Genomic DNA, 72,089 nt, shown 5'->3' on the forward strand with positions numbered 1-72,089 from the left:
GACTGACGGGCAGCTCGGGCGACTCTTGACTGACGGGCAGTTCTGGCGACTCTTGACTGACGGGCAGTTCTGGCGACTCTTGACTGACGGGCAGTTCTGGCGACTCTTGACTGACGGGCAGTTCTAGCGACGTCGGACTGGGATGACGCACTTGAAGCCTGGTGCGTGGTGCTGGTACTGGTACTGGACGTACCAGACTGGGAACACGCACCTCCAAGCTAGTGCGGGGAGCGGGAACAGGACGAGTCGGACTGGGCTGACGCACTTCCGGGTCCGCACGAGAGACAGGAGCTGGAAACCCAGGGCTATGGAGGCGCACAGGCGGTCTTGATCTTAACTCCTGCACAACCCGTCCTGGCTGGATGGAACTAGTAGCCCTGTACGAGTGGGGTGCTTGTACAGGGCGGACTGGGCTGTGCAGGGGCCTGATGGTAGCCGTGCGTAGAGCAGGAGTTGGGTAGCCTGGTCCTTGGAGGCGTACCGGCGACCAGATGCGCTGCGCAGGCATCCTCCTACCAGGCTGGATGCCCGCTCTAGCACGGCACCTGCCGTGGAATAACGCGCACCGGACTGTGCGTGCGTATGGGTGAGATAGTGCGCTCCTCAGCGAAACATGGCGCTCTCCACCTCATACGCTCCTCCATATAACCACGGGTAGCTGGCTTCCGGCTCTTCCTAGGCCTAGCCAAACTACCCGTGTGCCCCCCCCAAAAAAATTATTGGGGGTGCCTCTCGTGCTTCAACGCCAGTCGTGATCCTCGGAAACGTTCCCGGTCCTTACCAGCCATTCTCCATGGGCCCTCTCCGGCCATAACTTGCTCCCATGTCCATTTCTCCCTTTTTTCCAATTCAATATCCCACTGCTCCTTCCTCTGCTGCTTTGTCCTGGTTTGGTGGGAGATTCTGTCACGGTCGTCGTCGGTTAAGGAGGACCAAAACGCAGCAGGAATGTTGATGCTCATCTTGTGTATTTATTTACAAACTAAGTGAACACCAAAACAACAAAACGAACTTATGAACAACGAAACAGTCTTGAAAGGCACACTCAGCAAAACAAGAAACAATCTCCCACAAATACACAGACAAACACACCCAACTAATATAGGACTTCCAATCAAAGGCAACACCACACAGCTGCCTTCAATTGGAAGTCCACCCCAATTAACTCAACATAGAAACAGATAACCTAGACTAAACATAGAATTACGTAAACAAGGAACAGTGCCCCAAAACCCCGGAATACATAAATCAAATGCCCTTTTTAGAAAAACCACCACCCCGAACCACATAAACCAAATTCCCTCTGCCACGTCCTGACCAAACTACAATAACAATTAATCCTTATACTGGCCAGGACGTGACAGTTTCTATAGAAAATGGAGTGTTGATCTCACACAGGTGTTCCAAAGGGATATATGCTCTAATCTGGAGCAAGCACTATTAAATAACCTTATCTCAAAACCTGAATATGAATACCTTTGCTGCAAATGTGCCATACGTCCATGCCTGTACATTTTGCCTGAATTACACAAACCTAAAACACAAGGCAATTATCCAGGCAGACTAGGGGTTGTAGGAATAGGCCCAATGCTTGAGCCATTGTCAAACTATGTAGACTATTTTATTAAATATAATGTGCAAGCATTGCCATCATATGTGAAAGTGTCACGTTAGTGTGTATAGATGGACCAAGGCGCAGCGTGAGTAGCGTTCCACATATTTATTATAAAGTGAAACTAAGCAAAAATACAAAAACAATAAAGAATAAACAAAACGTGACTACAGAGGTGCTACATACACTTTCTCAAAATGCAAAAATACAAAAACAATAAAGAATAAACAAAACATGACTACAGAGGTGCTACATACACTTACTCAAAATGCAAAAATACAAAAACGTGACTACAGAGGTGCTACATACACTTACTCAAAATGCAAAAATACAAAAACAATAAACGAAACGTGACTACAAAGGTGCTACATACACTTACTCAAAATACAATAGCCCATAACCCACAGGTGGAAAACATGCTACTTAAGTATGATCCCCAATTAGAGACAGCGATTACCAGCTGCCTCTAATTGGGAATCATACACAATCACCAACATGGAAAAACAAACCTAGAACCCCACATAGAAATAATAAACTAGACTAACCCCCCAGTCACGCCCTGACCTACTCTACTATAGAAAATAAAAGCTTTCTATGGTCAGGACGTGACAGAAAGACTCTACAGACTTCATAAATAAGATCTCACCAATAACGGGATTAACAGAAGACTGTTTTTTGGTCACATTAGATGTCGGGGGTCTATTTAAATGACCAGAAACTTTACATTTCTACCTTTAGATTTTGTGGCATAGAGAAAGTCAAGACATCAGACCAGGGAGGTGATATGAATAATACTCTGCGCAAAAGAGAATGTTTTGAGATTTTCACCCTCCAGACATTATACCCAAAATGTCTTAACGATGAAATGCTCATGCATGTTATGTTGTAAATGTGAACATGAGTTAATGCCGCCACTTCAGATTACTCTGACGTTGTTTCTTGTACAGTAGCCAATGATTTATGAAACCTTAGTTGATAGGTCGATGTCCTCATTGTGGTTTTACAGACATGTTTAATACGTTTTATGTACACACTTTATTAGAATACTTATGAAATGCACATTGTTATATTTGGTAACATATGCTTGTTTTCCCTATTCTCCAAACCCATTTGATGCATTGAACGGATGTGGGTGGAGCAATGTCTACATAAGGGTGCCAATTAAAAACACTCAAAAGAACTCTGACGAAGGCCTTGAGGCCGATACGTAAATCTTAATAAAGAGCAGTGATACTATCAAGAGCAGTGTGCGTTTTTTTTTATTTCTCATCTTACTACACAATGATACAATAATACAAAATACAGATACAAAATAAAATAAAAACATTGTGGACCTCTCAAATTGAGTTGAGGCACTAAAAGCCATTATAGTCAAACATGGTACAGGCATCATCTATAAAGCATTAAATAATCTATGGACATACATAAACAAAACAAAGTACAGTGAATAAAAGGACAACTATGCACTTAAAGAAACGTCTCCATTTGATGTGCCTGTGTCAGGGTCCACATTCGATCAGGAATACATTCATGCATAAAGAATGCTATTTCATAAGCAATGTAATGGAAAAACAGATACCCCCAAAAATAAAAAATAAACTAAGTTCACTTTTGAATCACAACAATAAAGTACATTGACAGTACAGTGAACTGACAGTCTATCTAGTTATGGAATTGTCATTGCGTTGGTCTACATAGAAGGAATGTCTCTGGATTCAGTGCACTGCAGGTTCATGTTATGAAAACAACAATAAAAGCAAAGCCTAGAAAAATACAGAATATTTGGGCTGGTGGCTTGGTTGTCATCACTTCAAAGGTTGGTGTAAAGGACCTTTTGGTCTTAGGCTGTGCGTGTGTCATAGACCATGACCATCTACGACTCTCTCAACTTGGGGTAGTATTTCTGGAAAGTCAGCTCCTTAGCACAGGTGCGCATGGCCAGGTATGTGTGCAGCAGCAGGTGGGGGAAGCGGGAGGTGAAGTAGGAGACAAAGTCATCAGGGATGGAGCCCAGAGTCTCCTGGACCTCCTTAGGAGATTCGTGATAATGGTGTTTCTATGGGAAACAACATGTTGCTTAAAAAATGTAATTTACACACATTTAGTTTCTTGTGTCAGATTTACATAAATACTACATTTAACAGGTTTATGAGGGTAGTAGGTGTCATAGAGGATGCCTCCTCTCATGTTTTTGACTAATTAAATAATGTTTTGCAAATATACCAACACATTATTATTATGCTTCATTTGTGTATTTTAATATAGTATGGCAATTGTATTTGGACAGAACACACCTTGTTTCTTATGGCACGTAGAAGACTTTTAACAGAGCCCTTTTCATATGCTCCTTTATATGCTCCTTTGCGTGTTTCTAGATCTGCAGAAGGAGGAAACACAGCCAGTAAACAAACAAAAACAATTCTATTAAGATACAGAATTATGATATTAAGAAAGTTTGTCATTAGTGTAATATAAAACAACAACAAAAAAGAGATGTTGCTGTCGTCTGGTCCAGTAATAAACTCCTCTTGCAAATATAGTCATGTCATTCATGACACCTCTGATCTGGATGTTAATAGAATATGGCTTTACAGGCTGTAAAGTGTTGCTGTTCAAACGCTGATCTCAGACCAGTCACTAACCTTTCTGCAGAACTGCTGGGATGTGTTCCATCCAGTTATTCCTCACCACTTCCTGTCCCCCTGACTCTAGCTGCTGTATGATTGGACCATACGATGTCTCCATTACTATTCTGTCACTCACGTCCTACAGGGGAAGACAGTACTTTAATAAATCAAGCATATCATTTACCACCCTCTTGCTGTATGCTCAATGGACTCCACTATTGCTATATATTCTATTGACAGTATACCCATTGTTTCTGTTGTTACAGTTACATTTTTCCCTAGTAGAATTAAACGATATTGTAATCTAGCTAACTGACATTAGCTATGCATTGATTATACTTGATTGTGACCTGGAAGAACTGCAGTTGTTTCTCCAGGCTCCAGAAGAAGGGGTGTTTGAGCACGCTCTCAGCAGAAGGCCTCCTCTGGGGCTCCATATTCAGCATCTGTTCTATCAGGTCTGTGGCCACAATGTCCTCTGGGAAAGATAAGACCAAACACACACACACAGACACAGTAACCATGGGCAGGTTCAAGGCCAAGGCACTTTGTTCATTCAAAAACATGGTGATGAAAGTACCCACACTGGGCATACCACGTCATTTCAAAGTGGACAACTGGCTAATATTTGGTGGAGATGTTGATCAATGAGAATATAACCTACAGTATTTTCACCCACTAAAAAGACAGCCAACAGTTGTTGAAAGTTTGTTATCACTATGCTTTGAACCATCTACTGTAAAAGCACAAACAAATTACAAAGGAACAATAATGTCAATTTTTGGTTTGTTGTTATCACTGCACTTTCAAACATTTAAAAGCACAACAAAGTTAAAATGGGAATGTCAGATATTTTGTTTATTCATACAACAACTTAATGTGTTATTACTGTGCTTCATCTAATAGCACAGTCAAATGAACTGGATTGCAGTTGGGATTACATTAAAAGTAAATGGTGCAAGTGATCAATGCCGTTTCGAAATTCTGCGCAGATTATTCTAGTAATTGTGAAGATCTCTACAGACCTGCAACCTTTGCATGCCATCTCGAACATGCACACGTTCTATGATTACATAGGAAGATATTTATTGTTACAGTTACATCAAAATGTGGCCATGGATGTGTTACTCATTATAAAGTTGCAATAGTTTGTAAGAAAGACTAAAGTTAAGGCTATATTACAAAAGTCATTTTGAATTGTGTTTGGTTGACAAGGCAACCAAATATCAACATGTAAAGGAGATGTACTGTACCTACTGTTTGGATAGTTCCATCTGAGCCACTGGCTTAATCCTTTTATTTTGGGTTGAGTTAGAGACGTGAATCCAACATATCATTTATTAACTGGTTGACGAGTTAGTAGGCTCTTTACTGTATTGTGAAAGTTATAATGAATTGGGTTTGGTGGTCAACACAACCGAATATCAACATTTGAAGAGTTTCATTCTAAACACTATATATCCATTTTCAGAAATGTTGGCAAATTAGCTTTTATTGTTTAAAGAAATTATGAAAGAGATTGTGAAAAAAACACACCAATCTAATCATGGCATGGGTTGTTCAATGACAGACGTGTTTGTTTAAAATCTATCACTTGATGGTTTCATTTGAGTTTTTTTGCTAAATATCTGTCTCACTCAAAGATAAATCCTTTGTACTGCTAGGTTTTACACATGCAAATGTAACAAATAACTAATTGTATAATAAAGAAATGACCAAATGATACATTTGTGACATCAATATTAAAAAAAAATGGTATTATTCAATACAGTAATATCTGTATGTCAAACATTTACATTTACATTTTAGACATTTAGCAGATGCTCTTATCCAGAGTGACTTACTTAGTGCATTCATCTTAAGATAGCTAGGTGAAACAACCACAAATCACAGTCAAATATCCATTTCAGCTAAATAATGGACATATATAGTTTAGCAAAAAAACTAAAACATTTTCATACACATCATACAAATCTATGAATAAAAACAGTAACATTTTACACACACACAAAGGTACCCATAAGCAATAATTTGTGAAGAAAAAACACAAATGTGAAAAATTGGTGGTTGTAGCATTTTGGAAATAAGCTCTTCATTTGAAGGAGATTATCTTCTGCTTGGATAGTTCCATCTGTTCCACTGGCTTAGACTGGCTTTAATTCCAGTTTGTCTACAAATTAATAATTTAATGTTGGCTGCGCGTCTCCAAAAATATACGTTTCAGAAATAGGACAAAATCAAATCAGATCAACCTTTAAATGCACTGTAAAGGTGCACTATGCAGAAATCGCTCCGTCATTTCCTAGTTGTTAAAACTCGAATAGTCTGCCTACTTTCAGTTTATGTTACAAAATAAGCTAGTATAGTGTAGAGCAGGGGTATTCAACTCTTCCCTACGAAGTCCGGAGCCTCCTGGTTTTCTGTTCTACCTGATAATTAATGGCACCCACCTGGTGTCCCAGGTCTAAATCAGAACTTGATTAGAGGAGAACAATGAAAAAACGCAGTGGGACTGGCTTCGAGGTCCAGAGTTCAGTTTGAGGGGTGTAGAGAATCATTGTACCATCTAAACTGCTGTGAAGTATAATTACCATAACCAAAAATATTGTTGTTTCAGCAGTTTGAAACTGGTTTACAAATCCAAAGTAGAAGACGCAAAAACAAAACTTAAGAACAGGGCGTATAGAAATAAAGCACATAGAACAGATCTACTGCTTCTTAGACTTGCTTTCAAGTAGAATGATAGATCTATAACTCACATTTCTATGTGAATTTGGTCAGGTCGCCCAAAAAGTTACATATTGCGACTTTAAATAAAGTTTGATTTCATTATTAATTTGTAGATTCAATTTGAAATTAACCAAAGTTTGAAACCCTAGGCCTATATCTATTGTCTATTTTTAGTTGAATCCTGGGCTGAATTTAAACAATAGCTGTTGATAACTTGGTGTATAGGCCTAAATAGCATCATGGAGGATATATGATTGATAAAGTATGTTTACCTTTCATTTGCTCTGTTAAACCTACACTTTGGAATTACTCGATAGCAACAGTGAATCTATTTAGGTTTTAAGTGGAGATCTCAGCAATCCTTCTCATGATAGCACATTGGTAATAGTCACTGACTATTAAGTAGGACTGGGCTTGGTTAAAACCCTGAATGGGAGACCAAAGGGATAGCTGTAGATAGATCTATTCTCCAGTAGGAGGTGCTGCCCAGCCTATAGTTATTTTCTGATAGTGTATATAACGTTCAAGATCTGACTCGTGTTGCAAAGCTATCAGTAATTTACCAAAGTTACTGGAATCTTCAGTAATTTTGCTAATTAACAAAAACCTATGTCAATCTATGTAACTTCGGTAATTTATACTTTAACAATGTTTTTGACAAATATATTCATATATAGTATTCATTTTATATTTCTGTGTCCATATTGTCATTGAGTTTCTAGTAGATAGATCATTATTTTTCAAGAGAAAAAAGCTAAATTAATGAAAAAAGTATCTTATCAACAATGGCATTATTTTCAATTACCTCTGAAACTCATCCAACTATTCATTATTTTCTCAACTGCCACCAGTTTGATGCCAAAACACTGACATCAAATACATATTCACATGCTGTAGTAAAATAAATAAAAGTGTGTAAAAAATATATAAAGATTATTGAAAGATACCAAAATTCTGGTAGTTTTCTAGTAAACTTCAAAAGTTTCAAGTAATATACCCTCTCTTTGCAACCCCTAGATCTGACATTGTTTCAATGGAACAAAATCAACATATTTTATATAAGGTTTGTCTATGTTGAATGTTGGTTACCATGATGACATAATCCTGTGGTTGAAATTTCACCCTCAAAGCAACAGTTTACGTTTATGACTTTTTGCAAATCTAATGTATTTTACACATAGATTCTACATCCCAATACGTTGGCAAATTACATTCAAACATCACAAAATGTTGACATATTACATTCAAACAATGTTGATTTAACCAGTTTGTGCCCAGTGGGTATTTCCTCAGAAACAATGTGATGATTTTAATGAAGAAAGACCCAGAATTTGAGTTGAGACAAAGATGATGACAAAAGCAATCAATGGCAGTGCTTATTAGAACATTTTATCAGGCCTCTCTCAAAGACAAAATTTGAGATCACTATTCCATAGAGTCAAATTCTGGCTTGGTGTCTACAGATGTAGGATCTTAATTGGATCACTCTTTTGTTGCTGAGAATGTTCCTGCACAGCAGGAAATGCAAACTTGTACTGTATTTGTGGTTTAAAAAGGCTTCTAAAATGTGTAATTTCCGCTTTGAAATTTCTGAATTGATTTTCCCTAACAAAAAATGTATTAACCCGTACAAAAATGTTAATTAATTATAATCTAAATAATAAATCATATTTCCTGTTGCTGCAGGATTATTTTCCTTCTGTAGAAAACTAGCTCACATTATGATCCCACATTTACATGGGCCATTTACAAGAATGAGAATAGTACTCATTTTGGTTAATCATAAGTGAGAAGGCACAATGTTTCAGGTCATATATTTATCAACAATATGCCATTTAAAAACCCACAACCATCATTAACAAATAGCCTACATTTTCTTCATAGTTTATTTTCAAAGTTAGGCTACATGATGCCACTGCAAAGAAATTACTATTTGCCTTTACTTTAAATTAATTAGTACTCTGATGATCATTTCAGAAACAACCTTTCAGTTGTACACTAACCTTACCATGTTTGTCTTTCTGTAATCCGTTAAGGTTGTATTTGCCATCCATGATATTACCAGTCTGCCGATAGGGTTCTCCAAAGGGATGTTCTCCTCCTGTTAGAACATAGTAAAACACACAGCCGGCAGAGAAGATGTCCACAGCACTGGTCTGTAGAGGAAGAGGAGTGTCTTTAATAATAGGTGTTTCAGAACAGTACCACAATCATTACTAGTTCCAATCTACAGGCAACCTAAAGTAATAGTTCACAAATTTGTCAGACTATAGCTAGGTTTCTGTTTGAATGTTAAATGACGAGACAGAGGCGTTGATGCGAGTAACCAGTCTTGTTCAGTGCATTACAATACATCCGGGTATCTCAAGCACACCGGTAAAAACACAGTTGCAGTAATTAACATTTACCAACAGATGGCATCACTGTGCCATCTTACACCCATAACATCTTCCCTTTTATAAAAAAGGACAGGAGCTGTCAATTCACTAACGAAACAAACCTAGTAATAATTTCCAACATGAACAGCTAAGTTCTTTTTTTTCTTTTTTTTCAGGTAACAACTTAACACATGTTGATACTCTCTTCACTTTTATCTCTGTCTGTCAACAATCCCTAATGGGAAACCTACAGATTAAATCTTTTTGGTGGCTGGGACAGACGCCCACAGCGTGAAAAGACAGGGGGCTTGTCTGCGTGGACTGCGGGTTCCCGCACAGGCGTGTCACCTGACTGTCTAAGGGGAGTATTGATGGGCGAGGGAGCGGCCGACCTGTGATCCCCTGGCTCTTCGCCCAGTGACTCAGGCCCCATGTGACTTGCTGGGGTTCCGTCTTTTGTCATGCGACCCCTTTGATCATCAGGGTTCTGAGTAGGTGCTGGCTCAGCAATCCGAAGGTCAACCCTGTTACGACGGTACAGTGATCCATTCACTTCGACCAAGTAGCAGTGTAACTATAGTTAGGTTTCCATCCAATTGGCGACAGATTTTCATGCGAATATTCTAAAATCTACATAAAGAAAACATTTGCATTTTCCCACCTGTAGTGTTCCCACCAAACAGACTTGTTAAGGATAACGATCAGTGCGTCATGACGTAGTGCACACAACATTTTCTTTTTTTTCATGTACCGAATAAAACTCAAAAGTGTTTCCATTGCATTTTCAATTCTACTGATAGTTTTGTCACAAAAACTGTTGAATTCAACAGAAATGTGCCTACTCTGGTCTTGGCACGTGCTCTCTAGCCAACAGCTAGCAGATACAGTGAGGGTAGGCTAGTTTACATGATGAGATGATGAATAAGAGAGAGAATATTTTTTGTCAACTGGCAATCAAGCATCGATCATCATGTCACCAGAATAAGACCCTCCATGTTTATAGGAAAGGAGCATCAAGCTCATCACCATGCACTTTCAGGTAGCAGGTAGCCTAGTGGTTAGAGGCAGGTAGCCTAGTGGTTAGAGCGTTGGGCAAGTAACCGATAGGTTGCTAGATCGAATTCCCGAGCTGATAAGGTAAAAATCGATCGTTCTGCCCTTAAACAAGGCAGTTAACACTGTTCCTAGGCCGTCATTGTAAATAAGAATGTGTCTTTACTGACTTGCCTGATTAAATAAATGTTAAACATTTAAAAAATTCAAACTCCTGTGAAGTTCATCATAATTTATTTCATCTGTAGCCTAATAAATGGCTTGGTTTCCGAAGTCGTAGTGGGAGGACCACACAACATATGACTCCAAGTTTACTTCAGTATGATGGTTATTATATCAATATTTGCGCATGAAGCCATTTCTACTGCCATTTCTCGCACAATTAATTTTACAGGCACAAAAAGATCCCACCATGTCGAACGAACAAATGATCTATTGGCATTCATAAAATTGTACAGAAACTTCCTGGTTCCATCACATTTTTTTTAATGGTATACTTTACTGGCATAAACATTTTGGATTAAAGGGGTTATTTTTTTAATCCCCAAAAGTGGTCTGATGTCGAGCATAGTCCCCATCCCACACCATGGTTGTGTAGACGCTGCCTATCTTTCTTATGTATGTATAATATACTGTAGCTTGATCTCCACAACAGATGATCAACTTGATTTTAGGGTGAACTGTTCCTTTGAGCAATGGGCCAATCCTGTATATTAATTATTATTTACTCCTGTAAGGAGATCCCAATTAGCCTATTTCTTTCTCGATTATCTCTGAATCTGTAATGACTTGAACAGTTCTCTGGTCCAGTGTAAAGATCAGGGGCCACTCACAGGGTTTACTTTCCTGCTCTCATCCAGGACCTCTGGGGCATTCCAGCCCATGGTGCCAAGGGCTCCCGACCTCATGCTGTAGCTTTGTCTGCCGTCCGCTAACTGCTTACTCATCCCAAAGTCTGAGATCTTGACCGTGACTGAGCCAGAGTGGACTTTCAACAGGATGTTGTGGGGCTTCACATCACGGTGGACTGGGGAGAAAAGATCAGGATGAATCAGTCTACTGGAGTTGAGGGACGATCATAGATCTGATCAATGATTATATGAGGAAAAGTCATCAATACTGTAACTTCATTAGGATTATCTACAGTCTAACGAATATACTGGGCTCCCGAGGGGTGCAGCGGTCTAAGGCACTGCATCTCAGTGCTATGGGTGTCACTACAGACCCTGGTTAGATTCCAGAATGTATCGCAACCGGCCGTGATTGGGAGTCCCATAGGGCGGCGCACACTTGGCCCAGCGTCATCCGGGCTAGGGTTTGGCCAAGTGGTTTCTTAACTGGCTTGCCTTGTTAAATAAATGTTAAATTAAACATTTTAAAAATGTAATTAGAACCTATTTTGTGAGAGTGCAGGTGTTTCAGTCCTATCATGGTCTGCTGCAGCAGCATCACTGGTTTCAGTCCACGAAGGTCAAAAGGATTTTCTTTAGTAAAACACTGGAAGAGACACCCAAGTATTAGCGCGCTGATGAACCCCAAGCATTCTAACCTTGGAATGTACACTGAACAAAAATATATGTCTCAAGTTTTGAGGGAGTGTCCAGCAACTTCGCACAGCCATTGAAGAGGAGTGGTACAACATTCCACAGCCCACAATCCACAGCCTGTGTTGCGGTGCATGAGGCAAATGGTGGTCACACCTTGACTAACAGATGCATATCTGTAGTCCCAGTCGTGAAATCCATAGATTAGAGTCTAATGAATTTATGTCAATTAACTGATTTTCTTATATGAACTGTAACTCAGTAAAATCTTTGAAATTGTTGTATGTTGCGTTTATATTTTTGTTCAGTATACTGTATATTCTAACACAGATAATCATGATGTGAGACTGTTATACAATCAAGTTTGATCCCCTTGGATAAGCCAGAGAATAAAATAGTGAGTCATTCACTTAGACCTTATCTAAAGAGGCGGCACATCGCTCGATGGCAATGTATAGGAATTGCCCGTCCTTCTCAGTGCAGAAGTAGCGGACGACATGGGGATTGTCGTCCAATTTAAGAAGCAAAGTGATCTCTCGATCAGCATAGCTTTGTTTTGCTAGTTCAATTCTCTTTACTGCCACAGGACGCTTGTTGTTATCATCACAAAGGTAGTGACCCCTGGAGGATAGAGGTAGAGAAAGATAAACATATAGTCAATGAACCGATCGTAAAGACAATTTTGCTGCAAAGAGGTGATTAGGGTTACAAACACATTTCCACAATAACGTTTAAGCTGGTTTACCTGAACACAATTCCATCGGCACCTATTCCAAGATGGTTACTGGTGTAGTATGTGATCTTTCCAACCGATTCCTCATCTGATGCTGTATCAAAATTAAAACGCTGTGTTCAGACAGAAAATACCACCCTACTGTACCTTTATGAGAATTATACATATGTAGGATTTAAATTTGATAGAGTTTGCTACAGCAGGAAAATAATCATGCAGCAACAGGAAATGTAAATTATTATGTGGATTATAATTAATGGACATTTGTGTAGGGGTTGATAGATTTTTCAGGACCATCAAGACTGAAATTTCTAAGTGGAATTTACAAACTTCAACAGCCTTTTTAAACCTCAAATACACTACAAGTTTTACATTTCCCACATTGCAGAAAGTTCTTTAGCTACAATTACACATTGTATTAGCATACTTGGGAGCATTGCAGCTATTGCTGTTTTTCCTTTAACATAATCTGTAAGGAGTATTGAAATGATTGGATTTATGTTGCATACATGCTCATGTAAATTGGGAACCAAATTGGATCTTTAACAAACATGTCAAAATGGTTGATAGCTCACCAAGTGCAGCAGGTTTTCTTCCAGTCGCAGGCAATATATTGGAGGCAGGAGGTAATGCAGGACCTAAAATAGGATAACATCATACAGTGAGGGAAAAAAGTATTTGATCCCCTGCTGATTTTGTACATTTGCCCACTGACAAAGAAATGATCAGTCTATAATTTTAGCTCAGTTGGTAGAGCATGGCGCTTGCAACTCCAGGGTTGTGGGTTCGATTCCCACGGGGGGCCAGTATGTAAAAATGTAATAAAAATGTATGCACTCTACTGTAAGTCGCTCTGGATAAGAGCGTCTCCTAAATGACTAAAAATGTAAAATGTAAAAAAAAAAAAATGAACAGTGAGAGACAGAATAACAACAAACAAATCCAGAAAAACGAATGTCAAAAATGTTATAAATTGATTTGCATTTTAATGAGGGTAATAAGTATTTGACCCCCTCTCAATCAGAAAGATTTCTGGCTCCCAGGTTTCTTAAATACAGGTAACGAGCTGAAAGGGAGTGCTCCTAATCTCAGTTTGTTACCTGTAAAAAAGACACCTGTCCACAGAAGCAATCAATCAGATTCCAAACTCTCCACCATGGCCAAGACCAAAGAGCTCTCCAAGGATGTCAGGGACAACATTGTAGACCTACACAAGGCTGGAATGGGCTACAAGACCATCGCCAAGCAGCTTGGTGAGAAGGTGACAACAGTTGGTGCGATTATTCGCAAATGGAAGTAACACAAAAGAACTGTCAATCTCCCTCGACCTGGGGCTCCATGCAAGACCTCACCTCGTGGAGTTGCAATGATCATGAGAACGGTGAGGAATCAGCCCAGAACTACACGGGAGGATCTTGTCAATGATCTCAAGGCAGCTGGGACCATAGTCACCAAGAAAACAATTGGTAACACACTACGCCGTGAAGGACTGAAATCCTGCAGCACCCGCAAGGTCCCCCTGCTCAAGAAAGCACATATACATGCCTGTCTGAAGTTTGCCAATGAACATCTGAATGATTCAGAGGACAACTGGGTGAAAGTGTTGTGGTCAGATGAGACCAAAATGGAGCTCTTTGGCATCAACTCAATTCGCCGTGTTTGGAGGAGGAGGAATGCTGCCTATGACCCCAAGAACACCATCCCCACCGCCAAACATGGAGGTAGAAACATTATGCTTTGGGGGTGTTTTTCTGCTAAGGGGACAGGACAACTTCACCGCATCAAAGGGACGATGGACGGGGCCATGTACCATCAATTCTCGGGTGAGAACCTCCTTCCCTCAGCCAGGGCATTGAAAATGGGTCGTGGATGGGTATTCCAGCATGACAATGACCCAAAACACACGGCCAAGGCAACAAAGGAGTGACTCAAGAAGAAGCACATGTCCTCGAGTGGCCTAGCCAGTCTCCAGACCTTAATCCTATAGAAAATCTGTGGAGGGAGCTGAAGGTTCGAGTTGCCAAACGTCAGCCTCGAAACCTTAATGACTTGGAGAAGATCTGCAAAGAGGAGTGGGACAAAATCCCTCCTGAGATGTGTGCAAACCTGGTGGCCAACTACAAGAAACGTCTGACCTCTGTGATTGCCAACAAGGGTTTTGCCACCAAGTACTAAGTCATGTTTTGCAGAGGGGTCAAATACTTATTTCCCTCATTAAAATGCTAATCAATTTATAACATTTTTGACATGCGTTTTTTCTGGATTTTTTTGTTGCTATTCTGTCTCTCACTGTTCAAATAAACCAACCATTAAAATTATAGACTGATCATTTCTTTGTCAGTGGGCAAACGTACAAAATCAGCAGGGGATCAAATACTTTTTTCCCTCACTGTACATATCAAGGGTGATAATAATTATGGACCTGATTTTAACATCTTGACCATGTTCTGTTATAATATCCACCCTGCACAGCCAGAAGAGGACTGGCCATCCCTCATAGCCTGGTTCCTCTCTAGGTTTCTTCCTAGGTTTTTGGCCTTTCTAGGGAGTTTTTCCTAGGGAGTTTTTCCTAGCCACCGTGCTTCTTTCACATGCTTTGCTTGCTGTTTGGGGTTTTAGGCTGGGTTTCTGTACAGCACTTTGAGATATCAGCTGATGTACGAAGGGCTATATAAATAAATTTGATTTGATTTGATTGTATATAATGCACAACATCATGTCATTGAGAACAATCAAACCAGCACAATGGTAGATATACCGTATTAAATATATTTTATAGATATAAAACACTAGCAGGCTGTGTGTGTTTATACAATACAAGACCTGGCTGAAGATGTCTCCATAACTTCATTACCTTCCAATGCAATGCTCCCTGAAGAAGATTCTCCAATGTTCAAACAATCTTCTAGATCTCCAACAGCATCCTCTGGAGAGAGAGAGAGAGGAGAGAGAAAAGAGAGATAGAGAGATAGAGAGAGAGCGAGAGAGTCACAACGAATGGATAATCTGATATGTCCTATTGAATTATTACATTATCAAGGGCATGTCTATTTTTATTACATGGGGTCTTCAAACTGGGGTCTGCTCCGCCCTAGGTGTCCACGCATGTACTGCAGGTGGTTCACAAATATATTTTTAAATAAAGTGGATTTTTTTAAATCAAAATTGCTAGTAATAACATAATAAACTAAATGTACATTGCATGACTACAATATAAAAGAGGTGAATATGTTATTTCTTATCATGTCAACTTTATTTCTCAACTCCTAATATTCAACAAAGTATCTGACATAGGCTTTGAAAAAGCACCCACGAGTATCTTTTTTGACTTGGACATTCATTTTTGCCAACACATGGCTAACCTTTGTTTAACCAGCTAAACAGTTGTTACTTGAGAAAATGTGTTTGGAGTTACCTTTCTATCTAATAGGCTATGTTAGAGTTCACACTTCCTCTTCCAATTAAAACGTGGGGATGTTAAAATAATATAAAACTAAATCCTGGAGCTTGGTCCATATAACTGCAGACAAACACTTCTTGCAGCCATCAATGAGCTTTCTGCACCTTTCTACTGAAAATGTGGGCAACTTTTCAGCAGCAAACTGCTCTAATTCTTCAATGTTTGAGGGGTGCCTGCCCTCCACCAACTGCTGTTTTCAGATCTTGCCATGAGTTTACAGATCTGGACTCTTCGTTGGCTACTTCAGAACAGTCCAACGTCTCTTCCTAACCATTCCTGGGTGCTTTTTGATGTATGTTTTAGAGGCGTTTTTGGACACTGGGTTGAACATTGGACTCCAAAACACCTGATAACCTGCTGATTTCATGATGCATTGCACACGTTCAATGCCCCCAGCACTGGAGGCAGCAAAGCAACCGCACAGCATTATCAAACCTCCTCCATCTTTGATTGTAGGGAGGGTGTAGTTTTCATTGAATGCTTAATTTGGTTGTCAGTAAACAGTGCTGATCTGTATTGCCAAAGAGCTCTAATTCAGTTTCATTGGTACACAGAACATTTTCCCCAGGATACAGGCTTGTTTAGGTGGGTTTTTGAGCAATTCAATCAGGCTTTCTCCTTCAGCAGTGGGGTCTTCCTCTGGTTACCAACAACCAAATTAAGCATTCAAAGAAAATACCACTTTCCCTACAATCAATTATGGGGGAGGTTCAATAATGCTGTATGGTTGCTTTGCTGCTTCTGGTACTGGGGGCCTTGAACATGTGCAAGAAATCATAAAATCAGCAGATTATAAAGCTGTTTTGCAATGTTCAACCCAGTGTCTAAACACTGTCTCTGTTGAATGTCGTGGGTCTTCCAGCAAGACAACAACCCCAAACACACATGAAAATAAAAAACACCCTGGAAAGGTTCCAAAAGAAACACTGAACTGTTCTGGAGTGGCCAGTGAAGAGTCCAGATCTGAATCACATCCACATAGCAAGATCTAAAAACAGCAGTTGGTGGAGGCCACCACTCCAACATTGAAGAATTAGAGCAGTTTGCTTCTGAAGAGTGGGCCAAATTGCAGTAGAAAAGAGCAGCAGGCTCATTGATGGCTAGAAGAAGCGTTTGTTGGCTGTTAATAATTTTGCCCATGCCATTTGTATTTATTTTCTAAATTAAAATTGTAAACTTAAGGGGGGTCCCTGGGTCACCGGTTTGCCTTGGTGTGTGTCCCTGGGCAAGAAAAGTTTGAAGAGCCCTGTATTACAGAATATTACAAAAGACCATTTGTCTTACTGAGTATTCTTACTAAGTATTAATTACCTATAGGGAACTTGGCAGGTAAGGAAATTAATCTGCTTTTGATGGGGTAAAATGGAGAAGAATGCATGCATTCAGAATTGAAGGATCAGTTATGATCAGACAATTTATTTGGATTGACAAAACAAACACTTTCAAAGCACTTTCATTACCTTTCAATACATTGATTGCCTTCCCCAGAGGACAGGAACATTTTGAAATGCCATTCATAGGCCTGTAAGCCTTGTCTGTTACTATGTGGTCCTAGTAAGTTTGCTGGCATGATGAAGTTAGGGTAGGGTTAACCCTAACCCTGATCTCCAACTGCTTATCTCTACCTTGCTGAGGATGCTGTACTCTGGTAAAATTGTGTGATAATAAAATTCTGCTACTTAATGACATTAACATTGAGAGTATAATGGTCAGTTATGGTCTGCCTCTTTTGTCTGTTAGGACAACCACTTAGAGAGACTTACATATTTCACTTTTGAGTTGTGACTGGGTTACATTTCTACTTTACCTAAATTAAACAAACATCAGAGTGTAGCCTATGTTCTTATCCACAGAATGGGGACGAGTGTGACAATGTGCAAAATGCAATATTCTACAGTAGTCCTTCAAACTGCACCAAGAAGAGGAAGAGAGAGGACTTTACCCAGATTGATGACCAGATGAGGTTCCTGTTTCAGCAGAATCCTGTAGAAGGCTGATTTAACTTCTGGCCCTCCTGACTGTACGGCTTTGTACAACTCTCTCATCTGGTCCTGGCTGGCATTGGCAGTTTGAATATTAGAGTACACCTCAGGATAGATCATGCCCCTTCTGAGCAGATCATCTGCTATGGGCATCACCGTGCAGACCCTCTGGATGAGCTCAGCCCTGTGTCTATCCACAAACTCAGCAGCTGGTAGTCAGGTTAGGAAAGAAAGAGTTACAGTTATCAAGACATATTAGACAATCACACTTGGTGTATGTGGCCCTAAATGGACAAGACAAAACGTGTAGGAAGCTGGGAGGTTTTGTTTACATTCAGGACAGGACAAATGTGAAATTCTAGTCATAGGCCAGTAAGCCTTGTCTGTTACTATGTTGTCCTAGTAAGAGGGAGAAAGAAATGACTGTGTTTGCTGGCTCGATTAACGTAGGGTTAGGGTTAGGTTTAGGTTAGGGTTAACCCTAACCCTGATCTCCAACTGCTTATCTCTCCCTGGCTGAGAATGCAGTACTCTAGTAAAATTGGGTGGTAATGAAATTCTGCTGCTTAATGACATTAACATTGAGAGTATAATGGTCAGTTATGGTCTGCCTCTATTGTCTGTTAGGACAACCACTTAGAGACTTACATATTTCACTTTTGAGTTGTGACTGGGTTACATTTCTACTTTACCTTAATAAAACGAACATCAGAGTGTAGCCTATGTTCTTATCCACAGAATGGGGAAGAGTGTGACAAATGGTAAATGTGTAAAAATGCCATATTCTACAGTAGTCCTACAAACTGCACCACAAAGAGGAAGAGAGAGGACTTTACCCAGATTGATGACCAGAAGACGTTCATTTTTCAGCAGAATCCTGTAGAAGGCTGTTTTAAGTGGTGTCCCTCCTGACTGCAATGCTTTGTACACCTCTTTCATCTTTTCTTGGTTGGTCTTGGAAGTTGTAATATTAGCAAACATTTCATAATTGATCATGCCCCTTCTGAGCAGATCATCTGCTATGGGCATCACCTTGCGAACCCTCTGGATGAGCTCAGCTCTGTGTCTATCCACAAACTCAGCAGCTGGTAGTCAGGTTAGGAAAGAAAGAGTTACAGTTATCAAGACAATATTAGACAATCACTCTTGGTGTATGTGGCCCTAAATGGACAAGACTAAATATGTAGGAAGCTGGGAAGTATTGTCTGCATTCAGGTTCGACACACACAACATCAAATTGTCATCAATTTGTATTGTCATCATGTAGTATTTGTCCATGTAATATCAATGGTGTAGTATTAATGCTCTCTAGCAGTATGATTCTTGCTACCTTACTGTCATTTGTTATCATTCCTCACAAAGTGAATCTTTTAGGTTGCCTTTTTATTTTATAACTACAAAACATGGTAAACAATTTATATACAAATACAGAAAGTTAACTACCGCAGTTGTCCACAACTTGCTCAAATCAATAGCATTATTTTTGAGTTGATCAGAAAGCAAATATGTCACATTTACCATCCTCTTTTGATGTCATGGCAGCAAACTAAGAATGGTGAGAAGTAGCTTGTTCTGGAGAGGTAGAGAGAAAGACAGAATGAGTGGGTGAGTAACAATGCATTAAACATTTCACATGGACAGAAAAAAGGGTATAGGCTATCCCTTAGAACTGATAACCAAACTTTACACACATTATGTCCACTTCCTTTTTCCTATAACAAACATGAGCTGACCATACCCAATCTTTAAAGAGGTCCTGACTTAAAGAAAGTAAACTGAATAGAAATACAGAAAGAAAGTTGCACACTCTATATTATTCCAACAAGTTAATGAGTGAACCTATAGGTTTACCCATTTAATTGCTGGGAGCATATTTAAAGTGTGCAACTTTCTGTCTTAATTTTTCTACACTTCCTCTTTCCTCTCACTAATCTTATCTCAACAATGTTTACTTTTTGTCACCAGATATCTGTGTTTGAGTCATGTTTTATGGTCTCATGAGGGTCTTCTACTTGAAGCAACTAACTTCCTAACTACACCCATGAAACATCCAGTTTAATCCTGTCCTATAAGAGTGGTATTCTATCCATTTCACATATAACCATATCCTTGACTCTTCTAAAAGTTTGATAAACCTTGCCAAAGTCACAATGTTCTGGCTCCTGTAGTTGGTTTGAGTTCATTTTAAAGTCAATTGCTCACTGGTAAGGTCTGTTCTTTCCATAAATTTCTATATCCTGTAAAAGAAGATGTATTTTTATTTTACCTTTATTGAACTAGGCAAGTCAGTTTAGAATAAGTTCTTATTTTCAATGACGGCCTAGGAACAGTGGGTTAACTGCCTTGTTCAGGGGCAGAACAACAGATTTGTACCTTGTCAGCTCGGGGATTTGATATTGCAACATTTGCGGTTACTAGTCCAATGCTCTAACCACTAGGCTACGCTCCAACCTACGTGTATGTAAACTTCCGACTTCAACTGTAGGCTTCTACCTTCAGTTTATACATATTATACAGATTTTACAGACACAATCTATTTTACAATAGTTATATTTTGTTTGTTTTTAGTCCTTCCTCTATTTCTGATGTCCGTCCAGTTTGATTTCTATTTGTAACTGTGCTATTTCACAACATTTCTGAACCTCTATATGGTTGTTTTCTTTCTACTATTTAAGTTTTACTCTGTTTCTAATGCTGTACCTACGAACTGGTGGTAATAAAGCATTATTTAATACTACAGTAGCTGGAAAGAGTTTATCTATCTGCTTAAGCTTAAGAAGGGGACTATTTTGCAAGGGCAAAATACACAATGTATACAGCATTAATAGAATAAAGGGATGGTACTTATGGTACCAGATAAATCAAATCTTATTTGTCACATGCGCCGAATGTCACATACGCCAGCACAGGTTAGTCGAGGTAATTGAGGTAATATGTACATGTAGGTAAAGTGACTATGCATAGACAATAAACAGAGAGTAGCAGCAGCGTAAAAATGGGGGTGAGGGGGAAGGGTCAATGCAAATAGTTACAGTAGGGTAGCCATTTGATTAGCTGTTCAGGAGTCTTATGGCTTGGGGGTAGAAGCTGTTAAGACCTAGACTTTTTGGACCTAGACTTGGCACTCCAGTCTCTCTTCCTATGCGATAGCAGAGAGAACAGTCTGTGACTAGGGTGGCTGGAGTCCTTGACAATTTTTAGGGTCTTCCTCTGACACTGCCTGGTATAGAGGTCCTGGATGTCAGAAAGCTTGGCCCTAGTGATGTACTTGGCCGTACGCACTGTCTTCTGTAGTGCCTTGCGGTCGAAGGCGGAGCAGTTGCCACACCATGCGGTGATGAAACCAGTCAGGATGCTCTCGATGGTGCAGCTGTAGAACTTTTTGAGAATCTAAGGACCCATGCCAAATCTTTTCAGTCTTCTGAGGGGGAATAAGCATTGTCGTGACCTCTTCATGACTGTCTTGGTGTGTTTGGACCATGATAGTTTGTTAGTGATGTGGACACCAAGGAACTTAAAGCTCTCAACCTGCTCCACTACAGCCCTGTCGATGAGAATGGGGGCGAAGTGAGGCAGCCATCTCTGTCGCCGCCGGAAGTGTTCTCGGCCCTCCTTTTCCTGTCGTCCACGATCATCTCCTTTGTCTTGATCATGTTGAGAGAGAGTTTGCTATCCTGGCACCACACTGCCAGGTCTCTGACCTCCTCCCTACAGGCTGTCTCATCGTTGGCAGTGATCAGGCCTACCACCGTTGTGTCGTCGGCAAACTTAATGATGGTGTTGGAGTGCTTGGCCATGCAGTCATGGGTGAACAGAGTGTACAGAAGGGGACTGAGCATGCACCCCTGAGGGGCCCCTGTGTTGAGAATCAGTGTGGCAGATGTGTTGTTACCTACCCTTACCACCTGGGGCCAGCCCGTCAGGAAGTCTAGGATCCAGTTGCAGAGGGAGGCATTTAGTCCCAGGGTCCTTAGCTTAGTGATGAGCTTTGAGGGCACAATGGTGTTGAACGCTGAGCTGTAGTCAATGAATAGCATTCTCACGTAGGTGTTCCTTTTGTCCAGGTGGGAGAGGGTAGTGTGCAAAAGAGATTGCGTCATCTGTGGATTTTTTACATTTATTTTACCTTTATTTAACTACAGTAGGCAAGTCAGTAAAGAACAAATTCTTATTTACAATGACGGCCTACTAAATGGTAAAAGGCCTCCTACGGGGAAGGGGGCCTGGGATTAAAAATAAAAAAATAAATACAATATAAATATAGGACAAAACACACATCACAACAAGAGAGACAACACAATACTACATAAAGAGAGACTTAATACAACATAGCAAGGCAGTAACACATGACAACACAGCATGGTAGCAACACAACATGACAACAACATGGTAGCAACACAACATGGTAGCAGCACAAAACATGGTACAAACATTATTGGGCACAGACAACAGCACAAGAGGCAAGAAGCTAGAGACAACAATACATCACACAAAGCAGCCACAACTGCTGAAAAAGGGGGACGCTTGCAAGCCGAAGAACACCATCCCAACCGTGAAGCACGGGGTGGCAGCATCATGTTGTGGGGGTGCTTTGCTGCAGGAGGGACTGGTGCACTTCACAAAATAGATGGCATCATGAAGATGGCTCAAGACATCTCAAGACATCAGTCAGGAAGTTAAAGCTTGGTCGCAAATGGGTCTTCCAAATGGACAATGACCCCAAGCATACTTCCAAAGTTGTGGCAAAATGGCTTAAGGACAACAAAGTCAAGGTATTGGAGTGGCCATCGCAAAGCCCTGACCTCAATCCTATAGAAAATTTGTGGGCAGAACTGAAAAAGCATGTGCGAACAAGGAGGCCTACAAACCTGACTCAGTTACACCAGCTCTGTCAGGAAGAATGGGCCAAAATTCAACCAACTTATTGTGGGAAGCTTGTGGAAGGCCACCCGAAACATTTGACCCAAGTTCAGCAATTTAAAGGTAATGCTACCAAATACTAATTGAGTGTATGTAAACTTCTGACCCACTGGGTGTCACGTCCTGACCAGTAAAGGGGTTATTTGTTATTATAGTTTGGTCAGGACGTGGCAGGGGGTATTTGTTTTATATGGTTTGGGGTGTGTGTGTGTGTGTATGTAGAGGGGTGTTTGATTTATGTATTCCAGGGTTTTGGTCATTGTTCTATGTTTGTATATTTCTATGTCTGTTCTAGGGTGTTTAGTTCTGTGTTTAGATAATTGGGATTAGGACCTTTAATTGGAGGCAGCTGTCTATCGTTGCCTCTGATTGAAGGTCCTATAATTAGGAATGTGTTTGTCATGGGATTTGTGGGAGGTTGTTCTTTGTACTGCTGGGTGAGCAAGACTGTTCGTTTGTTTATTGTTTTGTTTATTAGTCGTGTTCACAATAAAAGTTAAGATGAGCACTCAACCCGCTGCGACGAACGTGACACTGGGAATGTGATGAAAGAAATAAAAGCTGAAATAAATAATTCTCAACTATTATTCTGACATTTCACATTCTTAAAATAAAGTGGTGATCCTAAATGACCTAAGACAGGGAATTTCTACTAGGATTAAATGTCAGGAATTGTGAAAAACTGAGTTTAAATGTATTTGGCTAAGGTGAATGTAAACTTCCAACTTCAACTGTATGTAAGAATGCGGTTCATCGATTACAGCTCAGCATTTTACACCATAGTACCCTCCAAACTCGTCATTAAGCTCGAGACCCTGGGTCTTGACCCCGCCCTGTGCAACTGGGTCCTGGGCACGCCTGCAGACGACACTACAGTGGTAGACTTGATTACCAACAATAACGAGACGGCCTACAGGGTGGAGGTGAAGGCCCTCAGAGTGTAGTGTCTGGAAAATAACCTCACACAACGTCAACAAAACAAAGGAGATGATCGTGGACTTCAGGAAACAGCAGAGGGAGCACCCCCCTTTCCACATCGACCGGACAGTAGTGGAGAAGGTGGAAAGCTTTAAGTTCCTCGGCGTACACATCACGAACAAACTGAAATGGTCCACCCACACAGACAGCGTTGTGAAGAAGGCGCAACAGCGCCTCTTCAACCTCAGAAGGCTGAAGAAATTTGGCTTGTCACCAAAAACACTCACAAACTTGTACAGATGCACATTTGAGAGCATCCTGTCAGGCTGTATCACCGCCTGTTACGGCAACTGCCCCGCACACAACCGGAAGGCTCTCCAGAGGGTAGTGAGGTCTGCACAACGCATCACCGGGGGCAAACTACCTGCCCTCCAGGACACCTACACCACTCGGTGTCACAGGAAGGCCAAAAAGATCATCAAGGACAACAACCACCCGAGCCACTGCCTGATCACCCCGCTATTATCCAGAAGGCGAGGTCAGTACAGGTGCATCAAAGCTGGGACCAAGAGACTGAAAAACAGCTTCTATCTCAAGGCCATCAGAATGTTAAACAGCCATCACTAACATTCAGTGGCTGCTGCCAACATACTGACTCAAATCTCTAGCCACTTTAATAATAAAAAATTGGATGTAATAAATGTATCACTAGTCACTTTAAACAATGCCACTTTATATAATGTTTACATACCCTACATTACTCATCTCATATGTATATACTGTACTCTATACCATCTACTGCATCTTGCCTATGCTGTTTGGCCATCACTCATCCATATATTTATATGTACATATTCTTATTCATTCCTTTAAACTTGTATGTATAAGGTAGTTGTTGTGAAATTGTTAGATTACTTGTTAGATATTACTGCACGGTCGGAAGTAGAAGCACAAGCATTTCGCTACACTCGCATTAGCATCTGCTAACTATGTGTATGTGACCAATACAATTTGATTTCAGTTTAAGGGTGCTAATGCATTGTTCCCTATGGCAGAGTCACCCCTTAAGCAGACCGGAACTGTGACAATTATTTTCAAACATTCAATGTAGCCAAAGATTATAGGGTCCCCTAGGAAACACAACTATTTGTTTCCTACCCTGTCATAATAACGCCTCCTTGGCATTTTCATTCGTTGTCATGTCAAATACTATCTGTATTCAAAGTGCCCACTACTATATTCTAACTATAGAATTAGAATAATCATTCTATTTCCATTATTCCAACAGTTCACCCAAGTGTTTTGCTCTAAATCGCAAGTCAAATTGCAATTGCTACACTTGCTTAAAAATAAAGCCTAGATTGTTTTCTCATATCGTGCAGTAATGGGTGACAATGCTGGGGGGGTTTTTTTGGGGGGGGGGGGGGGGAGGGGTTGGCCACCTGAAGTAAATTAATTCCACTTAGAAAATAAATCAAATATTACCACAAACTATTACAGCTAATAATTGTAATACATTAAATACATATTCATCTGTCATTCACTGACAATGGATATGATTGAATAAAACATGTCGCATTGGATCATCATTAAGGAATATAGGATGAGAGAAAATAAATATAATTCCTCCATCAAATGGACAAAAAAACTAAAGCCCATAACCCGGAATGTAAAGGGAATACTTTTTAGTAATCATCCTATCATGACTTGTAGCCAAACCATTTTTAGTAAAGGCCTAAGCTATGTTCGAATAACCATACTAACATACTGTATACTACGAACTTAATGAGTATATACTACATACCATTAGTTCATTTAGTATACTGTAAACGGACAGTTTCATTTCAGTTGAGTGTACTAGCGCTTCGCCAGCCTACCGGAAGTTGATGCTGTTGCTATGCAACCTCTTGCTAGCTAGTTAGCATAACAAATGACTAGTTCGCTTTCGGAGCTTACACTGGACGCACAGGCGAGGAGTAGGGTTGATTTGAGCGTTCTGACCTTACATGGGCAGTCAAGCACCCAAGCTAACGTTAGCCAGCTACTTCTAGACACAAATGAGAGTGACCACTCTACTTGTATTTTTTAAAATTTAACTAGGCAAGTCAGTTAAGACCACATTCTTATTTACAATGACAGCCTAGGAACAATGGGTTAACTGCCTTGTTCAGAGGGAGAACGGCATGTGTACCTTGTCAGCTCAGGGATTCAATCTAGCAACCTTTCGGTTACTGGCCCAACGCTCTAACCACTAGGCTACCTGTCACCCCAGGTAACCTAGTTTGGCTTCAAATAAAAAATAAAAGTAACAACCACTCGCCCTAACAGAGCTGGTTAGGCAGTTTTCATGTTATCCAGAGCGTTAGTGACTAACTGTGCTGCTGGCAACAATTTAATTAAGCTTTTTTTGCCAAAATTTACTGACACCGGCCATATTCAACCGGTGTTGAGCGCTCCTAAATTCATTATTCTGCGCTCAGATACACTCAGATGAGATCGGAGTCGGAGTAGATAGCCAGAGCGAATGTCCATTGAGAACGCACGACAATAACATTCAGCTAAACTAAGAATGACGGGAATAATGTAATAAAGATAATCTAACGTTTTACCTAATGATATATAAGGAGGGCATTTGCACAACATGTTTCACAACAGCACACAACAAAATTCCAGAGACATATTGAGCAACCAAGTGATACCAATCACGACCACACCCAGAGGACAGATGGCAGACTTAAGAACTCACACAAAAATGTCAAGACATGAAGGCGCCCTAGCCACACGAACTGACCACTGGTGTAAAGAACAACATTCCATGAATATCGCAAGCACCCAGACACGAATTACCAGAAATACCACACACACACACTTAGGTGTGTTGGACTCCGAGGACAAAGGACACTGCCAAGGGCCAATGGGAAGTTGACACCACCTGGAGAATGGACCGTCCCTCCACTCATCGACCAGTCAGGAGAGCGGACCTACTAGACTCAACGTCAACACACTGTTATTTCATTGTATAAATTGGATGTACACTATGTTTCGGGGCTCTCTTTTCTGCTAGTTCCCTAAGAGCTAAACGAACGAGTCCGTGCACGCTCAGCCAAATATCTTTGTCTCATAATAAACAGCCTTACTATAAACTGAATCCACCCGGTCCAGCGTCTTGACTTGTCTCCTTCTCAAATAACTGATCATCAACAATAATCAAGTCAATAAACGTTGGGTAGTTAGTTAGCCTATAGTTAATATACTGGCAAGTTTGATGTATATCTTAGGTAGCTAGCTAACATACCGGTACATATTGATGCAATTATATGTTATGTGGTTCGTGAGGACAGCATAGCTAACAAATTGTCAGCCAACATATCGTGTAAGGTAACTTATTTTAAAAGTAATAACTTTTTTACATTACTCAACATTTTCTTAACATTTCTCATAATTAGTTAAAGCAATGCATTTGTGTCCACACTCGTACTTCGGCTGCATATTTTCCGCCATTTTCTTCAAATCTGGAAACGATGTGAAGCCACGCCCATTTCCTGAAGAATTGCATTATAGCACTGATAGAACATCTTTGGAAATAGTGTACTCTGCGTGTATACTTCATATTTTGCGAATTTAGTACGACATCCGGGCACTTTTGGCATACTAATTATATCCATACAATGACCAATAAGCATACATAATACTCAATTCACGTCATACATAGTACGGTTAGTGTGGGTAGTGTGAGTATTCAACACATCTCTGGTGTGTCAGCGATCAACTAAACAAGACTTTGGGTGATGCCCTGCAATAAAAACACAATCAGATCACATTTCTGTGTGTCTGATGTACAGAACAACGCTAACAGAGACAAGATAAATGTACAAAAGATAAATACATTATGCTTTTACCAGTGTTCAGTTCAAACACCCTTTGGAATATATGTCTAAATACATGAGTAATTAATGTTAACTCACCTCAAAAAATAAGCAACACTGTATCACCGTGTTTAAATGAAGAGTGAGAGCTGTGGAATAAGAGCTGTGAAATAAGGAAATGACATTTTTTCAGTCCCACCCAAATCACATGGCTGTCAAATAAGTTGCCCTTGTCTTGTCCACTGTAAGTTTCGCTTGGTAGAAAACAAGAGTTATGCACTTCGGGTGACGCCCTGCAATAAAATCGCAACCCGTTATTTCATCTGTCATAGCCTGCATATGGCTCACTGAGGGAACATTGCACAATAAAACTATAATTGTGTAACGATGTGCGCTGAGAGTCGGGAATCAAGTTCGGGGAGTGAGTGATTTAATCAATAAATTAAACATAATAAGAACCATGAACAACGCACAGACATGAAACTGAAACAATGACACCTGGGGAAGGAGCCAAAGGGAGTGACATATATAGGGCAGGTAATCTAAAAGGTGAGTTGCATAATGCGCTGACGCGTGTAACGATGGTGACAGATGTGTGCCATAACGAGCAGCCTGGTGGCCTAGAGGCCGGAGAGGGAGCACACGTGACAATTGTCTTCCAAAAACATCCGCACAATAATTCCTCCCTTGCTTTGCCAAGTATTTTGTGCCCAACACATCAAATCAAATTTTATTTGTCACATGAATACAACAGTTGTGTTAGTTGACCTTACAGTGAAATGCTTACTTAAACAAGCCCTTAACCAACAATGCAGTTTTAAGAAAAATAAGTGTTAAGTAAAAAATAGATAAGTAACAATTAAAAAAATTAAAGTAACAAATAATTAAAGAGCAGCAGTAAAATAACAATAGCGAGGCTATATACAGGGAGTACCAGTACAGAGTCAATGTAATATGTACACCGGTTATTCATGGTAATATGTACAATACTTAAATACCTCAAAATACTTGACATTAGGAGAGATTCCAGTGAAAATAAAAGATTATCTCTGTACTACACAGTACGGCCTAAATTAGTTCATTTTCACCCTTGCTTCTTGATGCTTCAGGGACATTGAGGACGGATACATTCTGAGCCTGGATTGTGCTGCTGCTCCCCCCTGTCGGCGGCTCCCAGGCAATGCAGGCCTGGTCCTCACCAGTACAGGACAGAGCCACAGCGTCTGCAGTGGCTCTGTGGCCTTGGGCACGGGGTGTGTGCGTGTAATTGCTTTAACCTGTTGGGTCTAGGGGGCAGCATTTGCACGTCTGGATAAAAAAAATGTACCCGATTTAATCTGGTTACTAATCCTACCCAGTAACTAGAATATGCATATACTTATTATATATGGATAGAAAACACTCTAAAGTTTCCAAAACTGTTTGAATGGTGTCTGTGAGTATAACAGAACTCATTTGGCAGGCAAAACCCTGAGACATTTTCTGACAGGAAGTGGATACCTGATGTGTTGTATTGACTTTAAACCTATCCCATTGAAAAACACAGGGGTTTAGGAATATTTTGGCACTTCCTATTGCTTCCACTAGATGTCACCAGCCTTTACAAAGTGTTTTGAGTCTTCTGGAGGGAGATCTGACCGAACAAGAGCCATGGAACGATGATGTCCCATTAGACACCTGGCGCGCGAGTTCATGTTGGGTACCCTCGTTCCAATACGTTATAAAAGAGTATGCATTCGTCCACCTTGAATATTATTCATGTTCTGGTTAAAAAAGGCCCTAATGATTTATGCTATACAACGTTTGACATGTTTGAACGAACGGAAATATATTTTTTCCCCTCGTTCATGAAGAGAAGTCCGGCTGGCTTACATCATGTGCTAACGAGACGGAGATTTTTGGACATAAATGATGAGCTTTTTTGAACAAAACTACATTCGTTATGGACCTGTGATACCTGGAAGTGACATCTGATGAAGAGAATCAAAGGTAATGGATTATTTACATAGTATTTTCGATTTTAGATCTCCCCAACATGACGTCTAGTCTGTATCGCAACGCGTATTTTTCTGGGCGCAGTGCTCAGATTATTGCAAAGTGTGATTTCCCAGTAAGGTTATTTTTAAATCTGGCAAGTTGATTGCGTTCAAGAGATGTAAATCTATAATTCTTTAAATGACAATATAATATTTTACCAATGTTTTCTAATTTTAATTATTTAATTTGTTACGCTGACTTGACTGCCGGTTATTGGAGGGAAACGATTTCCTCAACATCAATGCCATAGTAAAACGCTGTTTTTGGATATAAATATGAACTTGATAGAACTAAAAATGCATGCATTGTCTAACATAATGTCCTAGGAGTGTCATCTGATGGAGATTGTAAAAGGTTAGTGCATCATTTTAGCTGGTTTTATGGTTTTGGTGACCCTGTCTTTGACTTGACAAAACATTACACACAACTCTTGTAAATGTACTGTCCTAACATACTCTAAATTTATGCTTTCGCCGTAAAACCTTTTTGAAATCGTAAAACGTGGTTAGATTAAGGAGATGTTTATCTTTCAAATGGTGTAAAATAGTTGTATATTTGAAAAATGTGAATTTTGACATTTATTTGGATTCAAATTTGCCGCTCTTGAAATGCACCTGCTGTTGATGGAGTGCACCACGGGTGGCACGCTAGCGTCCCACCTAGCCCCAAGAGGTTTTAATGCCAAAGAGCTGCTACTGTCTAAATACATACAGTGGGGCAAAAAGTATTTAGTCAGCCACCAATTGTGCAAGTTCTCCCACTTAAAAAGATGAGAGAGGCCTGTAATTTTCATCATAGGTACACTTCAACTATGACAGACAAAACGAGAAGAAAAAAAATCAAGAAAATCACATTGTAGGATTTTTTATGAATTTCTTTGCAAATTATGGTGGAAAATAAGTATTTGGTCAATAACAAAAGTTTATCTCAATACTTTGTTATATACCCTTTGTTGGCAATGACACAGGTCAAACGTTTTCTGTAAGCCTTCACAAGTTTTCACACACTGTTGCTGGTATTTTGGCCCATTCCTCCATGCAGATCTCCTCTAGAGCAGTGATGTTTTGGGGCTGTCGCTGGGCAACACGGACTTTCAACTCCCTCCAAAGATTTTCTATGGGGTTGAGATCTGGAGACTGGCTAGGCCACTCCAGGACCTTGAAATGCTTCTTACGAAGCCACTCCTTCGTTGCCCGGGTGGTGTGTTTGGGATCATTGTCATGCTGAAAGACCCAGCCACGTTTCATCTTCAATGCCCTTGCTGATGGAAGGAGGTTTTCACTCAAAATCTCACGATACATGGCCCCATTCATTCTTTCCTTTACACGGATCAGTCGTCCTGGTCCCTTTGCAGAAAAACAGCCCCAAAGCATGATGTTTCCACCCCCATGCTTCACAGTAGGTATGGTGTTCTTTGGATGCAACTCAGCATTCTTTGTCCTCCAAACACGACGAGTTGAGTTTTTACCAAAAAGTTCAATTTTGGTTTCATCTGACCATATGACATTCTCCCAATCCTCTTCTGGATCATCCAAATGCTCTCTAGCAAACTTCAGATGGGCCTGGACATGTACTGGCTTAAGCTAGGGGACACGTCTGGCACTGCAGGATTTGAGTCCCTGGCGGCGTAGTGTGTTACTGATGGTAGGTTTTGTTACTTTGGTCCCAGCTCTCTGCAGGTCATTCACTAGGTCCCCCCGTGTGGTTCTGGGATTTTTGCTCACCGTTCTTGTGATCATTTTGACCCCACAGGATGAGATCTTGCGTGGAGCCCCAGATCGAGGGAGATTATCAGTGGTCTTGTATGTCTTCCATTTCCTAATAATTGCTCCCACAGTTGATTTCTTCAAACCAAGCTGCTTACCTATTGCAGATTCAGTCTTCCCAGCCTGGTTCAGGTCTAGAATTTTGTTTCTGGTGTCCTTTGACAGCTCTTTGGTCTTGGCCATAGTGGAGTTTGGAGTGTGACTCTTTGAGGTTGTGGACAGGTGTCTTTTATAGTGATAACAAGATCAAACAGGTGCCATTAATACAGGTAATGAGTGGAGGATAGAGGAGCCTCTTAACTTAACTTAATGGATAGGGGGCAGTATTTTCACGGCCGGATAAAAAACGTACCCGATTTAATCTGATTATTACTCCTGCCCAGAAACTAGAATATGCATATAATTATTAGCTTTGGATAGAAAACCCTCCAAAGTTTCTAAAACTGTTTGAATGGTGTCTGTGAGTATAACAGAACTCATTTGGCAGGCCAAAACCTGAGAAGATTCCAAACAGGAAGCGCCCTCTCTGACTATTTCTTGGCCTTCTTGATCATCTCTATCCAAAACAGGGGATCTCTGCTGTAACGTGACATTTTCTAACGCTCCCATAGGCTCTCAGAAGGCGCCAGAACGTTGAATGATGACTTTGCAGGCCATGGCTGAAAAACAGTAGCGCATTTGGATAGTGGTCGATCTGAAAACAATGAGACTGGCGCGCGCGTGCACGAGGCGACTCCATGTTTTTATTTTCAGTCTTTGAACGAAAACAACGACTCCCGGTCGGAATATTATCGCTTTTTTTACGAGAAAAATCGCATAAAAATTGATTTTAAACAGCGTTTGACATGCTTCGAAGTACGGTAATGGAATATTTTGAATTTTTTTGTCACGAAACGCACCGGGCGCGTCACCCTTCTTTACCCTTCGGATAGTGTCTAGAACGCACAACAAAACGCCGCCATTTGGATATAACTATGGATTATTTGGAACCAAACCAACATTTGTTATTGAAGTAGAAGTCCTGGGAGTGCATTCTGATGAAGAACAGCAAAGGTAATCCAATTTTTCTTATAGTAAATCTGAGTTTGGTGAGTACCAAACTTGGTGGGTGTCAAAATAGATAGCCATGATGGCCGGGCTATCTACTCAGAATATTGCAAAATGTGCTTTCACCGAAAAGCTATTTTAAAATTGGACACCGCGATTGCATAAAGGAGTTCTGTATCTATAATTCTTAAAATAATTGTTATGTTTTTTGTGAACGTTTATCGTGAGTAATTTAGTAAATTCACCGGAAGTGTTCGGTGGGAATGCTAGTTCTGAACGTCACATGCTAATGTAAAAAGCTGGTTTTTGATATAAATATGAACTTGATTGAACAAAACATGCATGTATTGTATAACATAATGTCCTAGGAGTGTCATCTGATGAAGATCATCAAAGGTTAGTGCTGCATTTAGCTGTGGTTTTGTTTTTTGTGACATTATATGCTAGCTTGAAAAATGGGTGTCTGATTATTTCTGGCTGGGTACTTTGCTGACATAATCTAATGTTTTGCTTTCGCTGTAAAGCCTTTTTGAAATCGGACAGTGTGGTTAGATAAAGGAGAGTCTTGTCTTTAAAATGGTGTAAAATAGTCATATGTTTGAAAAATGGAAGTTTTCGGATTTTCAAGGAGTTTGTATTTCGCGCCACACCTATCAGTGGATATTGGAGCAGGTGTTCCGCTAGCGGAACGTCTAGATGTAAGATTAAAGAAGAAGTTACAGGTCTGTGAGAGCCAGACATCTTGCTTGTTTGTAGGTGACCAAATACTTATTTTCCACCATAATTTGCAAATAAATTCATTAAAAATCCTACAATGTGATTTTTCGGAAAAAAAAATCTCTCATTTTGTCTGTCATAGTTGACGTGTACCTATGATGAAAATTACAGGCCTCTCTCATCTTTCTAAGTGGGAGAACTTGCACAATTGGTGGCTGACTAAATACTTTTTTGCCCCACTGCAAGTAATTCATGTTTTCAACTCACCTCCAAAAAATAAGCAACACTTTATCACTGTGTTTAAATGCATTGTAGGCTAAGAACAAAGTAGCACCTGGTGGGCTCTGTCCTGTCTATGTAGTGAAGAGTGAGAGCTGTGAAATAAATTAATGGGATAAATCACAGAGCTGTTAAAGAAGTTGCCCTTCCCTTGTCTGAGCACAAGTTTTGTTTGGTAGAAAACGACAGTTATGCCTTAGTGAGGGGAGGTAAGAGAACATTTAATCAGAGTGCTTCTATAGGAGGGGGACAAAAGAAGAACGATTAATATAAACGTCCATCTTTAATCAGGTAAACACACATAAGAGGCTGTTGCACAGAGAAGTGTATGCATACACTGTTACATCAAATGATAATTGTGTCACTCCTTCCCTCCAGCCATAAATAGTACATCTTAAAAGTATTGTTGTTCATTTAGCTGGACAGACACCCATACCTTATTTCTCATGGCATGGAGAAGATCTCTGACGAACCCTCCTTTATACAACCAGAATTTACATAGATCTGGCAAGAGAAAATACATGCAATGAGTATTCCACACAGTACATTCTAATAATTTATTCTAAAACCTGTAAAACAAACCAATCCCCTAGTCAAGTCTCATAATGCAGCAAGATTGAAATACCTCACAATGTTCTGGTTTAAAGTTAGATATCCTATAAATATAGCCTACCTGTCAGGAAATCTTCAGCCGACTAGTTATCCACAAGGCATAAAATAAAAACATACCAACGAGCTAAATAGGAAAATTACTATATAGTGCAAATTAAAAACTCATGAATGCAACAGTCACAGTGAACTTTCTCTGTGTCTCAACATGTATTTTAAATACAGGTAGCATATTAAGTAAGCAAATATGTTGAGGATAAAAACTTTTTAAGGATAAAAATCAGTGTGTGATGACATAGTGTACACAAATGAACTTTTTCACCTAAGTTTTCATGTACCGAATAAAACTCAGAAGTTGAATGTGTTTCCATTGCATTTTCAATTCTACCAATAGTTTTGTCACAAAAACTGTTGCATGAAATAGAACTGTGCCTACTCTGGTCTTGGCACGTGCTCTCTAGCCAACACATTCGTAGTGGGAGGACCACACAACATATCATCGCGTGACTCCAAGTTTACTTCGATATGAGGGTTATTATATCAATATTTGCGCATAAAGCCATTTCCACTACCATTTCTCGCATAATTCATTTTACAGACACAAAAAGATCCCACCATGTCGAACGAACAAATGATCTATTGGCATTCATAAAATTGTACAGAAACTTCCTGGTTCCATCACATTTAAAAAAATATATATAATATGACTTTACTGGCATAAACCTATGGATGGAAAGTGGTTAATCTTTTATCCCCAAAAGTGGTCTGATGTTGAGCATAGTCCACATCCCACACCATGGTTGTGTAGACGCTGCCTATCTTTCCTATGTATGTATAATATACTGTAGCTTGATCTCCACAACAGATGATCAAATTTGATTTTAGGGTGAACTGTTCCTTTGAGCAATGGGCCAATCCTGTTTTACTCCTGTAAGGAGATGCCAATTAGCCTATTTCTTTCTCGATTATCTCTGAATCTGTAATGACTTGAACAGTTCTCTGGTCCAGTGTAAAGATCAGGAGCCACTCACAGGGTTTACTTTCCTGCTCTCATCCAGGACCTCTGGGGCATTCCAGCCCATGGTGCCAAGGGCTCCCGACCTCATGCTGTAGCTTTGTCTGCCGTCCACTAACTGCTTACTCATCCCAAAGTCTGAGATCTTGACCGTGACTGAGCCAGAGTGGTCTTTCAACAGGATGTTGTGGGGCTTCACATCACGGTGGACTGGGGAGAAAAGATCAGGATGAATCAGTCTACTGGAGTTGAGGGAAGTTCATAGATCTGATCAATGATAATATAAGTAAAAGTCATCAATACTGTAACTTCACTAAGATTATCTGCAGTATACAGCATATCATTATAACCTATTTTGTGAGAGTGCAGGTGTTTCAGTCCTATCATGGTCTGCTGCAGCAGCATCACTGGTTTCAGTCCACGAAGGTCAAAAGGATTTTCTTTAGTAAAACACTGGAAGAGACACCCAAGTATTAGGGCGCTGATGAACCCCAAGCATTCTAACCTTGGAATGTAAAGTGTTGGGCCTATGTTCCATGAGCTGAAATCTCTGAGATTTTCCATTCACACAAAAGTCGTATTTCTCTCAAATTTTGTGCATAAATTTGTTTACATCCATTAGTGAGCATTTCTCTTTTGCCAAGATAATCCATCTACCTGACATGTGTGTCATATCAATAAGCTGATTAAACAGCACGATCATTATAGAGGTGCACCTACTACTGGGGACAATAAAAGACCACTCTAAAATGTGCAGCTTTGTCACACAACACAATGCCACAGATGTCTCAAGTTATGAGGGAGTTTGCAATTGGAATGCTTACTGCAGGAATGTCCATCAAAACTGTTGCCAGATAATGTAATGTTCAATTCTTTACCATAAGCCACCTCCAATGTCATTTTAGACAATTTGGCAGTACGTCAAACTGGCCTCACAATCAAAGACCACGTGTATGGCATTTTGTGGGCAAGCGGTTTGCTGATGTCAACATTGTGAGCAGAGTGCCCCATGTTGGCTGTGGGGTTATGATTTGGGCAGGCATAAGCTACGGACACGAATCCAATTGCATTTTATTGACAGCAATTTGAATGCACAGAGATACTGTGACGAGATCCTGAGGCCCATTGTCGCGCCATTCATCTGCTGCTATCACCTCATGTTTTAGCAGGATTATGCACTGCCCCATGTCGCAAGGATCTGTACACAATTCCTGGAAGCTGAAAATGTTCCAGTTCTGGTCTGCATACTCACCAGACATGTCACCCCTTGAGCATGTTTGGAATGCTCTGGATCGACGTGTACAACAGCGTGTTCCAGTTCCCGAAAATAACCAGCAACTTCGCACAGCCATTGAAGAGCTGTGGCACAAAATTCCACAATCAACAGCCTGATCACCTCTATGCGAAGGAGATGTGTCGTGCTGCATGAGGCAAATGGTGGTCACACCAGATACTGACTGGTTTTATGATCCACGCCCCCAACAGATGCATATCTGTATTCCCAGTCATGTGAAATCCATATATTAGAGACTAATGAATTTATTGCAATTGACAGATTTTCTTATATGAACTGTAACTCAGTAAAATCTCTGAAATTGTGGCATATTGCTTTTATATTTTTGTTCAGTATACTGTATTTTCAAACACAGATCATCTTGATCTGAGACTGTTATATAATCAAGTTTGATCCCCTTGGATAAGTCAGAGAATAAAATCGTGAGTCATTCACTTAGACATGGGGATTGTCGTCCAATTTAAGAAGCAAAGCGACCTCTCGATCAGCATAGCTTTGTTTTGCTAGTTCAATTCTCTTTACTGCCGCAGGACGCTTGTTGTTATCATCACAAAGGACGAACCCCCTGGTTTAATACTTGGGTTAATTGTCTTGCTGGAAGATCAACTTGCAGCCAAGTGTCAGACTCCTGACAGAGGCAACCAAGTATTTGGCTAAAATGTCCTGGTCCTTGGAAAAGTTCATTATGCCATTGACCTTAACTGGATCAGTGGAAGCAAAATAGCCCCATAACATCTAAGATCCACCACCATAGTTTACTATAGGTATGAGGTACTTTTCTGCATATGCTTCTGTTTTTCAATGCCAAACCAACCATTGGTGTGTGTGGCTAAATAGCTCTATTTTCCCTTGGATGGGAACTAGTTCTATGGTCAGATAACATGAAAATAGAGCTTACCCACACCAGTGGTTGATTTGGTGGTAAAATATGGTGGTGGGTCTAAGATCTCTACCAACGTGTTCTCCAATCTCGTAAAACATTTTAGATAAAAGCTCAGTGTAATTATCCTCGCAAGGGGAGGGTGCTAGATTATTGAAAACAGGGGTGCCAATCATTTTGACCGCTACCTTATTTTACATTTATTTTTTATCACTTTTTTAAAATATATATTTCTCTAAACAATTGTATTAGTATTATTACTTACCATCATATTGTTTATTTTATATTATATTTTTATATTATATAGTATTGTATTATATAGTATTGTTTTCTTTTTTGCTAATATTTATCAAGATTGCCAATAATGATCAATCTGACTGCATATAACGCACAAAATCATGTCATTGAGAACTACCATATCCACAATGGTGGATATATACCATACATTTTATTATTGCCAATAAAGATAAGCCTAAAGAGAACCTGAGAGAGAAATGATAAAATACAACACCTGGCTGAAAATGTCCTGTAGGTCTCCCTGAAGAAGATGTTAAAACCATCTCCTAGAGCTCCAACAGGGCCATCTTGGGGGAGAGAGAGCGAGAGAGACACATAGAGACAGAGAGATGGTAGATAAAAAAGTATAGTAGAAAATATGTTAGATTATGTTGATTCAAAGCAAGTTACTGTAAATACAACTCTTAAAAAATGTACTTTGAGATAATCTTTCTAATTCTACAGGATAAATAATGATATTTCATAAATTCCCTATAAAGAGGTGGCAGGTAGCCTAGTGGTTAAGAGTGTTAGGCCAGTAATTAAGCAAAGACCGTATTTCTCATCACCATTATATATATATATTTTTTAAGTTTCAGCTAGCTGGTTCATCTTCCTCAGGATCTCCAGTGTAATCTTCACAGCATCCTCAGGTTGGTAGGTCCCCACCATCTTATTGATAGTGTCCTCTCTGCCAGCGTACTCCAGCTGGCTCACTGGGATGCATTGAGGGAAACCTTCCACGCCTTGACAAAGGTACCATATAAATGTATTCAGCTCTGCTTTACCCAAATCATTCAGAGTGGCCAGCAGCAGCTCAGGAACGACAGCCATTGTGGGTCACTGAGGATAAGACATGGAGGCTTGTTAGCCCTGGGCTACGTGCAGTGTGAACGCAGCTGTGTGGATCACTGAGGATAAGACATGAGGAAGCTATCTCTAATATACTTTAGATACACTCCAGAAAACATGCCCACATTTATTTTTTTACAAGTATCTCATATGTCACATGCACTTATTTAAGTATTGTTTTTAAACTTCATTATTGACCGTGTACAAGATCAAATTGTTTTAGGGCATCACACAGCAGAACAGGCTGGGGTAGACGTGGGCTTGCAGTGTGTGCTTTTGGAAGCTTTGCTAGGAAGTATGGACTTGATGTTTCACTTTCACTCTTGCCAGAGCTGTATTCATATTTACTGTACATTGACTATAATAGTTTGTTGTACTCCCTATAAAGACACTGTACTTATTTATTTCAATCACCAGAAAACAATGTTCACACTGAAAATAGTACCATACACTAAACTTCACAAGCACAACTGATAAGGAAGACTACGATAAACTAACCAAACTGTATGTACTCCGGTACTTAGTGCCTCCGTCTTTTATCCTCTCACAAAACTACTTTCATCAATGTTTACATTTTGTCTCGAGATCTATCTATTTGTGGTTCATGTTATTAGCTCTCATGAGGTTTCCTGCTCAAAACTACTCATTACCTGACTACTGGGTTGGCGCCCCCCCTTGGGCTGTGCCGTGGCGGAGATCTTTGTGGGCTATACTCGGCCATGTCCCGGGATGGTATGTTGGTGGTTGGAGATATCCCTCCAGTGGTGTGGAGGCTGTGCTTTGGCAAAGTGGGGGGGGTTATATCCTACCTGTTTGGCCCTGTCCGGGGGTTTCATCGGATGGGGCCACAGTGTCTCCTGACCCCTCCTGTCTCAGCCTCCAGTATTTATGCTGCAGTAGTTTATGTGTCGGGGGGCTAGGGTCAATCTGTCACATCTGGAGTATTTCTCTTGTCTTTTCCGGTGTCCTGTGTGAATTTAAATATGCTCTCTCTAATTCTCTCTTTCTCTTTCTTTCTTTCTCTCTCTCGGAGGACCTAAGCCCTAGGACCATGCCTCAGGACTACCTGGCTTGATGACTCCTTGCTCTCCCCAGTTCACCTGGCCGTGCTGCTGCTCCAGTTCCAACTGTTCTGCCTGCAGTTATGGAACCCTGACCTGTTCGCCGGACGTGCTACCTGTCCCAGACCTGTTGTCCCAGACCTGCTGGAACCCTGACCTACTCACCGGACGTGCTACCTGTCCCAGACCTGCTGTTTTCAACTCTCTAGAGACAGCAGGAGCGGTAGAGATACTCTCAAAGATCGGCTATCAAAAAGCCAACTGACACTTACTCTTGTGTTACTGACTTGTTGCACCCTCGACAACTACTATGATTATTATTATTTGACAATGCTGGTCATTTATGAACATTTGAACATCTAGGCCATGTGCTGTTATAATCTCCACCCGGCACAGCCAGAAGAGGACTGGCCACCCCTCATAGCCTGGATCCTCTCTAGGTTTCTTCCTAGGTTTTGGCCTTTCTAGGGAGTTTTTCCTAGCCACCGTGCTTCTACACCTGCATTGCTTGCTGTTTGGGGTTTTAGGCTGGGTTTCTGTACAGCACTTTGTGATATCAGCTGATGTAAGAAGGGCTATATAAATACATTTGATTTGATTTGATACACCCATGAAACATCAAGTTGAATCCTGTCCTAAGAGTGGTTTTCTCAAAATCTCATATAGTTATTTCATTACACACAACATATCCCATACTACTTACGGGATAGGACAGTCTTCTGCTCTTGCTGATGTTGAGACAGCTTATACCCAAGTGGGATGAGTTAGAGGCGTGTCTGATAAGTTCAGGTCTACCAGTACCATGCAGGGTGTGATTTACTGTGGAAAGGGAATGGAGAATGTAGAGAAGTCATAAGCCCTTAATCTAAACAAGGAAGGTAGAAACACAGTATGAGAGAAAACAGATGTACACTACAGATGTACATTACGTTATAGAGTAGCTACTGTACATAAACAGCTGGCCCCTAATTAAATGTAAAAAAGTAACCAGAATAAGACAATAACAAAAGTTTATATGGGCAATGTAAAAAGTTTGACAATTATTATACAGTTTAGTTTCTTGATTTCACTCAGTAGGCCTACACTGTTTTGTTGAGTGAATAACACGAGTCCAAATCTGCATTCCTGCAGGACCAGTAGATTGATGATTTTTACTTATCACACAGAAGCGATATACTGTCTGTCCTTTATGTTCACTTCCTGTTTTCTGTAAAAAGCATGACCTGACGCATACCCAATTTATGTAGCGGTGCTGACTAACGGAGAGTAAACTGTATAAAAATACAGAAAGAAAGTCACACACTGTATATATGCAACTTTCTGTCTTTATTTTTCTACACTTCCTCTTTCCTCTCACTAGTCTTCTCTCGACAATGTTTACTGTTTGTCTCCAGATATCTGTGTTTGAGTCATGTTTTACGGTCTCATGAGGGTCTTCTACTTGAAGCAACTAACTTCCTAACTACACCCATGAAACATCCAGTTTAATCCTGTCCTATAAGAGTGGTATTCTATCCAATTTCACATATAACCATATCCTTGACTCTGCTAAAAGTCTGATAAACCTTGTCAAAATCACAATGTATACAGTATTAATAGAATAAAGGGATACTACTTACGGTACCAGATAACTTACTCTGCTCCCGCTGATGTTGATAGCTTGTGAGACGTACACCGAATGGGGATATACTTCTGCTGGAAGTGGGATGGGTTAGAGGCTTGTCTGAGAAGTTCAGGTCTACCAGTACCACTAACAACGCAGGTTGTGATTTACTGTTGTAGGGAATGTAGATAAGGAAGGTAGAAACACAGTATGAGAGAGAAAACAGATGTACACTACAGATGTACAGTGTGCATAAAACAGCAGACCATAAGGCCCTATTCAATGAAAATCGATAACCAGAATAAGTCAACAAGTTTCTATAGACATTGAGAAAAGCATGTTTGAAATGATTATACAATTTAGTTTCTTTATTTTACTCATTAGGCCTGATGTTTGTATTGTTGCGTGAATAACATGAGTCCAAACCTGTATTCCTGCAGGACCAGAAGATTGATGATGATTTTGACTTATCCCACAAAACCGATATCTGGGTTTCATTGAGAAGAGGCCAACTGTCACTAGTCCACTATTCTGCTGATGAATACTAATTTCAGCAACCCCTTCATGAAAGGATATCTAAGGGTTCAGATAGTATTAGAGTACTCACTCCAGTGCTGCCCTGGATCACTGCCTGTCCTGAATCGACATCTGCTGGCCTTAGGAGGACGAACCTATACTGCCAAGAGATGAGTCCTACTTTGCTGTACCTGGCCTTCAGGTCAGTGACGGAAGAGGAAGCGAGAGATCTCACTCATTCCTTTTTTTCTGCTTCATATACAGTCAATCAACTAAGCAGACCAGACCCAGCTGCTAATGCATTGTTCCCTATGGGAGAGTCACCCCTTAAGCCGACCGGAACTGTGACAATTATTTTCAATGGTAAACGGCCTGAGTGGGAGATCTTCATTCATCCATCATCTTTCCTTGAGGTCTCTAGGGCCACGCTCAGGAGGGTGGAAAGATCTGAACATGGTAGACATGTCTTGTATAGAACTGGCATCATTCCCCATTTTACATGACAGAGAACCATAACATACAGAACATAATATACAGTATTTCTATCCAGTATTTCCATCTGAACATTCTGTAAAGTCTAACTCAACCCAGATGGATTCAATGACAGGACAGTGCACACATTAATCATCTATGTAACTAGTTTGTATTCTGAACATAAATATGTTGGGTATTAATTATACCATACCACAACAGATAGTCATAATCCTCCCTTATTACAGCAAGTTGGTGGCATAATAAAAACACATTTTGAGGAAGGTCTTCCACTTTCTCTGGTGGAATCGTATACATATACAGGTTGGAAGCAGCAGTTAGAAGTCTTTCTCCATATCAAAGGTCCCTGAAATGCTGAAGGTCAAAGGTGAACACTGCGCTTCACTATGTAGTGATCTGTGACTGTGTTACTGCACATCCTGACAACAATGCAGTGGATTGTGAAATACAGTTGACTCCTGTTGTGAAAGCGACTAAGCATGCCGTTATCATGTGCAATTACAGTAAAATAACATAGGACAAGAAAACTGTATCATACGTTTGAGCAGTGTGCATCTTATCTGAAGTGTGCTGAGTGATGAAATTAACATAGATATGTTTATAATTTACCACAATGATTGGCCATACGTCTACTATATTTTATCTGCATGCCTCATATCAAACAAGCTAAGCGTCAGTACAGAGACAAAATGGAGTCACAATTCAACGGCTCAGACACGAGAAGTATGTGGCAGAGTCTACAGTCAATCACGGACTACAAAAAAAAAAACAGCCCCATCGCGGATCACGATGCCTTGCTCCCAGACAGACTAAACAACTTTTTTGCTCGCTTTGAGGAAAATACAGTGCCACTGACAAGGCCCACTACCAAAACCTGCGGGCTCTCCTTCACTGTAGCTAACGTGAGTAAAACATTTAAACGTGTTAACCCTCGCAAGGCTGCAGGCCCAGACGGCATCCCCGGCCGCGTCCTCAGAGCATGCTCAGACCAGCTGGCTGGTGTGTTTACAGACATATACAATCAGTCTTTAACCCAGTCTGCTGTCCCCACATGCTTCAAGAGGGCCACCATTGTTCCTGTTCCCAAGAAAGCTAAGGTAACTGGGCTAAATGACTACCGCCCTGTAGCACTCACTTCCGTCCGCCATCATGAAGTGCTTTGAGAGACTAGTCAAGGACCATATCACCTCCACCCTACCTGACACCCTAGACCCACTCCAATTTGCTTACCAACTCAATAGGTCCACAGACGATGCAATCGCCATCACACTGTACACTGCCCTAACCCATCTGGACAAGAGAAATACCTATGTAAGAATACTGTTCATCAATTACAGCTCAGCATTTAACACCATAGTACCCTCCAAACTTGTCATTAAGCTCGAGACCCTGGGTCTTGACCCCGCCCTGTGCAACTGGGTCCTGGACTTCCTGACGGGCCGCCCCCAGGTGGTGAGGGTAGGTAACAACATCTCCACCCCGCTGATCGTCAACACTGGGTCCCCACAAGGGTGCGTTCTCAGCCCTCTCCTGTACTCCCTGTTCACTCATGACTGCGTGGCCATGCACGCCTCCAACTCAATCATCAAGTTTGCAGGTGACACTACAGTGGTAGGCTTGATTACCAACAACAACGAGACGGCCTACAGGGAGGAGGTGAGGGCCCTCGGAGTGTAGTGTCAGGAAAATAACCTCACACTCAATGTCAACAAAACAAAGGAGATGATCGTGGACTTCAGGAAACAGCAGAGGGAGCAGCACCCTATCTACATTGACGGGACAGTAGTGGAGAGGGTGGAGAGTTTTAAGTTCCTCGGCGTACACATCACGGACAAACTGAAATGGTCCACCCACACAGACAGCGTGGTGAAGAAGGCGCAGCAGCGCCTCTTCAACCTCAGGAGGCTGAAGAAATTCGGCTTGTCACCAAAAACACTCACAAACTTTTACAGATGCACAATCGAGAGCATCCTGTCGTGCTGTATCACCGCCTGGTACGGCAGCTGCTCCGCCCATAACCGGAAGGCTCTCCAGAGGGTAGTGAGGTCTGCACAACGCATCACCGGGTGCAAACTACCTGCCCTCCAGGACACCTACACCACCCGATGTCACAGGATGGCCAAAAAGATCATCAAGGACAACAACCACCCGAGCCACTGCCTGTTCACCCCGCTATCATCCAGAAGGCGAGGTCAGTACAGATGCATCAAAGCAGGGACTGAGAGACTGAAAAACAGCTTCTATCTCAAGGCCATCAGACTGTTAAACAGCCATCACTAACATTGAGTGGCTGCTACCAACATACTGATTCAACTCCAGCCACTTTAATAATGGAAAAATTGATGTAATCAATTTATGACTAGCCACTTTATATGATATGTTTACGTACCCTACATTACTCATCTCATATGTATATACTGTACGCTATACCATCTACTGCATCTTGCTAGCTTGATGTAATTAAATGTATCACTATCCACTTTAAACAATGCCACTTTAAATAAGGTTTTCATACGCTACATTACTCATCTCATATGTATATACTGTACTCTATACCATCTACTGCATCTTGCCATCTTGATGTAATGTATCACTAGCCACTTTAAACAATGCCACTTTATATAATGTTTACATACCCTACATTACTCATCTCATATGTATATACTGTATTCTATACCATCTACTGCATCTTGCCTATGCTGTTCGGCCATCACTCATTTATATATTTTTATGTACATATTCATTCCTTTACACTTGTGTGTATAAGGTAGTTGTTGTGAAATTGTTAGGTTATATTACTTGTTAGATATTACTGCATGGTCAGAACTAGAAGCACAAGCATTTCGCTACACTTGCATTAACACCTGCTAACCATGTGTATGTGACAAATAAACTTGATTTTGAGGAAAATATTTGACTACTGGTATGAAGCAAAATATGCAGCCTTGCTGTATAGCGAAGTCTAATAACAGAATGAATAGATTACTTTTATTATGTGGTACTACATATTCATAGGCCAACTATTAATAGCTGTATGTTTTCTGCATTGTTCACATATGGTAACTGATTTTGTTATAGGAAACACTCACACAATATCCATTCAAAACAAACCAATAAAGTTATGGAAACTTTAATAGATGAGCATTTTAATAACACAATGAAAACAAACTCCATCTTTGCACTAGTCACTCGTCATACAAAAAAGGTAACATAACATTGAAACTGGTTAGAAGAAAATATATAAAAATTCATAGGAATTTGAAAATGTTATAGAGGGGGCCATTTCACAGGGTAAACTATAAAAAAAAAATGTATGAGAAAAGTACCAGGTTGATTGGCCATAATAGATTACTGTTTGGTCACAATACATATAAATAATATTACACAGGCTTTATGAATAAGAAGTTATAATATAAAGATATACAATGTTTTAAGAATCAAACAAAAAACGACATCTCATATCTGTATAAGTTCACAACAAATTCCTTTAATATTGTCGGTCCAAATGGACTTCACTTGCTACAACTTATTCAAACATATATACACACACAATAGCCTTGTATGTAGGCTACATTCTGTGATCGGAAGCATTACAGTCATAGTCTTCTGACAAACTGAAAACACATTTTCAACAACCAAAACCATAAAATATATTTGTGTTGGAAAAGTTCTGTACATTCATTTTTGTTGGTCCAAAGTGTTGACAAGAGATATTCAATAACAGGCTGCCTTGTCCGGCAACAATGTACAACAAGAGCTATTCAATAACAGGCTGACTTGTCTGGCAGCATCTGTCTAACTGGCCTCTCTACCTTCTATTGCGACCTTACTTTTTCACAGTGATGTTGTACGCAACAGGTCCTCTGAATGTGAAGCCCAAGTAAAATGTGACATTTTCATTGCCATAGGGAACTGACGCTGCATACAGTGGATGGATAGTGAACTTCTTTTTAGGACCCACAAGGTAGACGGTTCCATCTTCTGTCCAGCCAGAGACACGCTTAAACAGCTTTGTGATCACTGGTGTTGTCCACATTTCCCCACGAAACCACTTCATTCTTTTCACTGACACAGAGAGGAGCTTTGTGGTCGTTTCAACTTTGCTTTTGTGGACAATCTTCTCCCATCCAGTTCCATTCCCCAGGAAAAAATGAGTGTAAATCCTCCTTTTTCGCTGTGGAATATCCTTCATTTTGGTCCAGTAGCTTCTTTTCAGGAATTCAACAGCTGACTGTACAATGTCATATTTGCTCTCTTTGTCTTGATCCGTGTCATGGTCTTCTGGCCAAAACAGCAATGTGAGTAAGAAAAGAGCACTTGAAAGGCATTTCTGTTTCTCTTTAGGAAATTGCTGACTAAGTTTCTGAAGATCTTTGAGAGTAGCCAGTTTTGGAGACAGAGTAGAAAGGCAGCTTAGGGCAATGTGAGATGCTATGTAATTGACCAGATCCATCTGATCCATCCTCACCCTCAGAGGGTTGGTAGGATACAGAAATATGATATCCTCCAGCACTTTCACTTGGTCATTATCCTTCTGGTCAGTCAGGAGGGATAAGATTGTGGTTATATTTCCACCACCAAGGCGATAGATTATCATGCGTTTCGTGAAAGGAGTTTGGACTAGGTTGGACTCTGATGTTTTTTGGGCAGTGCCGAGTGAAAAGTCACTGAAGTACTTCCCATATTCAGAGGACTGTCTCACTAACCACTTCATGGGATTGAATATCTTCATCTCAGAACTTTCAATAGTCTCCTCCTCATCCGCGCCAATGTCAGCTTGAAAGTAACTCAGATCTTCTGAGATCCAATCAAGGGATTCGTGCAGAGTAGTTTGCAGGTTCTTCAGTTTGCTGTGAAAATGTTCCCAGGGTTCCTTGACTTCTTCAGGAACATAGTCTGTGAGCAAGTACTTCAAACTTTCTGAATGACCATGTGCCTTGTTTGAAAAAACACGCAGTGAGGAAATTAGCTTTAACAAGCTGAATCCGACTTCAACAGCTGCAAAAAAGCCTGAATTGTTCATGGAGTTATGGTCTGCGATTGCAGCCTGCTCACAATCTTGGAAGCATTCCATAGCTTTCAGTGCAGTTTCTACTGCATCAGCTGTGTTTTCTACGGTCTTTGGGAGGTTCTCTATTGCTTTACACTTGGCATTGAACCAGCTCCTGTAGACCTGACCTTTGGTGTTCAGGATGTAGGAGTTGTTAGGCATCTTTTTGCCTGCTATTTCTGCCCACTGTTCTGCCTCTTCAAATTTGTTGTGTCTGTAGTTCAGACGGGCAAGCTGCTGAGCAAAGAATGGATCTTTGTTAAAACGTTTATATGCCTCTCTGAGAAGCTCAATTGCTTTGTCAGGGCCCTCATTTTTACTCACATGCTCAATGAGTGGAGAAAAAAAGCTGTCAGATTCATCACCTTTGCTTATTCTGCAACGCTTCATGAACAGGTCTCGCAGAAACCTCAAGTAATGCTCTTTTCCAAACCTGTGTTCGAAAAGCACATCCTCATGAAGAAGAGCCATTGCTAATCTGCCTTGAGTCCCTTGACCTTGCTGGTGGTCACCCAAAAGCTGCTGGAGAATTTCCTTTGCTACAAATGGATGAATGATTCGGATTGATTCAATATATGTTCTGTCATCTCTCAGGTGAATGAAGACGAGTTTGGCCGGCTCACTCAGTGATGTCTCAAACGTATGCTGGCGAAACCTATCCATGTGGATAGTTAGAGCTAGCAGAGTTTCACAGTGGGACTGGGAAATGAAGGAGTTCTGAACATATGTGTTCAGCAATGCCACATACCGAATGAGGCGAGTGACAACAGATCCATGGTCAATGCCTTGCAGCAGATGTTTCACAAATTGTTCAACATACTTGACAATCTTCTTGTGCTCAAATTCTTCACTCATCAAGACGAATGTCAAGATGAATTCTGGCTGGTACTGTTCTTCAAGCTTCTGTCGTTTCCCAGCAAACTGTCTCTTCTCTTCTTTTGATAGCTTGTGAGTGACAGCTACATTCTGCAATGGAAAGTCCTTGCACATCTTCTCTGGGTTATGGGATCGTCTGCAGCTCAACAGAATGAAACACAGTGTTCCTTGCACAATTTTTTTTGTGTAGCTTGCAACCTCTAATTCATGCTTCAAATCATCCAGATGTTCTTTGTCACAGTCCTCAACCAACAGGAGTACTGGGAGGCATTTCTGGGAATCTTTTTCTTCGTACTCTCGGAGTTGAACAGCATGCTCAGAGACTATGGTAGCAGAGTATGACGGTTTCACAACAGCACATCTTAGGTCTTTTCTATTGTTCCACAGCACCTGCCTTGCCACGGTGCTTCCACCGCTTCCTGGGTGATGGTAGATGTTGATACTGTTCACAGCTAATTGGTCTATACTCCACTTCTGAGTGTCACTGAGAAGTTTTGAGACGTCCCAGTAGGCATCCCGTTGAATGACATCCCCCACAAACTTCTTCTCTGCAAGCCAAAAATTCATCCAGCTCACTCTGCCCCCGTGGTAAAACTGTCTTTCAATGTTTTCTTTCTCTGCCTCGATAAAGTCATCACTAGTTTCATCACAATGGTAAACACTGAGAATCTCTAGAGAATACATCCTTTCCTCGTCACGGGTCTCAAAAGGGCACTGTCCTTTAACATGGGTAGACAGATGTTTGGTTGCTCTAGTGGTGACATGTTGAATACGTTGAAGTGTGGCATTCACATGGCTCATTTTCATCCCAACAACGCTGGAGCGGTTCACAGTTTCTGTTCCACATGAGAGCTCAGCAAAGTGTTGCCATTTCTGATAATTGTCCTCAGATTCTGAGATACAGATGATGTCATCATGACCCTCCATGTCAGTGAAGAATAGATTGAAGGTGTGCAAGAGTGGTTTCTCGACTGGGGAGGTGAGAAGGAAGACCACAGTAAATGTGCCTTTTGGCAAAATCTGTTTGCAGATCAGTGACACGGAATCCCTGAGGAGTGTCATTTTTGTTTTGATCCATGTCATTTCATCGGAGGGACTTTCATTTCCTTGATAGTCATTCCGCCCATTGCAAAAGATCCAGCTGGTTTGCTCAAACAAATGCAGGTGACTCACAAAGTCTCCAATGCTCATGCCATCTGGGATTTTGTAGTTCTGCATGAAATGCATATTTGCAGCATGGTGCTGAATGTATTTACTGCAGAATCCTGACACTTTGGAATCAGGGTCAAAATCGAACACACAGAAAATGTTCATGTTGAGTAAGAAGGCAATGCTGCTCAAGTCATCTGGTTGGAACTGGTTAGTGACAAGAATGTACCATTTCTCCTTTTCAATTAATTTCTTGCCACTGGTTACCAGCATGGTGAGTTTCCTTCCAAGGTCTTGGCAGACGTCTGGGGTATTAACATATCGGCAATGCTCAGCCTCTTCTCTTTGGGCATCTCTGTCTCTGATTCGCTGGTAGAAGTCATTTTGATCACTCACTGGCTCGGTTTTTGATCCTACCCTGCGATAGATTGTTTCCTTTTCATGCTCAATCTTGTTAGAGGACTCTTTGAAGTTCGGCAGGCGAACAGCGTACACTCGGTTCTTAACAATGCTTATGGAGGGAACAATATCAACCTCCACCACATACCTTTTTTCTATGTCCATGACCTCAATAAACTGAGGTGGGCGTATGCACTGTCGCACATGCTCGCTGTCAGAGTGAGAGAAACTCCTCTCAATGTGATCCAATGCATCAACATATATATCTTTCTCAAAAACCGGAACACCGATTATCTCACCATGCACATAGCCTGTATCATCCCTACTGTCCATCACACCAAAGTGTATTGTGCCATTTGATCTGATATTCATGCAGCCACTACCGAATTTGAGAACCTCTTTGGCAAATTTTGCCTGTAGTCTAGCGCGGTCTAATTTGGCAGCATTGTCAAATGACTTATACTCATGACAGGGCGATATCAGATCAAATACACCAGATTCAGGTTGCAGAACACTATGTTTGGCATATGTGAAATCAATGCCTTCTTTGCCAAATGGCCGTGGCTTGCAGTCTCTCTTTGTGGTTAACACATTGTCCTCAACAGATTGTCCTTGATGAGTTTGTTTCTCTTCCTCTGAAAGACCTTGATCTGTCTCTGGAATCTGGGGAGCTGATCCCTGCTTCTTTTTACTTCCCTTTTCACTATTGTTGCGACTTTGAGGCTTTTCCTTGCCCTGAGTTCTCTGTTTGGTGTCTACAAGCTCATTTCTCTTTCTGATGATCAACAGAGCAGGTCCTGATTTCATTCCAATCTCTTTTCTCAGATAGTCCTCAGTCAGTACAAGGAGAATGCTCCCATCTACCTCTTCCTCATAAAGTTTCTTGATGTATTGCTCCTTCACTCCAGTAGTTCTTAACCAGGAGCTCACGTTGGAGTCAGTCCATTTTTCAACAGGCAGTTCATCAGGTTCCTCTGCTGTAGAATAAGAAAATAGAAACATCAAATAACAGTGATTTATTACCTATATTAAGTATTAGTAGGATATAAAAACATCATTACACCAATATCTCCAAAACAGGTTCTTACCCATTATTGCGCTTCAGTCAATGAGCTCACTGCTGAGTAGGGTCTTGCATAATCAGTCTGAGGAAAATAGTAACGATTGATCATTTGTAAAATAAAAAGATTTATGATGACAATCAACTACATGACCTTAAAATGGCACTTCTTGTTTTTCTACAGTGTGTTGCTGCAGTGAAACATATTTTCCATTCAACTACAAAAGAAGTACAGCATTTAGTAGGCTGTGAATATAAAAAGTTTCTTCTTTCTTGGTCAGTGAGAAAAATGACCTTGAACAAATGCCAGGTTTCAGTTCAGTTGTAAGTGAAAGTTGAAAAGACATTTTCATGGACGTTATAAAGATGTCTTTTTATAGATGTTGAAATTGCGTATAACATTAAAGCCATGTTCATCTTCAGTTCTAAGTCAAAGTTCAAAATACTTATTTTTATGGATTCTGAAAAGACGTCTCTGCCAGATGTTGAAAACACATAATCAGCCCTTTGACTTTTTCCACATTTTGTTAGGTAACAGCCTTATTCTAAAATGGATTAAATTAATTGTTTTCCTCAATTTACACACAAAACCCCATAATAACTCAAAATTGAGACTCAAAATTGAGCTCAGGTGCATCCTGTTTCCATTTATCATCCTCAAGATGTTTCTACAACTTGGAGTCCACCTGTGTTAACCTCTTATGGCTAGGGGGCAGTATTTTCACGGCTGGATAAAAAAACGTACCCGACTTAATCTGGTTACTAATCCTACCCAGTAACTAGAATATGCATATACTTATTATATATGGATAGAAAACACCCTAAAGTTTCTAAAACTGTTTGAATGGTGTCTGTGAGTATAACAGAACTCAAATGGCAGGTCAAAACCTGAGAGATTCCTTTACAGGAAGTGGCCTGTCTGACCATTTCTGGAACTTCTTTGCCATCTCTATCTTTTACTAAGGATCTCTGCTCTAACGTGACACTTCCTACGTCGTCCATAGGCGCTCAGAGCCCGGGAAAAACCTGAATGTCATCATCCCAGCCCCAGGCTGAAACACATTATCGCCTTTCTCAAGTGGCCGATCAAGGGACTGTGGGCTTAGGCGCGTGACCTGGCCGCCCCCGTCCTTGTGATTTTTTCCTCTGTTTGCCGAAAAGGAGATTCCCGGTCGGAATATTATCGCTTTTCTATGAGAAAAATGGCATAAAAATTGATTTTAAACAGCGGTTGACATGCTTCGAAGTAGGGTAATGGAATATTTAGAATTTTTTTGTCAGGAATTGCGCCATGCTCGTCACCCTTATTTACCCTTTCGGATAGTGTCTTGAACGCACGAACAAAACGCCGCTGTTTGGATATAACTATGGATTATTTTGAACCAAACCAACATTTGTTATTGAAGTAGAAGTCCTGGGAGTGCATTCTGACGAAGACAGCAAAGGTAATACAAATTTTCTTATAGTAAATCTGACTTTGGTGAGTGCTAAACATGCTGGGTGTCTAAATAGCTAGCCCTGTGATGCCGGGCTATCTACTGAGAATATTGCAAAATGTGCTTTCACCGAAAAGCTATTTTAAAATCGGACATATCGAGTGCATAGAGGAGTTCTGTATCTATAATTCTTAAAATAATTGTTATGCTTTTTGTGAACGTTTATCGTGAGTAATTTAGTAAATTCACCGGCAGTGTTCGGTGGGAATGCTAGTCATATGCTAATGTAAAAAGCTGGTTTTTGATATAAATATGAACTTGATTGAACAAAACATGCATGTATTGTATAACATAATGTCCTAGGGTTGTCATCTGATGAAGATCATCAAAGGTTAGTGCTGCATTTAGCTGTGGTTTGGGTTTATGTGACATTATATGCTAGCTTGAAAAATGGGTGTTTGATTATTTCTGGCTGGGTACTCAGCTGACATAATCTAATGTTTTGCTTTCGTTGTAAAGCCTTTTTGAAATCGGACAGTGTGGTTAGATTAACGAGAGTCTTGTCTTTAAAATGTTTTTGCATTTTTTAGGTTTTTAAATAATGCGCCACGGGATTACACTGGCTGTTGAGCCCATAGAGGTTAAGGGGACTGAATACTTTCCGAATGCTCTCTATGAAACCATTATGTATCATTAAAATTATATTTTGTTCTGATTGAAAAGAGCAATATGTTGATTATATATTATTGCTCTCATCTGTCACTTGCACTGATTGCAAAAGCTGAAGCACTGGCAGTGATCATGTTCAAAGATTAGACAACCAACCAACAGAACAATAACTACAACAATATTCTCAGTAACAGTTACAGAAACATTTGACTCATTATGACTGCGATACACTACATGGCCAAAAGTATGTGGATTGCTCTTCAAACATTCAGTCCAAAATCATTGCTACAGCATATGACATAGACAATTCTGTGCTTCCAACTTTGTGGCATGGACAATGCTCCCGTGCACAAAGCAAGGTCCATACAGAAATGGTTTGTCAAGATCAGTGTGGAAGAACTTGACTGGCCTGCACAGAGCCCTGACCTCAATCCCATTGCGCACCTTTAAGAAGAACTGTAACACAGACTGCAAGCCAGGTCTAATCGCCCAACATCAGAGCCCGACATCACTAATGCTCTTGTGGCTGAATGGAAGCAAGTCCCTGCAGCAATGTTCCAACATCTAATGGAAAGCCTTCCCAGAAGAGTGGAGGTTGTTATAGTAGCAAAGGGGGGACCAACTCCATACGAATTCCCAAGAGTTTGGAATGAGATGTTCGACAAACAGGTGTCCACATACACTACATGGCCAAAAGTATCATTCACAAGTGACAGGCTAATAGGTCACACATAAGTCACACATAAGACAGTTGTTGCTTTTTTTAAAATCTTTTTTTATTTTTTAAAATCATGTCTTTACATATACTAAATAAAATAAACTCAGCAACAACACAAAAAAGTCCCTTTTCAGGTCCCTGTCTTTCAAAGACAATACGTAAAATCCAAATAACTTCACAGATCTTCATTGTAAAGGGTTTAAACACTTTTTCCCATGCTTGTTCAATGAACCATAAACAATTAATGAGCATGCAACTGCGGAACGGTCGTTAAGACACTAACAGTTTACAGACGGTAGGCAAAAATGTTAAGTTGATTACAAAATCACAAGGTAATGAATGCAGGTCTAGACACGGTTCCAAAATAATGGCTCAAGCCTATTTGCTACAGTTAATAGATAGTATTGGAAAATGTTAAACAAAATATCAAACTAAGTAGCTAAATAAATCATTAAATTTAGTTTAATACATTTCATATACAGTCTCCAAGCAAAGCAAATATTGGGCTTACCAATGGGGCGGGTGAAGATAAACCAGACGTTGGCGGAGATATTTTCCTCTTCAAAAAAAAAAAACTCCAGTTTTAGATTGCGGAGATAAAACAGACGCCCAAGAGGTTTGAAACAAGGTTAGGTATTTATGCCTCGTTTTTTCCCACAGCAGATAAACGCGAAGTTTTTCACTTGACAGAAATAAAGGGATAGGAATAAGTTTTGCTCTGTTGCAGCACTCTCGACAATCGTAGCCTACAGGGTAAAGTTCTCCTCACCTTGTGAAATTGTTCTAGAATACTTCTCGTGAAACTGTACCATTGCATACAGAAAAATGTTTAGCTCTTAATACGCCTCACATCGTTATTTTTTTGAAAACTCGGTATGATATAAAGATTGGGGCGGCAGGTAACCTAACCGTAGCGGTTAAGAGCATTCGAGCGGACTAGGTGAAAAATCTGTCGATGTGCACATAAAAAAGGTTTTTAACTTAACCCTAATTGCAACTGTAAGTCGCACTGGATATGAGCTAAAATCTAAATGACTAAAATAAACATCTATAGAAGGCTCATCTTTCCAGCTGGTAGATTTCTGTCCGCTGCTGTACTAGAGATGGGTGGGTCGATTGCAAGAATGCTCAGTCTCTTCGTGAAAAGGAACGACGCCATTAAGGGGCGGGCTTTTATCGGTAAGTTTCGTTTAGGAGAAAAGTAGAGTTATCGGTGCAAGCAAGGCAGCCACTGGCAAGGTGTCATGGCTTGCAGCGGAAGTCAGTTACATATCAAGCAATACTTGCATTTATTATGTTTGCTTTGTCCCAAGAACTGAAAAATGTAGAGTTCAAAGTCCCAAATATAATGCTGATTTATTTGGCATTTTCACTCAAACAGGGATATTTTGTTGGCAATGGAAAATGAGAAAATTGTGAAACAGTGGCTCTCTATTCTTGCATAATCAGGATCGTATGTTTAGTTTTTTAGACATTGAATAATTAATCAATAAGGCCGAAGGGGTGTGGTATATGGCCAATATATTGTACTATGGCTAACGCTTCGAAAACACCAACAGCGTCCTTGCATTTTGGTACCACAGAATTACATTCATTGCGCAATTACCCTGTCGGTGTGTTCGACAGCAATCTTGCGCAAAATAGCACGCAGCATCATCCTGATATGTATGCAACAAAAGTTCAACATTCACCTTCTGCTACCATTTCTGTAAAGTCGTCTATGCATACAGTTTGGCGCATAGGTTCGATAAATCCAAGATATGCACCACACCGAACGCAATGCTGCAATGCAAATGCAGTGTTTAATTGATAATGAATGTGATTCTGGTGTACCAAAATGCAATGATGCTGTTGGTGTGTTCAAAGCGTAAGGGATGTTCTTATGCACAATGCAAGTGCCTCGACACAGCCCTTAGACATGGTATATTGGCCATATACCACAAACCCCCAAGGTGCCTTATTGCTATTATAAACTGGTTACCAACTTATAGCAGTAAATATAAATGTTTTGTCATACAACTGGTATATGGTCTGATATACTGTACTACGGCTGTCAGCCAATCAGCATTCAGGGCTCGGACCACCCAGTTTATAAACCAAATTATAAACTGGGTCGTTTGAGCCCTGAATGCTTCTTGGCTGACAGTCATGGTATATCAGACCGTATACCACAGTGGTTAATTAAGCAATAAGGCACAAGGGGATGTGGCATATGGCCAATATACCACAGCTAATGGCTGTATCCAGGCACTCCGCCATGTGTTGTGCCTAAGAACAGCCCTTAGCTGTGGTATATTGACCATATACCATATAATTCATTTTGACTTTAGCTTAAAACCCTAATTTGACAAAATACACAAGTAACATTTTTGGGGATGTATACTAAACAAAAATATAAATGCAACATACAACAATTGTATTTTACTGAGTTAAAGTTCATATAAGGAAATTAGTCCATTAAAATAAATAAATGAGGCCCTAATCTATGGACTTCATGACTGGGCATAGGCCCACCCACTTGGCATCCAGGCCCATGCACTGGGGAGCCAGGCCCAGCCACAAGATGGCTTTATCCCATCCCGTCCCCCCTGGGTGGCTGGTCTCAGACGATCCCGCAGGTGAAGAAGCTGGATGTGGAGGTTCTAGGCTGCCATGGTTACATGTGGTCTGCGGTTGTGAGGCCGGTTGGAGGTACTGCTAAATTCTCTAAAACGACGTCGGAGGCAGCTTGTGGTAGAGAAATTAACATTAAATTCTCTGGCAACAGCTCTGGTGGACATTCCTGTAGTCAGCATGTCAATTGCATGCTCCCTCAACATTTTAGACATCTGTGGCGTTATATTGTGTGACAAAACTGCACATTTTAAAAGGGGCCTTTTATTGTCCCCGGCACAAAGTTCACCTGTGTAACAATCATGAGGTTTCATCAGCTTCTTGATATGCCAAACCTGTCAAGTGGATAGATTATCTTGGCAAAGGAGAAATGCTCACTAACAGGGATGGAAACCAATGTGTGCACAACATTTGAGAAAAATATGCTTTTTGTGCATATGGAAAATTTTCTGAGATTTTCTTTTCTTCAGGTTATGAAACATGGAACCAACACTTTACATGTTTTTATATTTTTGTTCAGTGTAGTTTGAACATTACAAAATACCCACCTGAAGTAAAGGAATTCCACTTACAAACTAAATCAAATATTAACACAAACGAGTACAGTTGATAAAGTGAATAAATTAAAGACCTATTCATCTGTCATTCACCAACAATTGATATGATTGAATAAAACATGTTGCATTAAAGAGTATAGTATGAGAAAAAAATATAGATAATTCCTCCATCAAAGAATAGACCAAAAAATTAAACCCGTAATGTAAAGTTAATACTTTTTGTAACCATCCTATCATGACTTGTAGCCAAATTAGTTTTAGTAAAGGCCTAGTGTGTCAGAGATCAAGCAAACAAGACTTTGGGTGACCCCCTGCAATAAAAACACAATCAGATCACATTTCCTTGTACCAGATGTACAGTACAACACTAACAGACAAGATACAAGTACAAAAGATAAACACAGTGTGCTTTTACCAGTGTTTAGTTCAAACAACCTTTGGACTATCGGTCCTCGCCTGCACAGGAAGACAGGCACTGAAATAGCCTTGATTCAAGAGAGAAAAGCCGTCACTAGCAGCATCTGCAATGGCAAGCAAAACTATTTAACCTCTCTGGGACATGTGGGACGCTACCGTCCCACCCACGGTACACGCTATTCAACAGCCAGTGAAATAGCAGGGCGGGAAATTCAAAACAACAAAAATCTCATAATTCAAATTTCTCAAACATACAACTATTATATCCCATTGTAAAGATACACTTCTCGTTAATCCAACCACATTGTCCGATTTCAAAAAGGCTTTACGGCGAAAGCATACCATTAGATTATGTTAGGACAGCGCCGACACAAGAAAAACCAGACAGCCATTTTCCAAGCAAGGAGAGGCGTCACAAAAAACAGAAATACAGCTAAAATGAATCACTAACCTTTGACGATCTTCATCAGATGACACTCCCAGGACTCAATGTTACACAATACATGTATGTTTTGTTCGATAAAGTTAATATTTATATCCAAAAACCCCATTTTACATTGGCGCATGATGTTCAGAAAATGTATTCCCACTAAAACCCCCGGTGAATGAGCACATCAATTTACAAAAATACTAATCATTAACATTGATAAAATTTACAACAATTATTGAAAGAATTATAGATACACTTCTCCTTAACCTCTATGGGCTAGGTGGGACGCTTGCAGCCAGTTGAATCCTGTGGCGCGTTATTCAAATCCTTAGATATGCTATTACTTCAATTTTTCAAAAATATGACTATTTTACCCCATTTTAAAGATAAGACTCTCGTTAATCTAACCACACTGTCCGATTTCAAAAAGGCTTTACAACGAAAGCAAAACATTAGATTATGTCAGCAGAGTACCGAGCCAGAAATAATCAGACACCCATTTTTCAAGCTAGCATATAATGTCACATAAACCCAAACCACAGCTAAATGTAGCACTAACCTTTGATGATCTTCATCAGATGACAACCCTAGGACATTATGTTATACAATACATGCATGTTTTGTTCAATCAAGTTCATATTTATATCAAAAAACAGCTTTTTACATTAGCATGTGACTAGCATGTGACTAGCATTCCCACCGAACACTGCCGGTGAATTTACTAAATTACTCACGATAAACGTTCACAAAAAGCATAACAAATATTTTAAGAATTATAGATACAGAACTCCTCTATGCACTCGATATGTCCGATTTTAAAATAGCTTTTCGGTGAAAGCACATTTTGCAATATTCTCAGTAGATAGCCCGGCATCACAGGGCTAGCTATTTAGACACCCAGCATGTTTAGCACTCATCAAAGTCAGATTTACTATAAGAAAAATGTTCTTACCTTTGTTGTCTTCGTCAGAATGCACTCCCAGGACTTCTACTTCAATAACAAATGTTGGTTTGGTCCAAAATAATCCATCGTTATATCCAAACAGCTGCGTTTTGTTCGTGCGTTCTAGACACTATCCTAAAGGCTAAATAAGGGTGACGAGCATGGCGCAATTCGTGACAAAAGAATTCTAAATATTCCATTACCGTACTTCGAAGCATGTCAACCGCTGTTTAAAATCAATTTTTATGCCATTTTTCTCATAAAAAAGCGATAATATTCCGACCGGGAATCTGTGTTTAGATAAACAGACAAAGGAAAAGAAACCATTCGGTCGAAGCGGGCACGCGCCTAAGCCCATAGTACTCTGAGTGGCCACTTGCCAAAAGCGATAAAGTGTTTCAGCCAGAGCCTGCCTCGATATCGTTCAACGTTTTCCCGGGCTCTGAGACCCTATGGAAGACGTAGGAAGTGTCACGTTATTGCACAGATCCTGAGTCTTCAATAAAAAGAGCCAAGATGAAACACTACTTCTCAGACAGGCCACTTCCTGCTTGAAATCTTCTCAGGTTTTGGCCTGCCATAGGAGTTCTGTTATACTCACAGACACCATTCAAACAGTTTTAGAAACTTTAGGGTGTTTTCTATCCAAAGCCAATAATTATATGCATATTCTAGTTACTGGGCAGGAGTAGTAACCAGATTAAATCGGGTACGTTTTTTATCCAGCCGTGCAAATACTGCCCCCTATCCCCAACAGGTTAATGCAACCGCTGTGTCAGATTTCAAAACAGCTTTACGGCAAAAGCACATTGTTCAATATTCTAAGTACAGAGCTCAGCCATCAAAGCAAGCTATACAGTTACCCGCCAAGTTCTGGGGTCAACAAAACTCTGAAATAGTAATATAAATCTTCACTTACCTTTGCTGATCTTCGTCGGAATGCACTCCCAGGACTCCCACAAAAATGTTTGTTTTGTTCGATAAAGTCCATCATTTATGTCCAAATACCTCTGTTTTGTTCGCGCGTTCAGATCACTATTCCAAACGCATAATGCACTAGCGCAAATCCCACGGCGAAAAGTCAAATAGTTCCATTACCATTTGTAGAAACATGTCAAACGATGTTTACAATCAATCCTTAGGGTCTTTTTAACATAAATCTTCAATAATATTCCAACCGGACAATAGCGTATTCATTACAGAGGGAAAAAAAGGAACGGTGTGACCGCGCAGTAAACAACTCATTGGTCCCAGGCTTGAGACAGCTCTTATTCTCTCCCCAGAAACAGTAGAAGCCTGAAACAAGGTTCTAAAGACTGTTGACATCTAGTGGAAGCCTTTGGAAGTGCAAAATGACCCCACAGACACTGTGGTTTGGATTGGCAACCAGTTGAAAAACTACAAACCACTTCCTGGTTGGATTTTTTCTCAGGTTTTTGCCTGCCATATGAGTTCTGTTATACTCACATACATCATTCAAACAGTTTTAGAAACTTCAGAGTGTTTTCTATCCGAATATATTAATAATATGCATATCCTACCTTCTGGGCCCGAGTAGCAGGCAGTTTAATTTGGGCACGTTATTCATCATTTCCGAATATTGCCCCCTGTCACCAAAAAGTTTTAAGAGACGTCTACCCTCACAGAGCTCACAAACATAGCATAGTGTTATTTAAAAAGGCATAACGGCCACATCACCTGATTATCGATGATTAAGTCATTATCAAGTCATCACCTATACAAAGATATACACCTCTTTACAGTGAAAAGGCTCACTGAGGGAACATTGGACAGTAAAATTACCATTGTTGACTTAAGTCTTCCAACAACATCAACAGAAGAATTCCCCCCTTGCATTGCTTGACATGAGGAGGGACTCCATTGCAAATAAAACAGATTATCTCTGCCCACACTAGTTAATTTACACCCTTGGCTCTTGATGCATTGGGGGACCTTGGAACGATTCCAAATCAAATCAAATGTTATTTGTCAAATGTGCCGAAAACAAGAGGTGTAGACCTTACCGTGAAATGCTTACTTACAAGCCCTTAACTCTATTTCTTGAACTGCATTGTTGGTTAAGAAAATATTTACTAAATAAACTAAGGTTAAAAAGGAACACAAAATCTCAATAGCGGGGCTATATACAGGGGGTACCGGTACCGGTACCGGTACAGGTTTCCAAGATGGCATAGCAGCCGGACGTGTGTTTTGTCTTGTCCTATTGTTATACTTTAGAACCGGAGTGTCACTAACAAATATGTTCAACCTTTTATTCAAATAACTTCTGTCCTACTCCTAACTTTTTATTCCACCATTGGTCCATCACCCAATAAATCCCGCCATAATCCACAGACAAAAAAAACAATGAAACATACAACGCACTATTCATAAACAACTCAACTCATTCACTGGGTAAATTTCACACAGAATTACCATTATTCATAAACAACTCAACTCATTCACTGGGTAAATTTCACACAGAATTACCACTATTCATAAACAACAACTCATTCACTGGGTACCTCTACAAAATAAAATAAACCACCCTCCCATAGGTCAAGGTGGCCTTGGTAATTTTCGCTGAATTACCTCTACAAAAATAAAAAAATAACTAGTATTCAATAATGGTCGCCCACATTACAACCCAAAATAAAAATAGATGATTAACGCTGAACCACCTCTTCAAAACCAAAATAACTAGTATTGGGTAATTGTCGCTGAATTATCTCTACAAAATAAAAATAGATGATTATTATCTCTGAACCACCTCTCCTAAATAAAATAACCAGTATTCAGTAATAGACGCCCGCATTACAACCCAAAATAAAATAGAAGAGATGATTATTACAAATCCACCTCTCCAAAACAACTAGTATTCAGTAATGGTCTGTCACGTCCTATATTTGGTCAGGACGTGGCAGAGGTATGTTTGTTTTGTATTATGGGGTTTTGTGTGTGTTGTAGAGGGGTGTGTTAGTTTTGGTATAGGTTCTAGGTTTGTTTTTCTATGTGTAGTTTTGGGTGCTGGACTCTCAATTGGAGGCAGGTCTTTCAAGTTGCCTCTGATTGGGAGTCCTATAAGTAGGTGTGTGTTTGTTTGGTAGGTTGTGGGGAGTTGTATTTTGCACTGCTAGGTATAGCCTGCGAAACTGCCATTCATCGTTTTTGTTTTCTTGTTTTCTCGTGGTCACCTTCATTTAATAAATTAAGATGATGAGCACGAACTCTGCTGCGTATTGGTCCACGTTCTCCGACGAGGATTTCGCTATATCGTCTGACGACGAAGAAATCTGTGACATGGTCCCCCGCATTACCACCCGAAATAAAACCTAAAATCATCAATCATTAATTTCATTCATCCTATATTGACATCATGCATTTCACCAATAGCCCGTTATGTAATTTCTCCAATCTAGAATCTGACTATGTCTATATTTTAGAGTGAGTGAGTTGCCACTTACTTGTTAGAGGGAAACCACACCAGTGAATGCCAATTAATTACAGACTGGGATTAAACAGGTGTCTGCTTACCTTGTTTAATTTGGAGCTCTGGCACCATGGTGTGGATCTCCTCCAACCGGGGTGGACACTCACTCCTGGCAAGCTCACCAAATGTTGGGGTTCATTCCTTGTTCCTTGTCAGTCATTGGCTCCTTGGTGAAATTAGCATTCAGACAATATCTTTAAGTAAATCAATCAAAAACCTTTATTAATGCAATTGCAGACAGAAGTTGACCACAGGAACATAACGCGCATGTCTCCTAGTAAGTACTGCAAAATATAAAAGGGTACTTTTATTAAGTTCTTTTATTACACTTGTAGTCAAACCGGAGTGATGTCACTGCCTACGTCATTATCTTCTACTCAAGAGACCAAGCATATGCCTACACAGCTATACAAACAAGAGTTTCAGTGTTATCTAAAGGCTGAGCAGTAAATGTCCACTCCCCTAGTTGATTTATAGTGGTATGTCTGACTAGTCTCGTATCTCTTTCACTCCCCTGCAGAGTTCTGTGTCTCTGCATCTCTTTTATCTTTGAGGCTCTTCTCACAGACACACTGAACTCACACATCTCTCAGATAATTTTTTATTAGAAGCAGAGACTAGAAAAGTACTGTGGAACAATATTAAACCTTATAATGCATACAGTTGAAGTCGGAAGTTTACATACACTTAGGTTAGAGTCATTAAAACTCGTTTTTCAACCACTCCACAAATTTCTTGTTAACAAACTATAGTTTTGGCAAGTCGGTTAAGACATCTGCTTTGTGCATGACACAAGTAATTTTTCCAACAATTGTTTACAGACAGATTATTTCACTTATAATTCACTGTATCACAATTCCAGTGGGTCAGAAGTTTACATACACTAAGTTGACTATGCCTTCAAACAGCTTGGAAAATTACAGAAAAGGATGTCATGGCTTTAGAAGCTTCTGATAGGCTAATGGACATCATTTGAGTCAATTGGCGGTGTATCTGTGGATATATTTCAAGGTCTACCTTCAAACTCAGTGCCTCTTTGCTTGACACCATGGGAAAATCAAAAGAAATCAGCCAAGTCCTCAGAAAAAGAATTGTAGACCTCAACGAGTCTGGTTCATCCTTGGAAGCAATTTCCAAACGCCTGAAGGTACCACGTTCATATGTACAAACAATAGTACGCAAGTATAAACACCATGGGACCACACAGCCGTCATACCGCTCAGGAAGGAGACGCGTTCTGTCTCCTAGAGATAAACGTATTTTGGTGCGAAAGTGCAAATCAATCCCAGAACAATAGCAAAGGACCTTGTGAAGATTCTGGAGGAAACAGATACAACAGTATCTATATCCACAGTAAAACGAGTCCTATATCGACATAACCTGAAAGGCCGCTCAGAAAGGAAGAAGCCACCGCTCCAAAACCGCCATAAAAAAGCCAGACTACGGTTTGCAACTGCACATGGGAACAAAGATTGTACTTTTTGGAGAAATGTCCTCTGGTCTGATGAAACAAAAATAAAACTGTTCGGCTATAATGACCATTGTTATGTTTGGAGGAAAAAAGGGGAGGCTTGCAAGCCGAAGAACACCATCCCAACCGTAAAGTATGGGAGTGGCAACATCATGTTGTGGGGTTGCTTTACTGCAAGAGGGACTGGTGCACTTCACAAAATATATGGCATCATGAGGTAGGAAAATTATGTGGATATATTGAAGCAAAATCTCAAGACATCAGTCAGGAAGTTAAAGCTTGGTATCAAATGGGTCTTCCAAATGGACAATGACCTCAAGCATACTTCCAAAGTTGTGGCAAAATGGCTTAAGGACAACAAAGTCAAGGTATTAGAGTGTCAATCACAAAGCCCTGACCTTAATCATATAGAACATTTGTGGGCAGAACTGAAAAAGCATGTGCGAGCAAGGAGGCCTAAAAACCTGACTCAGTTACACCAGCTCTGTCAGGAAGAATGGGCCAAAATTCACCCAACTTATTGTGGGAAGCTTGTAGAAGGCTATCCGAAACATTTGACCCAAGTTCAACAATTTAAAGGCAATGCTACCAAATACTAATTGAGTGTATGTAAACTTCTGACCCACTGGGAATGTGATGAAAGAAATAAAAGCTGAAATAAATAATTCTCTCTACTATTATTCTGACATTTCACATTCTTAAAATAAAGTGGCGATCCTAACTGACCTAAGACAGGGAATTTTTACTAGGATTAAATGTCAGGAATTGTGAAAAACTGAGTTTAAATGTATTTGGCTAAGGTGTATGTAAACTTACGACTTCAACTGTAGGTGTGGCGCAGCAGGTGGGGGAAGCGGGAAGTGAAGTAGGAGACAAAGTCATCAGGGATAGAGCCCAGAGTCTCCTGGACCTCTGCTGGTAACTCCCTGTAATGGTGCTTCTATAGGAGGGACCAATGAAGAAGGATTCATATAAACTGACATCTAATCAGGTAAACGCGCATAAGAGCCTGTGGCACAGAGAAGGGTATACATACACTGTTACACCAAAACATAATTCTGTCACTCCTTCCCTCCAGCCATGAATCGTACATCATAAAAGTACTGGTGCTCCATTTAGCCGGAAAGACACCACACCTTGTTTCTCATGGAGAAGATCTCTAACGGACCCTCCTTTATTTGACTGGAATTCGCGTAGATCTACCAAAAGAGAAAATACATGCAATGAGTAATCCGCCTAGTAAATTATTATAATTTATTCTAAAATCTGTAAAACACACCAATCCCCTAGTCAAGTCTCTTAATAATACAGCAAGATTGAAATAACTCACAATGTCCTGGTTTAATGTTAGATATCCTATAAATATAGTCTACCTGCCAGGAAATCTTCAGCCTACTAGTTATCCACAAGGCATAAAATAAAAACATACCAACGAGCTAAATAGATAAATTACTATTATGCAAATTAAAAGTCATGAATGCAACAGTCACAGCGAACTTTCTCTCACCATTTCTTTCTTATACAGTAGCATATTAAGTTAGCAAATACATTTGGAGACACTCATGATGGTCAGATTTGCGTTTATCGTCGAAGGAATGAGCGTTACACCGAGGCCTGTACTCTGGAGCGATTTGGAGGTGGAGGGCCCGTCATCCTCTGGGGCGGTGTGTCACAGCCTCATCGGACTGAGCTTGTTGTCATTGCAAGCAATCTCAACGCTGTGCGTTACAGGGAAGACATCCTCCTCCCTCATGTGGTACTCTTCCTGCAGGCTCATCCTGACATGACCCTCCAGCATGACAATGCCACCAGCCATACTGCTCGTTCTGTGTGTGATTTCCTGCAAGACAGGAATGTCAGTGTTCTGCCATGGCCAGCGAAGAGCCCGGATCTCAATCCCATTGAGCACGTCTGGGACCTGTTGGATCGGAGGGTGGGGGCTAGGGCCATTCCCCCCAGAAATGTCTGGGAACTTGCAGGTGCCTTGGTGGAAGAGTGGGGTAACATCTCACAGCAAGAACTGGCAAATCTGGTGCAGTCCATGAGGAGGAGATGCACTGCAGTACTTAATGCAGCTGGTGGCCACACTAGATACTGACTGTTACATTTGATTTTGTCCCGCCCTTTGTTCAGGGACACATTATTACATTTATGTTAGTCACATGTCTGTGGAACTTGTTCAGTTTATGTCTCAGGTTTTGAATCTCGTTATGTTCATACATTAAAGGCACTAGCATATTTGTAGTGTTAAAACTGAATTCAGACCAGTCTCTTTACCAGTCTACACTCATGACATGGACAAAGTCTTGTAAGAGCAGGTATGTGGTTGTAGCTATAACTGATCTCAGGCCAGTCTCTTACCGGTCTGTAGAGGCACTGTGATGTGTTCCCTCCAGTCCAGTTTCACCACGGCCCATCCCCCTCGCTCCAGCTGCCTTACGATTGGTCCGTCCAGTGGCTTCTTCTCAATCCTGTCACTCACGTCCTACAGGGGAAACAAGATGAAATATGGGTTTTTATTTAAAAAAAAGAAAATGACGTTATTGAAAAATGTTGCACATATTCATCGACGTGAGTTCACAGTTGCATCTCTATATTGATTTATGTAGAACAGCTTTAATAGAAAAGTACTGGATTTGATTGTGACCTGGAAGAACTGCAGCTGTTTCTCCAGGCTCCAGAAGAAGGGGTGTTTGAGCACGCTCTCAGCAGAAGGCCTCCTCTGGGGCTCCATATTCAGCATCTGTTCTATCAGGTCTGTGGCCACAATGTCCTCTGGGAAATACAAGACCAAACACTCAGTCACCATGGGGCGGTGTTGTGGCAGAATTGGGGTGAGATATTGGTGTAGACCTTACAGTGAAACGCTTACTTACAGGCTCTAACCAATAGTGCGAAGAAAAGGTATGTGTAGGTAAGTAAAGAAATAAAACAACAGTAAAAAGACATTTGAAAATAAGAGTAGCAAGGCTATATACAGACACCGGTTAGTCAGGCTGATTGAGGTAGTATGTACATGTAGGTATGGTTAAAGTGACTATGCATATATGATGAACAGAGAGTAGCAGTAGCGTAAAAGAGGGGTTGGCGGGTGGTGGGACACAATTCAGATAGCCCGGTTAGCCAATGTGCGGGAGCACTGATTGGTCGGGCCAATTGAGGTAGTATGTACATGAATGTATGGTTAAAGTGACTATGCATATAACATAAACAGAGAGTAGCAGCAGTGTAAAATATGGGTTGGGGGGGGCACACAATACAAATAGTCCGAGTAACCATTTGGTTACCTGTTCAGGAGTCTTATGGCTTGGGGGTAAAAACAGTTGAGAAGCCTTTTTGTCCTAGACTTGGCACTCCGGTACCGCTTGCCATGCGGTAGTAGAGAGAACAGTCTATGACTGGGGTGGCTGGGGTCTTTGACAATTTTTAGGGCCTTCCTCTGACACCGCCTGGTGTAGAGGTCCTGGATGGCAGGCAGCTTTGCCCCAGTGATGTACTGGGCCGTACGCACTACCCTCTGAAGTGCCTTGCGGTCGGAGGCCGAGCAATTGCCGTACCAGGCAGTGATGCAACCGGTCAGGATGCTCTCGATGGTGCAGCTGTAGAACCTTTTGAGGATCTCAGGACCCATGCCAAATATTTTTCGTTTCCTGAGGGGGAATAGGCTTTGTCGTGCCCCCTTCATGACTGTCTTGGTGTGTTTGGACCGTTCTAGTTTGTTGGTGATGTGGACACCAAGGAACTTGAAGCTCTCAACCTGTTCCACTTCTGCCCCGTCGATGAGAATGGGTGCGTACTCTGTGCTCCTTTTCCTGTAGTCCACAATCATCTCCTTAGTCTTGGTTACGTTGAGGGATAGGTTGTTATTCTGGCACCACCCGGCCAGGTTTCTGACCTCCTCCCTATAGGCTGTCTCGTTGTTGTCGGTGATCAGGCCTGCCACTGTTGTGTCGTCTGCAAACTTAATGATGGTGTTGGAGTCGTGCCTGGCCATGCAGTCGTGGGTGAACAGGGAGTACAGGAAGGGACTGAGCACGCACCCCTGGGGAGCTCCAGTGTTGAGGATCAGTGTGGCAGATGTGTTGCTACCTACTCTCACCACCTGGGGGTGGCCCGTCAGGAAGTCCAGGATCCAGTTGCAGAGGGAGGTGTTTAGTCCCAATTTCCTTAGCTTAGTGATGAGCTTTGAGGGTACTATGGTGTTGAACGCTGAAGAGTAGTCATTGAATAGCATTCTCGCATAGGTGTTATTTTTGTCCAGGTGGGAAAGGGCAGTGTGGAGTGCAATAGAGAATGCATCATCTGTGGATCTGTTTGGGCGGTATGCAAATTGAAGTGGGTCTTGGGTTTCTGGGATAATTGTGTTGATGTGAGCCATTACCAGTCTTTCAAAGCACTTCATGGCTCTGTACGTGAGTGCTACGTGTCTGTAGTCATTTAGGCAGGTTGCCTTTGTGTTCTTGGGCACAGGGACTATGGTGGTCTGCTTGAAACATGTTGGTGTTACAGACTCAATCAGGGACATGTTGAAAATATCAGTGAAGACACCTGCCAGTTGGTCAGCACATGCCCGGAGCACACGTGCTTGCCTCGAAGCGAGCATAGAAGTGATTTAGCTCATCTAGTAGGCTCATGTCACTGGGCAGCTCGCAGCTGTGCTTCCCTTTGTAGTCTGTAATAGTTTGCAAGCCCTGCTACATAAGACGAGCGTCGGAGCTGGTGTAGTATGATTCAATCTTAGCCCTGTATTGACGCTTTGCCTGTTTGATGGTTCGTCGCAGGGCATAGCGGGATTTCTTGTAAGCTTCCGGGTTAGAGTCCCACACCTTGAAAGCGGCAGCTCTACCCTTTAGCTCAGTGCGAATGTTATCTGTAATCCATGGCTTCTGGTTGGGGTATGCGACTTTGACTTTCATTTCACTTTGTTACAAAATGTAGATACATTAGTCTGGGTTGAGACTTACTTATACACAATGGTTCCCTCTGCACCGTGTCCCAGATGAATAGAGCAGTTATAGACCTACTGTTATAGACCTACTGTAAGTGAGTGAGTATGTGTGTGTACAGTATGTGTGAGTAATTGTGTGCATCAATGCGTGTGTCTTTATCAATGTGTGTATCCACTTGTGTCCTCCATACCTCCGTCCTCGTGTTCATTGGCGGAGCTGCCCAGCTCAGGCACAGACAGGTTGGAGTGGTTGGATGCACGTGGGGTGATGTTGGGGGTGCCGTTGGGGCTGCTGTGGTCTGAGTCAGCGTCCGGGGCCAGCAGGGGCAGGTCGGTCCCTGGGGGAGGGAACGGCTGTCTCCTCAGGAGATCCAGCCGCTCATCCAACTGCCTCTGGAACTGTTCATGCTGCAGCTGCTGCTGTTTGTGAACACTCTGGGAGGGTGTGTGTGTGTGTGTGTGTGTGTGTGTGTGTGTGTGTGTGTGTGTGTGTGTGTGTGTGTGTGTGTGTGTGTGTGTGTGTGTGTGTGTGTGTGTGTGTGTGTGTGTGTGTGTGTGTGTAAACCAGAAGTACATGTATAAGTGAGCTACAGTACCAGTCAAAAGTTTGGACACACCTACTCATTCCAGGGTTTTTCTTTATGGGTACTGTTTTTTACATTTTAGAATAATAGTGAAGACATCAAAACTATGAAATAACACATATGGAATGAGAGTAACCAAAAAAGATAAACAAATCAAAGTAGCCACCCTTTGCCTTGATGACAGCTTTGCACACTCTTGGCATTCTCTCAACCAGGTAGTCACCTGGAATGCATTTCAATTAACAGGTGTGCCTTTTTAAAAGTGCATTTGTGGAATTTCTTTCCTTAATGCGTTTGAGCCAATCAGTTGTGTTGTGACAAGGTAGGGGTGGTATATAGAAAATAGCCCTATTTGGTAAAAGACCAAGTCCATATTATGGCAAGAACAGCTCAAACAAGCAAAGAGAAATGACAGTCCATCATTACTTTAAGACATGAAGGTCAGTCAATGCCGAAAATGTCAAGAACTTTGAAAGTTTCTTCAAGTGCAGTTGCCAAACCCATCAAGCGCTATGATGAAACTGGCTCTCATGAGGACCGCCACAGGAATGGAAGACCCAGAGTTACCTCTGCTGCAGAGGATAAGTTCATTAGTTACCAGCCTCAGAAATTGCAGGCCAAATAAATACTTCAGAGTTCAAGTAACAGACACATATCAACATCAACTGTTCAGAGGACACTGTGTGAATCATGCCTTCATGGTCGAATTGCTGCAATGAAACCACTACTAAAGGACACCAATAAGAAGAAGAGACTTGATTGGGCCAAGAAACACGAGCAATGGACATTAGACCGGTGAAAATCTGTTCTTTGGTCTGATGAGTCCAAATGTTAGATTTTTGGTTCCAACCGCTGTGTCTTTGTGAGACGCAAAGTAGGTGAATGAATGATCTCCGCATGTGTGATTCCCACCGTGAAGCATGGAGGTAGTGTGATGGTGTGGGGGTGCTTTGCTGGTGACACCGTCTGATTTATTTAGAATTCAAGGCACACTTAACCAGCATGGCTACCACAGCATTCTGCAGCGATACGCCATCCCATCTGGTTTGCGCTTAGTGGGACTATCATTTGTTTTTCAACAGGACAATGACCCAACACACCTCCAGGCTGTGTAAGGGCTATTTGACCAAAAAGGAAAGTGATGGAGTGCTGCATCAGATGACCTGGCCTCCACAATCACCCGACCTCAACACAATTGAGATGGTTTGGGATGAATTGGACCACAGAGTGAAGGACAACAGCCAACAAGTGCTCAGCATATGTGGGAACTGCTTCAAGACTGTTGGAACAGCATTCCAGGTGAAGCTGTTGAGAGAATGCCAAGAGTGTGCAAAGCCGTCATCAGGGCAAAGGGTGCCTACTTTGAAGAATCTAAAATAGATTTGGATACTTTTTAGGGTACTACATGATTCCATAGTTTTGTCTTCACTATTATTCTACTACGTAGAAAATAGTCAAAATAAAGAAAAACCCTTGAATGAGTAGGTGTGCCCAAACTTTTGACTGGTACTGTATAGCATGTTTATGTCATGTCAGGTATGTGTTATATCTAGAACTCAACATTTCAACTAAACTGTGGCCTTACTTCCTACATTTAACACAGAGCCTACCATCATACTGGAAGAGTACAAAATGGGCATATACTGATACATTTTAAATACTTTCAAATAGTGTAGAGCCATTGCTAACTGCTCTCCTCAAAACAAGATGTATCAATCAATCCATTAAATGTTATTTATAGAGCACATTTCTTAGGGGATGCATCTCAAAAGTGCTTAACAACAGTAAGAAAGTTACAATGAACAAAAATATTAACGTAACATGTAAAGTGTTGGTCCCATGTTTCATGAGCTGAAATAAAAAATTCCAGAAATGTTCCATAAGCACAAAAATATTATTTCTCACATTAAGTGCACAAATGTGTTTACATCCCTGTTAGCATTTCTCCTTTGCCATTCACCTGACTGTTGTGCCATATCAAGAAGCTAATGAAACCGCATGATCATTACACAGGTGCACCTTGTGCAGGGGACGATAAAAGGTCACTCTAAAAGCTGCAGTTTTGTCACACAACACAAAGGCACAGATGTCTTCCTTTTTGAGGGGGCGTGCAATTGTCAGGCTGACTGCAGGTATGTCCACCAGAGCAGTTGCCAGTTAATTGCCCCAGGATGGCGGTGGGGTTATGGTATGAGCAAACATATTACGGTCAACGAACAAAATTGCATTCTATCAATGGCAATTTGAATGCACAGAGATACCGTGACGAGAACCTAAGGCCCATTGTCGTGCCATTCCTCCGCCGCCATCAACTCATGTTTCAGCATGATAATGCACCACCCTGTCGCAAGGATCTGTACACAATTCCTGGAAGCTGAAAATGTCCCAGTTCTTCTATTGCCTGTATACTGACCAGACATGTCACCCATTGAGCATGTTTGGGATGCTCTGGATCGACGTGGAAGACAGCGTGTTCCAGTTCCCGGCAATATTCAGCAACTTCGTACAGCCATTGAAGAGGAGTGGGAAAACATTCCACAGGCCACAATCAACAGCCTGATCAACTCTATGTGAAGGAGATGTGTTGCGCTGCATGAGGCCAATGATGGTCAGACCAGATACTGATTTAAAAAAAAGGCAAAACATTTTTTTTTGTATCCCCAGTCATGCGGAATCCAGAGATTAAGACCTAATTTATTTATTTAAATGGACTGATTTCCTTTTACGAACTGTAATTCAGTAAAATCTTAGAAATTGTTGCATGTTTAGTTTATATTTTTGTTCAGTATAAAAACAAAACGTTTTCAAAGAGAATCAAACTAAAATATTAAAACAATAATACATTTCGTCCTAGTGTTCTAGAATGACCACAATTCTCTATCTCACACCACTGTCTCAGCAACTCACCAGAGACAATGTCATGTAATCACTCATCTGCAACAACAAGGAAATGGAGAGATATCTGATTGAGCGTGTGAAAATGTTAGCATTGCCAATAACACTCCTGTACTT

General features: G+C 40.8%; 1 protein-coding gene, 1 long non-coding RNA gene, 1 other non-coding gene and 1 pseudogene across 5 annotated transcripts in view; all 4 read right to left on the bottom strand.

The window, feature by feature from the left end:
• Positions 1–2,853: 2,853 nt before the first annotated feature.
• Positions 2,854–28,205, bottom strand: LOC106606683 (serine/threonine-protein kinase/endoribonuclease IRE1). Of its 2 annotated transcripts, none has more exons than XM_014203025.3 (15): positions 27,923–28,205; positions 19,638–19,691; positions 18,956–19,204; positions 18,080–18,328; positions 15,532–15,603; positions 13,253–13,315; positions 12,690–12,771; positions 12,361–12,565; positions 11,795–11,897; positions 11,234–11,427; positions 8,978–9,125; positions 4,590–4,717; positions 4,255–4,378; positions 3,907–3,989; positions 2,854–3,668 (listed from the first exon to the last, which is right to left on the bottom strand). In XM_014203025.3, exons 2-15 carry the CDS (start codon positions 19,654–19,656, stop codon positions 3,486–3,488), a joined length of 1,902 nt encoding a protein of 633 aa, XP_014058500.2. In that variant the 5' UTR covers positions 19,657–19,691; positions 27,923–28,205; the 3' UTR covers positions 2,854–3,485. The 2 variants fall into 2 exon arrangements, with proteins under 2 accessions (XP_014058500.2, XP_045575946.1); XM_045719990.2 differs by lacking the exon at positions 27,923–28,205 and adding an exon at positions 22,016–22,227.
• Positions 28,206–33,869: 5,664 nt separating this feature from the next.
• Positions 33,870–41,571, bottom strand: LOC106606684 (uncharacterized). The gene is made up of 6 exons (XR_006770176.2): positions 41,276–41,571; positions 40,360–40,475; positions 37,979–38,051; positions 36,546–36,652; positions 35,310–35,503; positions 33,870–34,173 (listed from the first exon to the last, which is right to left on the bottom strand). It is a non-coding gene; the product is annotated as an uncharacterized LOC106606684 (long non-coding RNA).
• Positions 41,572–45,381: 3,810 nt separating this feature from the next.
• LOC106606682 (uncharacterized) lies at positions 45,382–54,810 on the bottom strand. The gene is made up of 3 exons (XR_014392618.1): positions 54,136–54,810; positions 50,830–50,886; positions 45,382–50,718 (listed from the first exon to the last, which is right to left on the bottom strand). It is a non-coding gene; the product is annotated as an uncharacterized LOC106606682 (transcript).
• A 17,084-nt stretch (positions 54,811–71,894) lies between these two features.
• LOC106606677 (lysosomal alpha-glucosidase-like) overlaps positions 71,895–72,089 on the bottom strand; it is a 9,095-nt pseudogene continuing 8,900 nt past the window's right edge. Inside the window, exon 18 of the transcript XR_014392524.1 lies at positions 71,895–72,089. This exon is cut by the window's right edge and continues 270 nt beyond it. The product of XR_014392524.1 is annotated as a lysosomal alpha-glucosidase-like (transcript).

Source organism: Salmo salar, chromosome 06 (assembly GCF_965601325.2).
Source record: "Salmo salar chromosome 06, fSalSal1, whole genome shotgun sequence".
NCBI classification, from domain to species: Eukaryota; Metazoa; Chordata; class Actinopteri; order Salmoniformes; family Salmonidae; genus Salmo; species Salmo salar.

Excerpts from the sequence above, each read along its gene's own strand:
- LOC106606683 (XM_014203025.3), bottom strand. Across the intron at positions 18,329-18,955 it reads TCTTCTGGTCATCAATCTGG|CTGCTGAGTTTGTGGATAGA; the intron begins GTAAAGTCCTCT and ends CCTGACTACCAG. Across the intron at positions 3,990-4,254 it reads CCCAGCAGTTCTGCAGAAAG|ATCTAGAAACACGCAAAGGA; the intron begins GTTAGTGACTGG and ends CTCCTTCTGCAG.